Raw genomic sequence first — 72,089 nt, forward strand, 5'->3', positions numbered from 1 at the left:
GCTGCTATTGCCTCAGCGATTTTCCAGTGGTCAAAACAGACTCCTAAAGAAGCCTTCGCCGCTGCCATGGAATCATGGCGTCAGCGTTGTGAAAAATGTGTACGTCTGCAGGGCGATTACGTCGAGAAGTAACGCCAGTTTCATCGATTTCGGGTGAGTAGTTAATTAGAAAAAAATCGGAGGCCTTAGAACTTGAATGCACCTGGTACTGCTGGACTAGAACACTTGGGAGAAGGGGCTCTGTGTGAAGAACGGATTATTTGCAGCTGGTGAATTATTTACAAACTGAATCTGTCACTATGTATCGGAGTGTGAAGTGTGATGATACTGTCTGAGGGACTGAAAGTGTATGCCACATCGGGATTCGAACCCAGATCCATGCCTCTTGCCGTCCATGCTCGTAAGTAGAGTGACACGTACGACTCTCAATCCACTTGATAGATTTCATCAACCAATATCCGTTTCTTATCCTCCAGAGACCATTGGCCTCGAAATAAAATGTCTGGAATTAGATCCAGTGAAGTGGACGGTCACTATTCAGGTAGCAGTGCAGAAGTGTTTCAATTACCGTCGCTGCGAAAAGGTGGTGTTAAGAGGCGAAACAGCAGTGACAGTGAACAAAGACGGAGGAAATTTATTTCTGACGTGATTTAAAAATGGAAGTATGGTGAGTATTGCAATGATCGATGTGAGGCGTGGAAATGAAGCCCCCGTTGTCACGCATGGGAAGCAAAGTGGTTGAGTCACCGAGGAGTGCGGCTTCCGGGAAGTATAGACGATGAGTAGTAGGCAGCCATGATTGCTGTAGCTGCACTTCTGGCCCGTCGCTGATGACAGCTGCGAACCTCTGCTTCCTGGAAATTTTGTGTCGGCGTACTGATAGCGCCTTATGCAATGCAGTTCAAGCGCTTCGGCCCACTTCCGTAAATGATTCAGCTTCTCGCCACTTGACTAACAGCTCGCAATCTAACACTCCCTAAAAGGTAAGGAACGTAGAACGGGACACCGGAATAACACAGTAGACAGAAACGTTCTCTCATAAATTTTTGTATTTTAGGAGGCATATAGTTGGTATTTAACCCTTTTTTTATTAATTGAATTATGCTATGTTTTGGCGCTTAAGTACTTTACATGATACATCCCGCTACACGGGACAATATGCAGAAAGTCTGCATTTACATTTGAAATTTTGTTGATTGAAGAGTACACGCTTGGAAGCTTATGCACTTCTTAGAGATAAGAGATATCTGATCAGTTTCATGCTACTTTTAAATGAAACTAAATGACTTATAGTTCATCCACATTGTTGTGAACACCGTCGAAAGAGATTTACTGTGTTTTGCAATCGAGAACTGCCTTAAAGGGCACGACATTGACAACATTTCAAGTGAGTCTCAGTCAAGTTGCTAGAACTGCTGCATCTGCTATCACAATAATAAAGTTTCTCCTGATCTGGTATCATTTGGCAAAATTCTATAGAAAGCGGCTTTCTTGAAACCGGTTTTTCACATATAAACTTTATTGCGCACCGAAAACCACCTAACTTTGGTGAAAGCAGCATAAGCTTCCAGTTGGTAGGCATCTGTCACTCAAAAACGAACAACATAATGATCGAGAGTTGAAACCTTGATAATCCGTAATTTATCGTCAGATCTAGCGATCAGTTACACAACCGAATTTGCATTATATAACTAATGTACTTCAAGTGGATCCTGCTGTAGAGCCCGGAAGATTATTGGGAGTTATATTCAGTCCGATCTTCCTGCATTCGAAACCAGTGTCTTACCCGCTACGCATGGCAGGGCATGTGGTTCTAGTCCTGCAAATCAGCGACAAGCCTCAGTTCTTGGAATATATTGTAGGATTGATATTCCATCCAATAGTCATCAAATATCTTAAATCACTTACACTGTATCCCAGTGGGATCATCACATATTTTATCACATGTAGATGGGATATAAAGTTCTAAGAAATCTGTCAGGATATCCTAGTTGTGTATCTTGTAGCAAATATGGAGAAAGAGCGTGAAACATAACAATGCTAAAGTACTGTCTTCACATTCCACTGGACATACGTTTGTAATAGTTGGTTATCAATGAGCGAAAATATGGTTAACGTTTCGACTGATACTTACACAAATATCCTTTTATATTGTTCTAACGTACTGCAGTAGTACTTCGTGGCACGACGCTGAGAACAATAGGGTTCCAGTTAAATGCAGCTTGTTATCACGAGTCTTGCGAAACCTACAAAAATGTCAGGTAGAGTTTAAATGTCTGGTCATTCGCTCTGAAAGAGCTGTCCCGTTGAAATACTGACTGACAGCTGAGGAACGCCACCAAGTTTTAGAGGCCCCGAGACATTTGAGGAGGACCTGCTGGTAAGCTGCAGCCTTCTTTGCAACTCAGGTATACTGACAATGGGCACCTGGACGCATTCACTGTCGTTTCTCAGGAAAATATGGCATGGAACACGGCAGGGAACTTGCCGCCGGCAATGGCTGGTTGAACAGCAGCATCAGATTGCCATGGGAATGCTGATTGAGATAGCATGCTCCGCAGAAGACGCTCCAGGCATTTTAGGGGGCGGCATGGGAAAGACTGAGACCCTGTAACAAAAGCACTGGTAGGGTTGAGTCATCCAGCATCAACTGCATCATTTGCTCCTTCGGAGGCGGGAGGATTCAAAACTGAGCCCACAAAATGACAAGACGATGCCAAGGCAAAATAGGCTGCCTGAAGGGATACTTTAGGTGAAGAAGGTCGAAAGTTCAGAACAGCGGCATTAATGGGGATTATTGCAGACAGATTCGGTTGATTCAAGGTCATTAAAGGTCATTAAATGAGAGTCCTGGCCGAGGATGTGTCTGGGAACGCTACGGGCGTCGATAGAAGACTAGTCTAACTGTCGCCCGCTATACGGTCCGACAACCAGGAGTGATTGTCTGGGGTGCCATTCCTTTTTACAGCAGGACTCCTTACAGCACAGCGCTATATCGACGACATTCTACGCCCTGTTTTCTTTCCATAGCAAGCCATTTTTGGCTTTCATTTCAGTAAGATAATGCCCATCCACATATGGCGAGAGCTTCTGCTGCTTGTCTTAGTGCTGGCCAAACCCAGTCATGGCCAGCAAGGCCGCCGGATCTCTCACAAAGTGAGAAAATTTCCAGCGTTGTGTGCAGGGCCTTACAACCGTCTCGAGATTTTGATGATCTAACACGCCAACTGGACAGAAGGAGGAGGGATCCAACAACTCTAGCAGTCAGTGCCAAGCCAAGTAGCTGCTTACACAAAGGCCAGAGGTGGACCAACGCGTTACCTACTTGCTGGATTTGTGAAGCTCTTCTTCTTGAATAAATAATCGATTTTTCTGTAATAGTAAACATTTGTTTGTATGTACGTGCACATCACATCAAACGATTCCCGCCCCATTCGGATAATTCCTTCGTGGTGCATCATTTTTTTTCCTTTTTCTGCCTTGCATGGTACATTTGTGAAGTGTCTCGCGGGCATTGAACTCATGTTTTGTGCATAGGCACAACAGAGACACTAGATGTCAGTAACGCACATTTTAGCTGCCATTTCTAACCGGTTCGTAACAGATCATCAGTTACAGGTAATCCGTGCGCGCGACAGCACAGTGCCTTGGTAGTGCAAGAGCAAAAACTAGAGCGCATAAACTAACGGATTTCAAAGCTCAACTATCTGTTTGAGGGATTTTAAAGCAGTTCACAAGTTTGTTAGTCGCAAAATCACACAGTTTCCAACGTACAAACACTCTCAAGCGCAAGAAGAGAGAGAGAATTCTGCGATAGAACTACCGCTCATAGTTATTCGTCAGATGAAATTCTAAATAATGAACGATCTGAATTTAAAACTGACATTCAGAGAGACCGCACATAATGCTGCATTGGTGAACGAGCGACGATTGTTGTGGTGCAACCAACTTCCGGAATATCACATTCGTATACAATTCAGCCAAATATTTCCATGGAAGGCAGACTTCTTTCTCCACTACTTATTGCCTTCTGTGAACAAAGTGGCACATAAGGTCGCCTTGTGCAAAGAAAATAAACCAGCTCCGTACTTATACACAACGGCTCCAAAATGAGGCGAAGTGGACAACCGTGTTGTTGAACAATGGCGGCATAACTGCCTCTATCGCAATGCTAGAGTAAAATGTTGTGGGGTGCTGGACTCATTTCCACTCCATGAACAGGATCTATTCGCAATTCTAGATAAAGAAATACAGGAAAAATTCGTTACACCTGGTGCAAAGTCCCTAGTTCAACCTTTCTATGTAAGTTCTAATTTTTCGCGACGGCAAAAATTTGCTCTACATTTTATGAGCGTATTTTACTTGACAATATTAAAATTGAACTCCACAGTCGTAATACTATCATGAACATTCTTTCACTTATCCATAATCAGTTGTGTCCCCATATTCAACGACATGATCAAGCACGTCAGGAAGAAAGCTACATTTCCAGCTGAATGTGATGCTTTTGATGTTCTTGACAATGTGATGTGGAATACGGATGATTCAAGTTCCTCAACACCCAGCCACACAACTGCATCATTTATCCAGTGCGGAAATTATCGTTTACATTTGTATTTAACAGATGTCGACTACAAGAAATTGAATTATTAAACAAATAATTACAGTAATCATTATGTTATACCTTTGTTTCCTGTTCTATTCATCATAAGACCGGTATATATGCCATTTTTTCTCAACCAAGCAGCATATCTCAAAGAAAATAATCTACTACAGAAGATATGTTGATGATAAAAACTTACTTTTTCATGGTACAAAAAATGAAATTTATACATTAGTTGCAGATCTATAAAAAATGCACAAAAATATTAAAGCCACAGTTGGACATGAAACTAATAAAAGCATTAACTTTCTTGACCTGAAGATTTGCGATAGTAACAATAACATCAATTTAGTATCTACAGAAAACCTATCACCACAGCTGTCAGTATTGACAACTCATCTTGCCACCCCCGACAACAAAAAATGGCATATTTCAGAGCGATGGTACACCGATTTAAAAAAGTACCAATGAGTGACACTGATCAACAGAATGAAATCAATATAATTAAAACAGTTGCTCATAATAATGGATATAAATCCATAATAATAGAAAAACTCCACAACAACATCCAGACAAAAACCACATATCCACTTCACAGCAATCCACACAACATACATTCTAAGCCAAATCAGTGTGCCACAGAAGCCAAACTTCAATATGCTACTCTCCCATACATAGGCCGACTATCATACCAAATAGCAAACTTATTTAGAAAGAAAAATTTCACAATCATCTTTTCCACAAATAATAAATTACAACAAAAAGTAATCCATGATGTAAATACCTCCAAGAGTCCATATGGCAAATCAAGAATATACAAACTCAAATGCGATACATGCCCAAAATCCTACATTGGACAGACAGGCAGAAGTTTCGAAGTTAGATACAAAGAACACATTGATGCTTTAAGGCTTGGCAACTTGAACAAATTTGCATTTGCAGCTCATATTGCTGAAGAAAACCATTCAGTGTTAAACACTGAGAACAACTTAAAAATTCTACATCTAGCAGAAAAAGGAGCCACTATGAATATACTAGAAGAAAATGAAATACACACATACACTAAAACAGCACCGCAGACTATATCATTATATAGTTAGCTAACACCTCCTTTCCGAAAAATTTTCAAAAATTATTTTCCACCCTGCAAAGCAAATAAAATTCCAACGTCTATCTGCAGATCAAGTAGCAAATTTATATGTTACTACAATTCTCATGATGCTAAATGTAAATAAATAATGTACTGTCTTACCTATACAGTACCCAAAGAAAAATCTACTTTGTAATTAATGTAACAGTATTCGCTATAAAGCTCACAAAATCAATGTCTCTCTGTACTAGTGTAAAAGGCGTTTCAGTTGCATAAGCAATTTTATGATCTTTTTCCAAACATGGGACATTTTCATGATGTTAAGATATATCTACATCTACATCTACATCCATACTCCGCAAGCCACATGACGGTGTGTGGCGGAGGGTACCTTGAATACCTCTATCGGTTCTCCCTTCTATTCCAGTCTCGTATTGTTCGTGGAAAGAAGGATTGTCTGTATGCCTCTGTGTGGGCTCTAATCTCTCTGATTTTATCCTCATGGTCTCTTCGCGAGACCAGAGAGGGAGCAATATACTGCTTGACTCTTCGGTGAAGGTATGTTCTCGAAACTTTGACAAAAGCCCGTACCGAGCTACTGAGCGTCTCTCCTGCAGAGTCTTCCACTGGAGTTTATCTATCATCTCCGTAACGCTTTCGCGATTACTAAATGATCCTGTAACGAAGAGCGCTGCTCTCCGTTGGATCTTCTCTATATCTTCTATCAACCCTATCTGGTACTGATCCCACACTGCTGAGCAGTATTCAAGCAGTGGGCGAACAAGCGTACTGTAACCTACTTCCTTTGTTTTCGGATTGCATTTCCTTAGGATTCTTCCAATGAATCTCAGTCTGGCATCTGCTTTACTGACAATCAACATTATATGATCATTCCATTTTAAATCACTCCTAATGCGCACTCCCAGATAATTTATGGTATTAACTGCTTCCAGTTGCTGACCTGCTATTTTGTAGCTAAATGATATGTATTCGCAGCACATTACACTTGTCTACATTGAGATTCAATTGCCATTCCCTGCACCATGCGTCAATTCGCTGCAGATCCTCCTGCATTTCAGTACAATTTTCCATTGTTACAACCTCTCGATACACCACAGCATCATCTGCAAAAAGCCTCAGTGAACTTCCGATGTCATCCACCAGGTCATTTATGTATACTGTGAATAGCGACGGTCCTATGACACTCCCCTGCGGCGCACCTGAAATCACTCTTACTTCGGAGGACTTCTCTCCATTGAGAATGACATGTTGTGTCCTGTTATCTAGGAACTCCTCAAACCAATCACACAATTGGTCTGATAGTCCATATGCTCTTACTTTGTTCATTAAACGACTGTGGGGAACTGTATCGAACGCCTTGCGGAAGTCAAGAAACACGGCATCTACCTGTAAACCCGTGTCTATGGCCGTCTGAGTCTCGTGGACGAATAGCGCGAGCTGGGTTTCACATGACCGTCTTTTTCGAAACCCATGCTGATTCCTACAGAGTAGATTTCTAGTCTCCAGAAAAGTCATTATACTCGAACACAATACGTGTTCCAATATTCTACAACTCATAGCATCTCTGTCACTCATATGTTTCTAAGCACTTTGTATTGTATCAAAACATGTGGTGTGTGCTAGAAATATTTTCTGTGACAAATCTAAAGAGTTCAGCGAGAAAAATTTGAATGTGCAACGATAAGAATGCAGTGGGAATGTATTCACACCTGTTGGACGAATGTAATGAAAACAAACACTCCAAACCGACATTTCACGTACGTCACATCCAATGAAAATCTGTAACGCAACCATCTGTGTGGCATGCTTATAATTATGTATTATCTATATTTTATGACAATTAATCTGTAAAACAACGTTGTGATGAAAGCATGAAAACCGTCTGAAGATGAATCTTAACGATTCGAAACCGGTAACGGTACCCTTTGAATAAAGGAACTGAAAATAAATTTGTGGCTGGTTGCTGTCTCAACACCATCAACATTTGTCTTCGAATAACAGCCACGGTGTCCAACCGTGTCATCATATGACAAAATTGCCAATAGCAGTAGTGCTGCTGCTCTTCGCGGGTATCTACGCACTAAAGGAATACAGGGAGGTCCTCTTTGTCTCGGCGGAGGTTCGAGTGCTCCCTCGGGCATGGGTGTGCATGTTAATCCTTAGGATAATTTAGGTTAAGTAGTGCGTAAGCTCAGGGACTGATGACCTTAGCAGTTAAGTCCCATAAGATTTCATACACATATGAACATTTTTGAGAGGTCCTCTTTCCACTCCGGGGTTGAATAACATGACTCAGAATTTAAGATTCAATGGAGATTTGGCAATTGCTCCTGGAAAAGGCCAACGGCCAATTACGCCACAAATTGTTGAACACTTTACTGTGAATGATGGACGTAATGTGCGACAGCTGAACATTCCATGGTCCACCGTTGTTTCGGGCAGCAGCAGAAAAATTTCTAGTCCGGTAACAGGCTATCCTGGAAGCAGATATTTGTCTCACTGTTGATAACCTGGAACGTGAACATGGTACGACACTGACAAATGTTACCGTCTCGTGTGTTTCTTTCAGTGTTTCAGTGGTTTATTCATTATTTCTCTTCCGCATGTCCTTCCAAATGTTCCCACAAAGTTTCATTGTCCTACGATTACTTGTGTTTGATGGGGGCTCCCTCAAGTAAGTCGAAGTTTAATTATAACGTTTAGTCTGCAGTGAGTTTGAACTAGCTGTCACGAAAGGTAACGTAGCATCAATTTTATTCACATGTGAATCACTTTTGCAAAGATAGTGGATGTTTCATGGTATTACAAATTTAAAAAAAGAAACATTATTCATATACAAGCATATACAGAGAGAACTGTTTATTTATTCAACACGGGGCATATACTCATCATTGGCTTTGTAGTAGGAACCATAACAGCGTTTGCCTAAAGTGGTGTAGCAAAACAGCGCAACATCTTAATCAGAATGGACGGGTGTAGGTAGCAGTCTCTATTATGTCTGATACTAGGCCAGTCTGTTTAAAACAGCACAACTTCGTTCGACTGATGTTAGGGATTTGTGTACATGCCGAATGATACTGCGGTATTAGAGTATCGTCATCCATCAGAAAACTTGTAGGCTCGTTAATTACAATACTCTTTTCTAACATTAGCTGCCACTTTTCAGTACCGACAGCAGAACCGAATGAAACTTTGTTTTTAAGCTCTGAAAGGGAAACATTAGCAGTATTACTTCCATGAATAGGCGGAAGTTCTCATTGAGTTGAATCTCGGTGTCACAGCAGCTGTAGCAGAGTAATCCAGCAGTAATGTTAAATATTGACTACATAGAATTTTAAATTTCGTGAACGTTTAACATTTTAGAGCAGAAGTATGCGAAAATTTTATGTCGAATGAGGAGCACAGAAGCCTGTAAATTACTGACTAATTATGATACATATCAGGAATTAAACGAAATAAGGATAATGAAAGACGTTTTTGATACCTATACAGAATGAATGGCTAATGGCTAAGATAACACGAGGGCGGCCAGTAAGGCGTAGCGAGGGCGTGGTTTGAGCGGAGCCACAGGCCGCTCTCTCCTTCAGCGTTCTGCTCTCCTAATACCCCAGGGCGCAATCGACCGTTTTGCCCTCGAGTGTTAGGAGAGCAGAAAGCTGAAGGAGAGAGCGTACTTAGCCCCGCCCAGACCACGCCCTCTCCACGCCCTCGTCACGCCTTACGGACCACGCCACGTGTTCTCTTATCCAATAGTCATTCATTCTGTATACATGTCAAAAAATCTCTTCTTATCCTTATTTCGTTTATATTCTGATATATGTCATCATTATTCATTAATTTACAGGCTTATGTGCTTCTTATTAAATACAAAATTTTAGCCATACTTCTATTCTGAAATTTAACAAGCTTATGTGCTTTATAATGCTTGATATTTAATAAGCAACACTATACCTGTATTCCTTTCCGGCAACTGCTGTACCACCCAGATTTAAATCAATGAGAACTTACTTCTACTCTTGTAAATAATACCGCTAATATATCCGTTTCTTGGTTTAAAAATAGAGTTTCACAATTTCCGCTTTCGTTACTGAAAAATGGTAGAGAACGTCGGAAAAGAATATAATAATTAACGGGACTACATGTGTTTTGATGGACAATGAAACTATAATATCGTAGTATCAGTCGCCTCGTACAGAAACATGGAATATCAATTGAACAAGGTTGTTCTTGTGTTAACCTCTTCAGTCCCGAAGATAAACAAAGAATGGAAAAATGTTTCAGTTGCTTTTTTTGGTTCATCTGATGTCAAAGTAACACAAAAAAACTAATTTTGAAATTTTATTTTATATAATGTTTGAGTAATTGAATGTACACATGTGTGTACATTGGGTCTCAACAGAGAAAAAAATGCCGATCTCATAGTATTTTCATATTTTTATTACCAATGAAAAATGTACACATTACTTCTCATTTTTATGTACGCATTACAGTTTATGAACACTTCTCATGTTTATGGAATTTAGCAAAACAATTGTTTTTTAATACGCACAAATAAACTTTGCACTTTTTGCACATTATGCGGGAACGTGACTTGCACCCTGGTAACCGACACCTTGAGGCAAAACTACTCTCAATATATTCAGGAAGGTGGTCAACCCTGTCACATTTGCTTTCTCTAGTTGGCTTTGGTACAATTCGTCTTCGTTTTGTGGGCTGATGCTGCTCATCTTCATCAGAACTGCTGACATACTTCCGTGTCACACTCGGAGAAATTTCTTTCGACAGTTCCAGTGAGTCTACAATTTTTGAAGACTTTACCAAGTCGTGGGACAAGTGAATTCTGAAGTTTATGTGAGACATCCACTTTTCTTTCGGTATCCCTTCTTTTTGACAACACCTTTTGTACATAATCCATGAATTAATTATGGCTACATCAGTGAAGTGGTTGAATACTCTGACAGTCCACTTTTTTGTTCTGATGTTTGACCTATAGTATTCCATGTATCTACCACAAAGATCAATGCCACCCATATTGCGATTATAGCTTTTGATGATGGCTGGTTGTTTGACACTAACCTTTGCTTTTTCTGTATTACACCACCGTTTGCAGCTACCCTCTGGTTCGCTCCCTATGCACGGGGATAACAAAGTGACGGATTTATTGTCCTTCCATTTGAGGGCACAAATTTCCTGGTCCTCCCTTACGTACTCATCCCATTGCCCCCGCTGCAGCTCCTGATCTCTCTTGAACTTAGAAGCTACTTCTTTTATTCTATTGGCCATCACAGCTCCTGTCTGAAATATATTCCTGTCTAGTAAAAGCTGAACAGATTTTGAACTGGTGAAAAATCTGTCACTGTAAATTACATGATTGTAATCATTGGGTAACGTTCTAGCCAGTAGTTTGAGTATACCCGCTCCCAGGCCATGTTCTTTTTGATCGCTGTCAGGAATTGTTCCTTTGCCAGTGTATATAGCAAAATCAAGGACAAGTCCATCTGATGACGCTAAGACAAAATATTTGAGGCCAAGTGGATTAGGTTTGGAAGGTACATATGTTCGCATCTTACACCTCCCCGTGAATGGAATCATCTGTTCATCCAAAGAAAGGTGTTGAGACCTGGGTAAACTAATACATTTATTTCTAAAAGCATCAATTAAAGGTCTAACCTTCCAAAGTTTGTCATTTACGTCATGATCTTCCAAATTATTTACAAAATGCAGATTATTTCGTAATTTGTAGTATCTATCTCTTGTCATGGTTGATGATACAAGTGGAATATCCAGTTGCATATTCCAGTAAAGTCTTGCCTGGGGCACTTTCAATGTACCCATCAATATCTCAATTCCGACAAGGGACAAAATTTCATTAGTATTTGTATCCAGACTGTTTGAGTTCTTTTGGCAATGATATAAATTAGTTTGTCCTGCAAAATTTTTCCAGAAATTTTTATCGAAGTACTCGAAGAAAAACTGTGAAGGGTTTCTCAGTTCACCATCAGTCTGTTCTTCAAAGTTGTCGTCAGAAGGCTGTCGATTACACATCCTGCAAACAAATAGTACCACTGAAAAATACTGATCTAAATCGTGTCAGATGACACACAGAACTACACCAATGTATTGCTTACTTAGATTGCCTCCATCTTAGTGGACGACAGTGAGAAGATGAAGCTGATGCAGGTGCCTCAGGAGTAACATCCACATTGCATCCCTCAACTTCAAGCACACCAATTCGTTCAGGTGGAGTTGGAGGTTCATCAACAGGATCATCTTCGTCTGACAAGGAACTCAAGTCACTCGTCTCGAGCAGTTTCATAATTTCATCGTCTGTTGGAGGTGAGAACCGAAAATGAAATAAAGTGAAAGTAACTGTTGATGTAATGGAATAAAGAAATGAAACTGAACCTAATAACAAAATTAAAAATTTTTGAGTTTTCACTAGGATTAATCCAACACGCTACTCATTACACCACATTAACCACAATAACTTGGGTGCTCTGCTAGAGTATTAGTAGGCAAACTTTTTAATAACGAAATTCAGAACGTGCGGAGTAACCAGAGGCTGTTGCAGTCTATTTTCAAGAAAAACTCTCAATTGATGAAAGGCAAAAGTCAATAGAATTTCGTGAGTGTCAAAAGAAGACGGCAAAAGCAAGTCTGAAGTTTTAAACTTAGTGTTTAAGAAATCATTGACCTGGAAAATAGTGCTAATATATTGTCGTTTGACTGGCAGACACCCAGTATGGAGGACATAGACATAGGAATCCCTGGCGTATAGAAGCAATTGAAAAAACTGAAAAGAAATAAGTCACCAGATCTTCAGGCACCCCAGTTCCGATTTATACTGACGACTCTGGGCATTAATCCCTTACCTAGCTCGCACTTATTGCGAATCTCTCGCCGAGCGACAGATCCAAATGGAGCGAAAAAAAGCACAGCTGACTCCTGTATATAAGAATGGGGAAATATTAGACCCACAAAATTACATATCAGCATGATTATCATCGGTTTTCTGCAGAATACGTGAACTGTTCTGAGTTCAAATGTAATAAATTGCCTTCAGACAGAGAAGCTTTTGTCCACAAATCAGCACGGATGTAGTTAGCATCACTGCTACGGAATTCCGCTTGCCCTTCTCTTACGTGATACCCAGCGAATCATGGATGCAGAGTACCCTCAGATTCCACATTCCTAGCTTTCCAGAAAGCATCTGCCACGTTCCTCCACTGCAAACCGTTAAAGAAGGTCCTAGCACATGGGCTAGGTTTGAGAGGTGGCACGTCACTCTATCACTTTAACAGCACTGTCAGTCAGATTAATATTCGTATTTTAGTTCATGATCTCGGTGTTCCTCAGTACTACATTTTGTATGTCTGGTTTATGACTTTTTAAGAAGGAAATTGTGGGAGGAATGTTCATATAAGAGCATGTGTAGCCTGTGGAGAACATGTACATTAGCGGCCTTAGTGGAGGCGACGGAGAACAGGGAGAAAGCTGAACCGTGGGCCATAAATGTTGTGTCCAGAGACCTGGCTGTGCGAATGATTGTGGGAAGCAGCGCTCTGTGGATTGTAGCTGGAGAGGGACTGCAGGCCGTGTCACTCCCCTCTTCCCACTCAAGGTCGGAGCAGGAGTGCAACGGTTCTCAAAACATTTTACCAGGTCCAGGTGACAGACTATCGCAAAGGTGGCCAGGTGGCGGAAACTAGGTGCAGGAACCCATTTAAGAGAATCTGTTGTAATCGGAGCTTTTGTGTAAATAGTGGGACGGTCATAAAAATCCAAGCATTCTCATGTTAGAAGCTGGGACAATATGGACAAAGAAGCTGGTTCACGTGTTCATTGGAGGCAAGACTGTAACTCCCTGACGTCAGGAAGTCACTAGGTTATTTTAGCGGGCGGCAGAAACATACATTTCACGGACGCGACTGTCTGGGAAGCTTAAAAGCTTTCTTTCAGAAATTGGAAATGGTCGACCTGGAAAGATTAGATCTCTCCATAAATGAAGGACTGTGGTCCCGTCTAGGTAGACGTTTTTTGCCGAAACGTGACCATGCTTTCCGTGATAACGACGCCTCTCTAGTCTAAAATATTCTTTTTCCAGAAAAGAGAGATTTTGATCCTCTAATTGGTTCCTCTCAGTATATTCCCCAGCGTGGGAACCCCAGTGCTGTGTCTGGATTGGCTACCAGGCCGACAGAACAGTCAAGAGCGGAGATTCAATGTGTAGAGGATAGTTCGATAGGTTTGTACAACGTGGAGGCGTTTTCTTCTTTTTGTGCTAATTCGGCTCCCGTATTGAGGCTTGGTGGAAAGTGATTATGATTCTTTGCCTTCTTCGTCTTCTGGTCCTCCCCTGGTGGAGAACTTCAAGTCTTTCCCTAGAGGGTGACAGTTGTGGTCTGCAACTTGTGGTGGACTAAGAGCCAGTGACAGTTTCCAACTATACCGACAGTGGACTGCATACCATCTCAGACACATGGTATATCATGAGGGTGAACCTATTCATCCTGAGTCGGCCATCTGACGTTTGACAATTGCAGCATGCATTGTCGTGCCAGAGAGTCAAATTGGTTTGGCCAGTCCAGAGAACGTGTGCACATCGAAAGCTGCCGGGATATGGGAGCGCTGATAGGGAAGCTTCCCGCGTTCTAATAATCAGAACACGAGTCCACGTTGTTTGCAAATTTCGTGGACGCGTCAGAACATCACAGCTGTCACAGTGCGCCACTCCTCGCCCTCAGCGTGCCGTTTTCTGCTGCCGCCTGAATCAAAGTGAAAGGGTAAAGTATTGCTGTAACAGTGTAGGGTTGTTAAATGATATTCACAGCTCCTTGTTCTCCGGTGAACCATTGTTTTTGACACGTAGCCGTAGTTGATTCCATTTGAATAGAATTGGGCCTCACAGCGGCTTCATGTAAACAATGACAGACTGAATTGTAAGAGTGATTAATTCAGGGGAGAATTTGTGTAGCTTCCACCCCAATGAATGTTTTGCCAACCAATCACAATTCATTTCCTGATTTGTGTTTGTAATTTTTTGGTAAGATTTATCCTCTTGTTGTAGTTATAAAAGGATGAATAAAATTTTTTGTCATTCTCTATGTAAACCTAATTATGCCACTGTTCTCATTCATACTCCCTCAGTTATTCACCGTTTTTATTTTTTTGTATTAATGCATGGGCACACCAGCAATTGAAGGTTCAATTTATTAAGTTAGTTAGTTTGATTATTAGTTTGAGTTCGGAAAGTGACCGCAGACATAGGCTACAAAAGTGCCATGAGTACATTTACTCACTTGATACATAAAAATTAAGGGTGTAGCTCACGATTTGAAGCTTATTGAGTAGCTAATACTTTTCTGTATGTAATGACAATAACATTTAGCATCACTCGAAGATGTATTTATGATTAAAGCAAGAGACGGCTTGCAGGTTCCCTGGTTAACGAGTGGCTCGAAGATTTATTAAGGAATAGGACCCTGTCTCTGGCCTTCGATGGCTGGACTTAGAAATCAGGAAAAGGGGAGCCTTTTACAGGTTAAGGAAAGGCATTAAAATGGAAATACGAAGGGTGCTTGGAACAAAGGGCAATTCGAAAAAGGTAATAAAAGATCGCATATGACACATGTGGCAAAATGAATGGGACACTTTAGACACAGGCAGGAGAACATACAAATTTCTCCCCAACATCAGGGAGGCATTAAAAATAAGATTTCTTAACCCGTCGAATGGATTGATATATTATCTGACTGGCCATTGCCCATATGCTACGTATCTACACAAAATCAAAAGACATATGAATGATATTTGCGCCTACGGTAGTGTGGGCACAGCGGAATACACATTTTGGGACATTACTGAAGTCGGCGACCACCGAATGAAATACTTTCCCAAGAATGTACGTTACGTCGATACAAGTGAGCATGGAAGTGTGCACTTTTTTAGCCGTAACAGTGACGGGTGCAATTGCTTGCTATAGTAGAAACGTTGTTGACGTGCTGCCCGACGCCCACGAATCCAGTAGACAATGGCTGTTGACAGGAGTAGTATAAGAACGGATCCCGTAGCGGAAATAACCATCTACAAGTTAAGTGCACCAAAAAAAAAAAAATTAATAAACAGAGAACCGATTCTGTAGTTCTTATAGTAGTATTATTAGTTGGGTAACTGGTTAAAGGTTTTATTGTAGTTTTGCAGTAGTAGAAGTAGTTGTAGTATTTAATAAAGTAAGTCTCAGAAATAAATATATAAATTTATTACTATCCAAGGAAATGTGATTTGTATGGTTCATTTTAGCTTTTCAGAAATGTTCAAATGCGTGTGAATTCCTGCTGGACCAAACTACTGAGGTCATCGGTCCCTAGACTTACACACTACTTAAACTAACTTACACTAAGGATAACACTCACACCCATGCCCGACCTAGGACTCGAAGCTCCGGCGTCAGGGACCGCACGATTAGTGACATGGCGCCTCCAACCGCGCGGCCACTCCACGCGGCGGCTTTTCAGATAGTAGGCTGTAGTAATGAATAATAAGTAAATGAACAAATATTGATACGATCTAGCGGACAAGGTGAGCAAAAGTCTGCGGTTGTTTGCTGATGACGCTGTCCTATGTGGGAAAGTGTCGTCGTCCATTGTCTGTGGGAAAATAAAAGATGACTTAGAAAAAATGTTTGGTTGGTCTTATGAAAAAAGCCTGTTCTAAATATGGAAAAATATAAGTAAATGTAGATGAGTAGGAAAAACAAGCTTGTAATTTTCGAATAACACAGTATTAGTATGTTGCTTGACACAATCACGTCGATTAAATATGTGGGTGTAACGCTGCAAAGGGATATGAAATGCAACGAGCACGTAAGGACGGCACAAGGAAAGGTGTATGGCAGACTTAGGTTTATTGGAAAATTATGAGGATGTGTAAAGGTGCCCGCGTGTAGAAAACTAGTTCAAATGGTTCAAATGGCTCTGAGCACTATGGGACTTAACATCTGTGGTCATTAGTCCCCTAGAACTTAGAACTACTTAAACCTAACTAACCTAAGGACATCACACACATCCATGCCCGAGGCAGGATTCGAACCTGCGACCGTAGCGGTCACGCGGTTCCAGACTGAAGCGCCTTTAACCGCACGGCCACACCGGCCGGCAGAAAACTAGTGTAACGCATTCATTACCAGGTAGGATTCAAGGAAAACATCGAAGTAATTCAGAGGTGGGCAGGTATTTCTGTTACCGATAGGTTCTATCAACATTACGAGTATTACGGATATCTTACGTGAATCCCAATGGGAATCCCTGGGGGGAAGACGACGTTCTTTTCACGAAACACATTTAAGACAATTCTACCATTTATTGGGTGTGCATACAGTATATTTTTAACTCCTGCACCGATACTTCGGCTGACAATCTTTCAGCCACTGTAGAGGTGAGTTGTTTGCAAGATGCTTAAAGCACTTCACGCTGTGGACTAAATGTGCATGCGTGAAAGATAAAACTACTGATAACAGAGCGTCAGCTACAGATAACAATTTACACCTCTAAGAGTAAAACAAAGCAAGCGCAGAGTCAGCGATTTCATAGTGCTTACGAAGTGTTTGGTTGATTGTTATGGACGGTATATGTTGGAATACTAGGCAGTGAAGACATAGAACATAATTTACTCTCAGAGTGCAGACGTAAAATGAGGGGTTCCATGATTTTTCGAGCTGTAAACTATCGCCTCTGTTGAGCAGGTTGTGTAAACTATGGGATGGCCAGTAGAAATGCAATGTTCAACCTCTGCAGAACCGCAAATCATTCTTCACAGTTCCCAGAAGAGCCGCTGTGTTGGCCGGTGGTAGGCAGAGCTCGTCCACTGTATTCTTCTTCATTATTCTTGCAATTTTTGACGATATACGTCCCACATACGGAAGAAGGGCCACAGACTTTATATCTCTTTCTTCTTATGGTTGCTCTGGCGCTTTCGCTTGCACAGCTCTCTTATCTGACGTATTGTGCATCCATTCTTACTGAATAACTCATGTAGTTGTACCAGTACAATCTGTAGGTTACCAGAACCAGACGCTGCACGAGTCCTGTGTACTGAAATTTTAACTACACTCGTGGTTTGCAAAGGATGTTGGAAGATAGAGTCCTGCAAGTATAAATCGATATGCGTAGGCTTACCGTAAACAGAATGTATTAAAAACCCATCTATCCAGAAATAGTAGTCAACCGTTCATTACTTGTTCCACTGTAAATTTGATATTTTTGTGAATGGAGTTCAGATGCTCAAAAAACCGGATCAATTCGTCCTCGCCATAGGACCCACTATGAATGTGTCATCGAATAATCTCCATAACACCATTGGTTTTAAAAAATGCAGCAGAGTTGTGATTTTGTCCATTATAAATGGTCTTTATGAAAACACTGGGTTTGTTTATAAGTAACTTTTCTGCTACCAGTTTCTTTTATTCATATTTTATACGACGCGTTTCGGGAAATGATTCCCATTTTCAAATGTATATTTCTTTGTACTGTGCCATTTTCATGTAATGTTTTCGTAGTGTCAGGCTCTGCTGTGTTTTGTTGATTTTACTGCAATATATAAAAAAGGCGAAATTTTTAGTTACTTACCGATTTTTGTATGTAGTTAGTGGTGAAATATGGAAGAACTTGTACTTACAGTCTTCTTACGGTTCATTTGTGCAGAATCTCACACATGGTAAACATCACTCACAACTTTCAGTGTACAGTACACATCGAAACAACTTACATAAACAAACAGTTACAAAGATGTTTTTAGACAGAGTTGACCGAGGTCATGTTACAGGTCCATCGCCGATATGCTTTTGTACAGAAGATATTTATCTTAACGATACGGAGTATAATTTGCTTACATCATTTATACAATGGTGCTTGTTTCTATGTATTACTAATTTGCTTAAGTATGTTTTCGCAGCACCGATTAATTTATAAGGTTTTCATTTAGCATTTGTCTTCATTTTTTCTGTAACGTATATATATATTTTGAGTTCTTCTAATAATTTCAGTTTACGCCCTATATGTATTGCCCTCTTATATATTGCAGTACAATCAGCAAAACAAAGCAGAACCTCACATCTCGAAAACATTACATAAAAATGGCATAGTACAAAGAAATACACACTTGGAAATGGGAATCATTTCCCGAAAAGCGTTGTGTAAAATATGAACAAAAGAAAAATGTGACTGCAGGCAGAAAAGCTATTTATAAAGAAACCCACTGCAGAACTGCGTGACTTTTCTTCAAAACCCTCCATAAATAAATTAGCTACGATGGGTGAGAGATGACTGCTCACGGCAACACCACAAATCTGTTCAAAATTTTGGTTATAAAATAAAAAGTAAGTGGAGGTTATCGCATGCTTAAGTAATGCCATTATGTCCTCTTCAAACATGCTGCTACACAGTGACAGAGTGTCAGCGATAGGTACTTCTGTGAACTAGGAAACGACATCAAAGCTGTCCAATAATTCATAACTGTTAATTACTAATAGAATCTGCTGACTTACGTATATGATGTTCACGATTACCTGCAGAAAGTCCCAACATCGATGCTAAATATTTGGCCATTCACTAAGTAGGTGCGCTATGTTATTCAGTATTGTTCTAAACGTCAATGCTTTTATTATATGTCCCACGTGCGGTTTATGGCTTCCATCTTCATCTGCATCGCTCTCATCGCTCCCATATTAATTTATGGAGCTGGGGAAGGCCGTCTAATCTTGGAGAAACAAAGCTGTGCCGCTTCAATGTTCTGATAATTTCCTTTGGTAGCGAGCAGGAGTCATAAATTGAAGCAGTTTTCTTTGAACTTGTGCAGTGGGGTGCTTGTCAATCTTATTATATGTTATTTCCTCACATCCCTCGTTATATTAATTTCACTTTAATTACTAATGTGTTGTTGTTTTATAATGAACATGCATTGCACCGTATATATCATGGGTGTTGTACAAAAAAATTTTCGAACTACAGAACAGTAAATAAAATGTTTTTGCACTCTACTTACCAGAACGTCTGTACAGCGCTGCCTACCAGTCGGGCCTCTCACGGCCGCGTCTTTAAGTTGACATAAATTCACACTATTTTGACTACTTAAAATATGAACGAATTTTGAGGTATTAATGCTTTTAAAACAACCTATTTATTTAAAGTTAACACTAATTTTTATATTTTTACTGGTGGCTTTTATTCTTATTGCAAATTTGTGCAGTGTCTTCAGATCGTAGCAGAATGCTCCGAGCGTAAATGTTTGGTGTACCTATAACATGTAAATTGAGTTATTCTCTCTTTCTTCTCTACATAAAACACAGATCTTCTACTTTTCTTGGCTGGTGGTTTCACTGCCTTCCTGGATCCGGTGCTACTATTGAGTTCAGTGACGTCTTTACCCCTGCCGGTTGTTATGCCAAATTGATCATAAAAGCCCGGCATCTCATTGTTTTATTGGTAGTCAGCATCATCACAATTATGTATGCATTTACGATACTTATATCGATCATGTTGAAGAAAACCACCAATGGCCAGCGCCTTGTTTTTCTCTTCACACTGTAGCATTGCGTCATCTGGTCCATGATGTCAGCGCCACCCTTAGTGTCACTGTGTGTCATTATAACTTTTCATTTGTGATGATGAGGCCGTTGGTTGGTAATGAAGAGAGCTAAGGGCGGTAACAACTTTGTTTTCCTTAGGAACATAATAGGCTATCGTCACATATGGTTGAAAACCAAATAATGTATTCTTCACGTCCTTTAGGTGTAATAAAATCGGCAGGTAATTCACTTTTTTTTTTTTTGTAGTACCCACTAGTGTCAGACCTTCTGACAACAAGTAATGAGCTAAATCGAGAGACGTAAAAAATTATCAGAGGCTATATTACATTCAGACATTTCAAGTTCATTCACCAGGATTTTCACAACGTTCTCTCCAAGTCGCACGGCTTTGGTTTCATCCTCCTTCCCCGGATACACTTTCATCTTCCAGCAGTAGCTTGTTGCACTGTCACAAATTGTCCAGAACTTTATTCTGTATCTACCAGGTTTTGATGGGATATATTGTCGAAATGCATAGCGACTTCGAAATGTAGCCGACTGTTCATCCACGGTCATGCACCATCCTAGAATGTAGGCATCAATCCCTAAGGGTAATTTCTCACATCTCAACTGGTTCCAGTTTGTCACTTGACCTATGTTCACGTCCGGTTGCTGCGCTGTCAAAGCGCAACACACTCAGAATAGCATGGGAGCGGTTACGAGACATAATTTCATTGACCAATGGTTGGCCATTCTCAGCGCTCCAAAGATGACTGATATCCTCATTTCTTGACTCGTGAACTCCTGTCAGAATCTGAACACTAAGAAACTTTTTCATTTCAAGCATATCTATATCCACTCAGTACTCATGAAAGATTCGACCTTCGTTGTTGATCCGCATACACACTCTCTCAATGAATGGTACACGAAAGAACAGCATAAAACGAGGGCCGTACGGGTGGAAACATGCACCAACATTTTAATACAAAGCCATAGGTAAATTTTTATAATTTTTTTTCAATATTATGACCAACTTGACAAATTATGATTAGTCATAAAATGTAATTAAAATGAAAATGTGTAGTTACAGAGAAGATATTAAACATCTGAGGCCCGGCGATAAGTAAAGGGTTAAGACACTGAGAGTAAAAGTATTTTTAATATGAAAAATAATGCAATTACACACAGACTACCTAACCATTAGGGAAAAAAATCTGATGTTCCGATAGTAACTCGCACAATTTAGAAATAGCCATTTAACTTTGGCAGTCAATTATTAAGTTTGCTTCAGCAAGCACTTGTACTACTTGTACTCTCAGCTTCCCATTTTAATGATGTTTACATGCACGAGAAAGTATAAATATCACACGTCTCTTTCTGCTACATAATCATGCATTAATGTTAACTCTTTTTCTTGCTAAAGCGACATGCACTATCATCGTGAACTGAAAAAAAGAAGGAAAATCATATTGCCGTGCAGGCTACGAATGCCATAAAGTGGCCGCATGGTAAATTTGTATTGTCCTGTGGTTCTCGCAGTGCCCTCCACTTTTTAATATGCAGTCATTTAACGGTATGTCCACGTAAACCACAAACTAACATCGCTTGTGGTAAGTATTCCGGTCCAGATCTCATACCAATTTTGTTTCTTTCAACGTTCATTGATGAAATACATTCATATTTAACAATAATATGCAGGCACTAGCTCAATCGAAGATTTGTGCATAACGCCTGGAGGGTTCTCTGGGACACAAGAATGTATCACTGGCTACAAATTTGCATTAAGATTTAGGAACAAACCCTGCGTTCAAACTTTATGAAATACCTTGAAGAAAGTGACACATAGTCAAAATGTGGTTTGAAGAGCTGTTGGCGTAAGTACTATCGGTTTTCTTTTCTGACGACAAAAATCTGACATTACACGTCAAATGAAGGAGCAGACGATAGAATAGATTGCACCAGGCAGTTTTCTCTGGTGAACTCGTTGCTAAGTAAGCGTGCAGATCGGTTTAAAACTTCGCAAGCCTATTCAGTAGTTTGCACACCACGTATTCTATCTTTCGTGGCTTAACGCGGGGCTAAGGACGTGTGGAATGTATTCATCTCTCACTGTAGGCACCCAAAAGCGATCATTATCTAAATAACGTTGTTACAGGATGTGAATTTGAAGCGACATCCACCCGAATGCAAGTTCAGTGTGCTAACCACTGCACCTCTACATCTACGTCTACGTACATAAGGCTCAAGACACTGTATGGTGCGTGGCGGAGGGAACCTTGTACCACAACTAGTCGTATCCTTTCCTATTCCATTCACAAATAAAGCGGGGGAAAAACATCTGCCTCCTTACGAGCCCTAACTGTACTTATCTTCCAGATCCTCACGTTAAATGTACGTTGGTGGCTGCAGAATTGCTCTACAGTCGGCGTCAAATGCTGGATCTCTAAATTTCCTCAATAATGCCTCGCAAATAGAACATCGTCGTCCCTCTTTTTTTAATATGCTCTTTTTTAATTTTTTTAGAGCCTCCCTTCTCCACTCACAGCCCTTCCCTGCGCTCTCCAAAGTGCCTTCGTCGGCGAGCTTCAATGCTTTTGTAAATTTTAAAAGTAAATGTCTTGTTCCCACAAAGGGTGCTTCATAATCTTCTCACCTTTACAGCAATAAACAACGAAATAAAAGAAGGATATGAAATTGAAATTTTAAATGTTCGTCAGGGTCCATGTGCCCTGACGACAATTCCTTCTTGAGAACTGAAACTTTCATAATCTATAGCAAAACAGAAAGTGTATTTCTTCAAATGCAAATTTATAAACAAGTATATTGACGTACTGTTGTTCTTAAAGCAAAATAACAGAATGAGGGACAAAACACAGTTAGCAGCAGATGGACTAATTGACAGTCTGTCATAAGAATTTAAAGCTGGGGTCGTTACTAGGTTGTCAAACGGAAAAATATAATATTCACTGGGCACTGTACGGAAATAATAATAATCGTTTTATCGAAAACGTTTTTCTGAGGATAACAAAACAATCGTCTTCTAAATCCAAAACTCCAGACGGAAATATGGAATACAAGATAACATACCCTGAAAACAGACAATCTCACTGAAATTCGAAGTAAATGTTTACCTTCATAGGTTTCGTTCTACTTGGAAATGAAATGTACCTTAAATGAAGGAAATAGAAGTGTCTTTCAGCTGTTCTACAGGTCCAGTATTAGGCAGTGTCATTCAGTAGGTCAGCAACCTGTCCCCAACACACAAGGAGACATGTATTAAAATGTGGACCACACCAAGCAAATCCGGAAAGCTGTTAAGACAAGTTGCCTACGTCTTTTTTTCTGTCAATGCCGTTCTAATGAAATGTTACATAACGAAAAAAATCTCAGCACATGGACCATAGTAAAGTAAATAAGGACTTTGGACGGCACAGTAGATCACGAAATCACATTAAATGAAGAGAAAAGAGAACACACTCCCATATCACCATACGCCTTTTGCAATGGTATTTTCCGGTAATTCGCAAAGGTTTCGCTATATTCCTCCGAGTTTGTTCCTTACCGCGTTCATTCATCAAAAATTTCAAGAAATTTTATTTATCAGAAATTTTTAGGAAGAATATTGCATGAATTGTGTGTCCCATAAACCAGGTCGTATCATTTTGCTTTGTTTTGGGCTAGGGTTTCCACTATAGTATGATGACACTGTGACGCTATTCATAACTATTCTGTTTGTAAATCGCAGCATGTCTCTTGTGGTGTCCCAGATGACACGAAATTTACGGCACCCACACCGATGTTCGAGTGTGTCCTCTTCCGCACATACGAGGTGTGATTGTAAAGCTTTAAGAATGGATGCGCTACTGCTCATTGGTTTGGCGGGCAGGTACACTGAGGGTGGGGAGTGAGTCATTGCCTTGTCCTTGAACATCCTCTGACAGAAAACCGCATTTCCTTTATTCAGTTCGTTGTGGCAGATGGTTGAGTGCGGGACCGTTAGGGCTTGTTGCCGGATTCTGTCTGCGTGCAAATGGACGTAAAAACGGAGCAGCGAGATTGTGTGAAATTTTGTTTTAAAACTGAGAAATCAGCTTCTGAGACATGAAAACTATTAAAAACAGCTTTTGGAGATAATTGTATGAGCCAGTCAAATGTTTTTGTCTGGTTCAACAAATTTAAAAATGGCCGCGAATCATTTGAAAATGAACCACGGTCCGGCCGTCTTTCCCCTTCAAAAACGAATGAAAATGTTGTGAAAGCTCGCGTCTTAGTGCGCTCTGATCGTAGACTTACAATTAGGGAGATGGCTGATGAACCTAATTTAAGTTTCTATGCAGTTCAGGCAATTTTAACTGAAGATCTGAATATACGTCGAGTGTCCACGAATTCATTCCAAACGTGTTGTCAAGTGACCAGAGACAATACCATCTTGAAGTGTGTGCCATGAACCTATTAATCGGACTAAAAATGACCCAGATTTGTTAAATAGTGTAATTACAGGTGAAAAATTGTGGATACATGGATATGGTCCTGAAACCAAAGAGCAGACTTGGCAGTGGAAGACTCCAGGTTCACCACGACCGAAAAAAGCAATACAAAGTCGGTCGAAGGTGAAGACAATGTTGCAGATTTTTTTATTCTATCGGTTTTGTGCATCATGATTTTACTCCTGGAGGACAGGCAATTAACTAGGAATACTACAAATGTGCCCTTGAACGTTTGCGCGAAAAGGTGGGGAAGAAAAGGCCTGTATTGTGAAAAGACAGGAGTTGGGTGCTTCACTATGACAATGCTCCGGCTCATCGTGCCTTCTCCATTGTTGAATTTTTGACCAAATTCAAAATTCCTGTGCTTCCACATCCGCCATATTCCCCTGATTTGGTCCCTGCGGACTTCTAACTGTTTCCTAAACAAATTTTCACTGAAAGGGAAGCAATTTGACTCGATTGAAGACATCCACGCAAATACGGAGAGCGTCCTTAACATACTTCAGGAAAAAAATTTCCAGGAATGTTTCCAAAAGTGAAAACACCTTTGGAGTCGGTATGTTCAGTCAGAAGGGAACTATTTTGAAGTAGACGCATCACAGTAGCATGTAGGTACCACCATTGAACAATTACAAGCCCATTTTTAAAACTTTCCAATAACACCTCGTATGTCGTAGTCACTTGATCGGAGTAGGTGGATTGAATAGAGTTTAGAGTTTGTCGGAATAGGGCGATTTATGAACTTTTACCACGTTGCGTGTACACTCCCAGATAGAACTTTGGAGGCTAGATCTTCCCACACAGTTTTCCAGTAGTACTATGGCCGTTCAACACTCTTTTACTCCCGACTGGAGACCCACGAAGCGTGGTAGCGATGTCGTTGACTCTGTTCACTTTCAGGTCACCATGTAGAAGGTAGCTGGTGTCGAGGTAAAACCAACGCGGGAAGTTCAGCATATAGGGGTTGCTACTGATTTGGACTGGGGCATTGGGTGATTTTGGCTGAAATTTATGAAATAATGTTGCTGTTGGACTGCAAGAACCTTTTTCAGACATGGCTTTGGTACGTTTAATGAAAGGCACTGCGCATTTGGCGTGTAAGTCTATTAACCCCGGCCCACCAGCTTGCATCAGGGTGCAAGTTTGAGCAGAAATTTTGAAGATGTTCCCCCTCCACGGCATCCAATACATGTTCTGCTTAATCGCACACTCAGTTTGTTTGGGCACGGGCAGTACTTGAGCCAGATACCAGGCCTTCGCTATGGTATAGGTGTTCATGATCTCCACCCTTTCGTGAAGTTCCAATGTCGTGACAGAGTGTATTCCGGCTACCGCACTGATTTTATGCAGCGTGGTACGCCACTTGAGCGCCTCCATTCTCCGCGGGTTATCCGTCATTACTACTCCGAGGACTTGGTGCTCTGTCCGGGCACAGAACCAGTTCCGCTGAATATACCACCCGCGATGTGTGAGGGGGAGTAACTCTGTCTTTGTAGGACTTACCATCGCTCCTGTTGCCTTCTCAAACTGGTGGATTATAGTGTATAGCCTGTCTACGTCTGCTAGCTGTTCCACGAAAACGGCGAGGTCATCGGCATATTCCCTGCAAATCAACTGGACGTTGCTTATCGTGATCCTCTGGCATTCGTGGAATATATGTCGGAGGAGCGGATTTAATGCTATGGCGTACAAAGGCATCGACAGTGGGCATCCTCGCCCTATTGACCTAAGATCGGGATTTTGTCACTAGGGCAGCCATTGACGATGACTCTCGCAATGACTTTCCCAAACATATTCTGAATAACGGTCATGAACTTCATCCCAAATCCCAGTCCGGTCATTACCTTCATCAGGTAAGAGTGATTAATTCTGTCAAACGAATTTTGAATGTCGGTAAGTAAGATCGCTGCGTTTCTCATCCTTTCACTTTTGACATATTCGATACAGTGTCTGTATGCCAGAACAGCCTCGAATGTATTTTCATCCCTATTGCCCACGTTTGGTGTTGACTGACAAACTTTGGCAGTACATGCTTCAAACTACTGGCGACACACCGCGCCATTATTTTATAGTCGCTGTTGAGCAATGCGATTGGTCGTAGACTGTTAATGTTCAGCGTCGCGTTTGACTGTGGAACGAGCGTAATGCAGCCTTCCTCAAATGTTGGTGGTATTTCGATTCCATTCTGGACTTCATTGGCAACGTGGATGACAGTGTCACTTAAGGTGTTAAAATATTTAGCATAAAATTCAACAGGGATCTCATCAAGTCCTGAAGGCTTTCCCTGGGACTCCCTTTGATTGCATCATCCAGGTCGACGTGTGTAGAAATCTCGTTGATGTGTAATAGGCGAGCCCTCGTTAAAAAATGGGGAACGTTTTGCAGAACAGTTGCTAACGCTTCGGAGGTTACGTCGGTGGCGCGAAAAAGAAGTTCAAAATAGGTGCAAATTTCTCGCCGCATTTCCTTCATTTCACGGGTTTTCCGACCGTCCTTTTTCCTTCAGTCTTTTATGTATAACTTTTCGCGACGCCTGCGTTCACCGTACAAATGATATATGGAGAGCGACTCCCCATGTACAGCACAAACGGGTTGACCGCTAGTGACTGTAACCACTCCTCGCGGACCTCACGTCGTTTAATATCTGAGATTTAAATCCCTTAAAAACCGGAAGTAGATAGGTTTGTCCCGCAACCTGCTGAACTAGAACTTGTAAACGGCTCCGATAAAACTGAACTGTTGTCCTGCGCAAGTGAGCTTTCTGACGACTGTAATTGATCAGAAACATTCGATGGTAGACATGGCTGCTGTGACCCACCATTCAAGTCTACACGTCGCCCAGTGCTGCTCATGGAGTAATCTTTTCCACGTGACGTTAAACTCTTCAGCTAAAATGACGTTGTCCAAAAGACTACAATAAGCTTCCAGGTGATTCTGCGACATGGGGGCCGATCATGAGGCAACGTTATTTGGCAGAAGTAACTGCAATGACCCGAGAAGATGACTGGTATGATTTCTGTGGCGAAGTGTAGGCGAGAAGTACATCCAGTCTAGCCGACTATGGCCTATGTTGTAAAAATAGGTATAGTGGCTTATGTCTGGATTCAAGATAAGCCACATGTCTTTAGGCCGGAAAATGTCGACTAGAGCACAACGCTCGGTAGATCGGTTTGGCCGTGGCATTTGATTGATATCACTGAACACTGCATTAAAATCACCACCGATGACAATTTGGTCATCGTTGCGGTGCAAAAGTTGACAAAGTTCTTGAGTACAAAAATGCCTTCTTACCTGCCTATCGTCAGTCGGGGCGTAAAATTTTACACAGACAATGTTGTTTATTGTGCAAGCAGTCACGTGATCTTTAAGCAAGAATTCAACGTATTTGACATGAATATCTAGCCATGTTTAAATAGCACTGCCTGTCTCCATTCACGGGTCTACATTTGCAATAACAGTAAAATCAGTGATCAAATCATGGGCCTTACGGGTCATTCCTTGGAGGAATGCTGCGTGACACTCATTGTCCTGTAACAACTTCTAGGATTGTATAATTAAAGAAACCATTGAAATAAAAATCATCGACAACACTCAAAATAGGGACGGTGGCCTGCAGCTCAGCACGGCGTGCGATCCAGCGATCGCGCCGTTGTAGCGGGCGCGTCAAACGCCGAGTCAACTTATACCCGTATACGTCGATGTTGCGGGCACCAGTGAAGTCACAACCAGCAGTCATTGTGTATAAGGGGCTTACCAGGAGCCCACTCGCTGTCATGTCACTTGACATTGGGCAAGGAGAGCTTGACCGAAAACCCATGTAATATTAATTACTTGACCAGGCTGGAAACCTGAGAACTTTTTATTCATGTAATATGTGAGTTAATGTACTCTTTGCATACCTCGATGCTCGATGCTGGCAGGCGCAAGTACACGCAACATGTGTTTAGCGCAAACGCCTAAGGCTGACTGCTCGGTACAGAAGCAGTTACATGTGTGCTTCCGAACATGTACAAACACTTTTAAATAGGATTATCAATGAATAATTTTATCTTCTAAAACCTGTGTTTATTTATTCAGCTCTCACTGTACATATCTTCATATTTAAGAAACTGTTGCTAAGAGTAACATGCATTATTATGTACTGATTTGGTGCATCGCTCCTGCTACATTACCTGGTGGCTGGCCAGTCCCAAAGCACAGACCATTAAAGCAACAGACGCCAGCGGCAAAACGTGTATCAGCAAGCAGCGCACGACACACGACAGCAACTTCACGTATGCATATCTTTAATTCCACATAAAGAAAGGACACCTAAGCTATTAATGTAATATTATATATGCGTATCATACACGACTACTTCACTTCACATTTGCAACGAAGCGGCGACAGTGTAATAGTACATGTTTTCCCCACACTCTCAGAAAAAGACAGAGTGATCTATCATCGTAACGTTGTATATACACTGAAGCGCCAAAGAAATTGGTATAATCATTCGTATTCAAATATACAAAAATGTGTGTGAAATCTTATGGGACTTAACTGCTAAGGTCATCAGTCCCTAAGCTTACACAATACTTAACCTAAATTATCCTAAGGACAAACACACACACCCATGCCCGAGGGAGGACTCGAACCTCCGCCGGGATTCAGATATACAGATAAATAAACAGGCAGAATACGGCGCTGCTGTCGGCAACACATATATAAGACGGAAAGTGTCTGGCGCAGTAGTTAGATCAATTACTGCTGCTACAATTTCAAGTTATCAATATTTAAGTGAGTTTGAAGGTGATGTTACAGTCGACGCACGAGCGATGGGACACAGCATCTCCGAGGTAGCGATGAAGTGGGGATTTTCCCGTACGACCATTTCATGAGTGTACCGTGACTATCAGGAATCCGGTAAAACATTAAATCTCCGACGTCACTGTGGCCGGAAATAGATCCTGCAAGAAAGCGACCAACGACAGCTGAAGAGAATCAATCGTTCAACGTGACAGAAGTGCAACCCTTCCGCAAATTGCTGCACATTTCAATGCTGGGCCATTAAAAAGTGTCAGCGTGCGAACCATTCAACGAAACATCATCGAATGGGCTTTCGGAGCCGAAGGCCCACTCGTGTGCCCCTTGATGACTACACGACACAAAGCTTTACGCTTCGCCTGGGCCCATCAACACCGACATTTGACTGTTGATTACTGGAAACATGTTGCCTGGTTGGACAAGTCTCGTTTCAAATTATATCGAATGGATGGACGTGTACGGGTATGGAGACAACCTCATGAATCCATGGACCCTCTATGTCAGCAGAAGACTGTTCAAGCTTGTGGAGGGTCTGTAACGGTGTGGGGCGCGTGCAGTTGAAGTGATATGGGACCCCTGATACGTCTAGATACTAATATGACAGGTGACACGTACGTACGTATCCTGTCTGATCACCTGCATCCATTCATGCCCATTGCGCATTCCTACGGACTTCGGCAATTCCAGCAGGGCAATGCGACACCGCACACGTCCAGAATTGCTACAGGGTGGCCCCAGAAATACTCTTCTGACTTTAAAGACTTTCACTGGCCACCATACTCCCCAGAATTGAACATTATTGAGTATATCTGGGATGCCTTGCAACGTGCTGTTCAGAAGAGGTCTGCACCCCCTCGTTCTATTACAGATTTATGGACAGCCCTGCAGGATTCACGGTATCAGTTTCCTCCAGCACTACTTTAGGCATCAGTCGAGGCAACGCCAAGTCGTGTTGCGGCACTCCCGCGAGCTCGAGGGGGCCATACACGACGCTAGGCAGGTGTACCAGTTTCTTTGGCTCTTCAGTGTAGTACTGATGTGTGATGTGACACCTTCTGTTCGCATGTGAAAGTAAGCGTTGCTGGTGAAATATTATGTGTTTCGCCCACACACAGAGAATACTGCATGTTCTGTCAGTGTAATTTTATATCTGTTTATTATGCATGCCCACCAAGCGATGGTGGTGAAACATTACATGCTTTTCAGGGACACACTGCTAATAGGCACAAGTTGGCAGTTGCATCACCATCACTGTCCTGACAGTGAGTTGGGACTGGCAATAGCGTAATATTATTTGCTTATTACACACATTTATACCTGTACATAATTCCTATCGCAAGACTAGGCAGAAGCAGGTAGTTGCATCATCAGAAGCTTGAAAAGGAATGCTGCTGCCCTCTATAAAGAAACGGCGTGAATGGTTTCTGTCTACTTCAGTTCGATCATCATTAATGACTACAACAGTTGGAATATGAAGAGTCAGTCGGACAATGTTAATGGTGATGTTACGGGTTAGTGTCCTTATTTAACAGGTGATGGCGACAAACCGTCACCCGTCTTTGACAATGAAACTATGGTTTTGTTGAGAAGGATTTCCAAGAATGTAAATGTTGTTACGGCACATAATTGTAATGGGTAGAAATAAGAAAAAAATTTGAAACTCTTGCGCATTGTCACAAGCCATCCCAAGTCATGTCAGAGACAGGAATTGACACAGCAATTGACAGCCTGGCAAGATATATAGAAAAATAAGGGCGACACATGCGGCCACTACGAACCGAGCATTACGTCATAGCCTCACGCCAGCTCCCTTAAAATATCCCAGCTCTCCAGATCTCGTCATTTGTTGATCATTGGGCTCTATGGCATTCACAGTAATAGTATTCGATTTCATGAACATGATACTGTAGTGAATCTATGTCCTAGACACTCCAGTACAGTCTATGAACTAGCCAAAGATGTATTCCAGACGATGGTCTTCACCTGAAGAACTTAATGCTGCTCTCTGCCTAACATCTAGTGATGGAGAAATTGACTGTCTACCGACAACACCACACAGCAGAGTGCTGCCAATACTTGAGTTCAACACGAAAGCCAGCAACAGGGCTTCTTGGGGTCCACGTTCCTGTTCAACAGTCAGGCGCTTTTGGGTGCTGACACGTTGCAGGGATTAGGAGCAAATCAACCGACCACACGACCACCGACAACAGGTAAATAGCGGATGGATTATCAAAGATCATCGTAGAATTCAGAGTGGGACCGAGCACACTCCAGCAGCCAGCTCAAAACAGCCCTGCCTGCCAATTATTATTATTATTGTAATTTACCATTGCATAGAGTGATTAGGGTGGACTTGTCTTATTTTTTAGATGAACTTAATTTAAAAAAACCACAAATGTGAAAGCTTTATTTAGCAAAAAAAGTATTGAATTATATTTTAACATGGTGAATAAAAGAATATGATGAGTGACTAAAATTACTTATTGCCATTGTTCAACCACCACATAAGTATGATAAATTAGTGTTATTGATAGATGTATATGTCTATTGCGTTTGTGTGTGTGTGTGTGTGTGTGTGTGTGTGTGTGTGTGTGTGTGTGTGCACGAGTGCGAGTGAGTGAGTGGTAGAGAGAGAGAGATGCTTATCAATCTCATTTCTTCCTTTGCAGAAGTGTTGCAGCAGTCTCGATGTGGATTTTCCTCACTGCAGCTGGACCTGCTGACGATGATGTGCTCATCATCATTTCCTCAACCTGGGCTGTGGAACTGTCAGCCACATAAGTCGCAGCCCAGGTCTTCACACTGTGGGCATCATGTGCGGAATCGTCATTCCAGTTCAGACCTATGATGTGCTGATCGCCACCTCAGACTTGGCCATGAAACTGGTAGCCTCAAACACTGCATGCTGTAGCCTTGTCACCATGGGTTGAGTCTTCACACTCATTGTGGTCATTGCTTGCAACCCCATAACCAGAACTGCAAACAATGCACCTGAAGTCATCGCTCCACCTTGGACAATCACATTTGTCATGGTCACTACATGCAACCCTGTCACCCCGGCCTAAGGCATCCTGTCTGCTGTGCTCACTTTTCAATCTATCAGCATGGCAACATCCTGGCCTAGCAGTAACAACTGTCATTCAGCCTCCTCTGTTATGGATTACCACATATATCATGCAACCATATGCACTACTCTTTGGTTGCTGGTGCTTTCTCGAACATAACCTTGTAATCCCACATTGAAATCACTTAAGTGAGGTATCAAGTGTGTGTGTGTTGGGGTTTATGGGCGCTCAACATCGAGGTCATCAGCGCCCTGAGGTATCAAGATCCTCTACATGCATACTGAACAGTACTGCTGAGGATGCTGTAATAATTAATAACCTGTGGTATCCTGCCATCAGGTGCAATGCAGTTCAGGACTGTGAGGTGACTCACCCGCCAAGCAAAGCAGTAATGCTCAGGAGGAAAGCATTGTCAAAATTTGGGGGAAGGATGGAATGATATCAGATCATGTGTCATTGCAAAACAGTATGGAACTTTTATCAAGGATGTCATAATGAAGGGTTTTTTCTGATATGCAGGAAAGAGGGTATGATACGGCACTCTGTGGGGTACTCCACCTTTATGTGCAGTCACATTTTTGTGATACAGTTAAGGAGGGGGGGGGGAGCAGTTTCATCTCTCTTCTCGATGGTATTGTCGGTAAAAAAAAGGCATGCATTGTTCTGCAGAATCCCAAAAAGGGCGATGGATATTGCTCTGAATGGTCGCTCCTAGCTTGCAACTGAATCTACCTAAAACATGTGGATCTTATGGATATGAAACAACTTATGTTCGCAAATATTATAACTTCAAAGGCACCTCATTCTCCATCACAAATCCAGACCTATGAAAATTCTAAATGCAGAAACCAAATCATGGTATTCATGTCTAAGACTTGGTTGCAGGTTTGAAAAAAGCGAGCGAGGAGATGTAAAACATAATGTGGTTGGGGCACTCTACCTTTCCAAAGTAGCCAGTCCGCTACCAAGACATGTAGCGTTACTGTTATTTTCCAAAGGTGAGAAGCACCACTATGTCTGCATCAAAAACATGTTCTGTCAAGTTTCCCCCCAACTGTCGAAATATAATGGGGCAAGGCACAGAAGCATAGAAGCCTCAGCTCTTTCACTGAGTGTGAGTATTTACATAGATACCTTATTTATTGCTCAAACCAGGAGCTAGTACATGTGAAAACGTGCTTTGTGGATAAAAGTTCTTGAAGTTTAAGAATGCTCACTACTAGGAATGCTGACCCTTCGTTGTATACAATGACTCTGAGTGCTTACTGGCTCCTGTGGCACTATGTGAAAGTCATCTCAATGACTCTGACACCACATTCACAGAATGCATGTTCCTTATGTGGCAGCATACTTAGTTGTATGCTCATATGACTCCAATCTCAGGAAATTTGAATTATACATAATTGATAATCCTGTGAATTTGTTGCTCCCTTAGCCTAAAAACCTTGCATTGAGTGATGATGTTGCTTATAACAACAGAATTTCAATGACCTAGTCACAGGAGAATGATATCTTCTATGAACGGGCAGCTGAACGTCGTATTTGTGTTTTTCCATTGGGTATAAAAGTTCATCTAACGAGGAAGTTCCATTTTGCAGCTCACAATGCATGAAACTTTAAATATAATTTACCATGAAACATACTCATCTTTTTCCTTAATTTGAGTGGGTATGATGCATACCTTCTTGTTCAGGATTTGGGTGATTTTGGATTGAAGGGTGCTAAGGTTAATGTCATATCAGAGAATGTAGGAAACTACATTTCATTATCCAAGTGAATTACACTTCCTGAATTCATTAAGATTCATGCACACGCTTCTTCTGAAACTTGTCAAAGAAATGCATCAGGATGATATGCATATCATGAGAGCCACATAGCCTGATGATGTGAAGTTTCAGCTTGTGATAAAGAAAGGGATCTATCCTTACAAATATTCAGTGTGAAGACTCCACAAAACTACATAGACTGATATAACTCCATCCACCAGCAAACTTGCAAGTACTGCTATAACTGATGCAGAGTACACACAGGAAGTGAACGTTTGGCCATAGTTCTACACCTTTCATTTAGAGGGATATGGTAAATTGTACAGATGTGCACTTGGTTGCAGACACTTCTGAGAAATTCTGGAATGTACAGCTGAGTACATACTTTCTGGAGCCTGCATTCTGTTATATTGCACCAGGCCTATTATGTGACACAATGTGAGAAAATACATGTAACATCGAATTGTTAAATGACCCTGGTATGTTGCTTTTTATCAACATGGGATTGCGAGGCCTGCCAGTGTGTGCACAGGTATCAAAAGGCAAACAATCTGCGAGTGAGTGAGGAGAGCTACAGGCCATGTGATGATTCAAGTTAAGTCCTTTACTTGGATGTTTAACAATGTCTACAGGTAGGCCATAGAACTAACTTTGCTGCTGTGTGGTTCTGATGGCTGTTGAAAGAGAAAATCGGCAGGCTGGAAAGAAGCACACATCAAATTCAGTTATTCACATACATACGCAGATAAACAGAAATATGTCAAAAGTTTCATTCAACACACACACACACATTCACACACACACACACACACACACACACACACACACAGGCACATATGTACAAACAGTGTGCGGTGTCAATCATATTTGAGCAAATAGTGTGAGAAAGGAAGGATTCCCATCCCATCCACATATACAACATGGTGTGGCAGCTACACTCAAGTATGTACCTCATGATGCTGCAATAGAAAGACTACTTGGCACACCGTATGCTGAAATGCACCATCACTGTGCAGGCACTCCTTGTAATCCTCAATAGTGAGAGCCTGTGAGGCTACACATTGCACATCCCTAGGCCGCATTTGGATGGCGCCTGCATCTATATAGGATACATACGGTTTTGATCAGAGCGTAACATATACAAGGTACTCATGAGACTGACAGTGTGTTGGTAGCATTGTGTCTCCTAGCTTGTTATGCTCCAAAGCAGACAGCTAAGCGTCGCAGTTGAGCCTAACAAACAGGCGAGGGCAAGCTGGGCTCGTGGTTTCCATACTGGCATAGGCTGAAACGTTTATCGATCGGAACTAACATATATCAGTTTGACCACATTCTAGCCAAACGTTTACATACTGTATCTCCCTTCCCTTTCACAATCAACTACTGGGAAAAAATTATATTTCGAAAACAACGACGGTTTAGACAATTGTGCAATTGACAAGTGATCATTAAAAAGTGAATCAATCGCAGATCTGAGTCATGATGCAGTTGCAGAAGTCTTGTGTACGCACAATTCTTGATTCTTTGAAATGTCCCAGATTTGCAGGTAGTTCTGCCTCTTCCCAGTGATCGTCAGTGTCAAGTGAGGCCCCAACTTGCTGTACAGAAGTTGCAATGTGATACAAAAATTCAACATTTTCACTACATCATTATCCGTAGTTGACTGAACAGAATGTCACAGTGAGGCATGACTTTATCAAAAGAAAAATATAACAAGAATAGGAAATCTTCGTCTTGCACGAAACCCTTCACTCCCATAGCCTTGTTTATTGTCCTATAATCATTAATATCATCAATAATTTTTCCCTCGTTCTCAACAACTTCCTTCTGGTATTTAAATATAGTAGTTACACTCCGTGATTTGGAATCCCATCTCATGTACTGAGTATAGACAGGAAAAAATTTCTTCACTATCTCGTCAAGGACGGCTTTGCTTTTAAGAGACTGGGAAAAAAGCTAGAAACTACTTCAGAGTCTCTGAAGGATTTCCACGCTTGCTTATTGCCAGTCTCACACAACGTTCAACGAATAAATTTAACCAATGCGTATATCAGTGAATGAAGCGAGTATTCACATACATCTCTTTAATTCTGATTTGAGCTCCACATTTGTGGCCTTGTGGCCGCTCGTAACAGGAGCATCGTCGTAACACTCAGCTATCAGTTTTTCAGGTGTTCCATTTACGTTCATTTCCTCTACTTCACTAAAAACAACTGCAGTTACATATTCTGCAGTGCAACTTTTTTGGTCGTACAAAGGAAATAAATCTTTCATATGTTTTCCCCAGTAACGCACATCGAATTGTTACTCAATCTCTAATGATCTCGATGTCCACTGGACGTTAAACCCAATCTTCCTTCCGAATTATTATGTACAATTTGACAAATTTGCACAGCCAGTGGTTTCGTCAACTTCAATTACGAGGAAATTTGTCTTCGCCTGTTCACTTCTGATGGGATTAAGGCATACCTCATACTATGATTCCAGTAATTCATTTTGATTTGTTTTGGACTGGCCTACGAGACCCAGGATTTACTATTATTCAATATGCTGCTTCAAAACGCCATCCGGTTCTGAAATCAGATCAAGCAGACCTCGAAAAATTTCAGGATTCTTGGGGTTTTATATTTCATCATGGCTCCTTAAGTCAAGCTCGAATTTGCAGCAAAATTTAATGCAGTCACCAGCTTACTCCATACTCCTCTCCCTAGCACTGAAAATACAATAAAAACAATTTCAATTTTATTCACTGGAATTGTGTTTTTTCACATTTGCATGAAGATTCTTTAAGTCTGTGGTCGCTATCACTATTGTTTATTACAAGACAGGTGAAACGAAAAAATACACTTTTCATGTCACAACCACACAACTAGTCGGCTGCATTCTACAATGTTCTGTTAAAATTGCGGGTATACTCTTGCCTGGATTAACACTGTTTTTGTCTCTGATTGGTGTTTAGATCGGGTCTTGATGCTCCAACTTCCTTCACTTTCATCCCAACCGTACGTTCCAAGATTTTATCTGATACATTGTAAACTGAATTCATATTGTGTTGTTTCCGAACTCAGGATACGCTGCAGTAATTCGCAAGAAAGTAAAACTCACTGAAATCATGCATAATACACTCATAACAAAAAGAAAATTGCTAACAGGAAGAAACTTGCTAATAACGCACGTTACTCGCAAACGCAGATAGCAGGCAAAGAAACTAAAGTAGCGAAATATATTTCGCGCACAGGACATATTTCGCACTATTTTTCATCTTTTCATTCCTGAAACTCTCGCCAGGTTTAACACTTATGTCACTATACTCTTGTGCAGACTGGTGAGACGTCTGTAAACATACTCCAACGGTGGACCGAATAGCCAATGTCAGACACAAAAAGGCTATCGAACACACTGTCAAAATAATAATACTAAACGTCGATTAACGATGCATCAAAGCAAAATAGAGATGTACATAGACAAAGAGTCGATAGATAAGTTGCAGCAAATCTGTTAAGTCGCTTTTGACGTAAACAGTGGAACGTGAAAATTGTGTGCACGTTGGTGGAACACTCTTGGGCTGGAAGACCAGAGCCTTGGCAACGTCTCCGACTGTACAATTGTGACGATTAATTGAACTATATAACTTATGGTGGTCTCATGACTCCAAACAACTTTGTACGGGATTTTTTGTCCTGTGCTCATCTTGCTTGATACCATTCACAAAATTCAATTCTCCAGTTATGATCATCCTTATTCAAAGCGTGAGGTGATCTAGGAATAAATCTGTTTCTTTAGACATGCTTCAAAATGCGATAGACCCTTGTTTTTGGAACTCCTGTTCCACAAGGAGCCACTTGCTGCACGGACGTTCTATGAGGTCGTTGAAACCTTTGTACAACTTTTATTTCTCTTGTTGGCCCGGTGGATGATTGTGGTCTTTCAGAATGGCCTTTTGTGTATTCTGGACAGCTCTTTCTCCCTTTAATGTATCTTGCAATAGAGTAAATGTGAGCCGCGTTGGTGGATTTTGTTGACATTTTATTCTGAACTGTCTTTGCAATTTACACACGTTTTCAGTATTCCAGTAGCATTTCAGAATGAACTTTCTTTTCTCAAGATTTCGCCTGCTTTTATCCATTTTTCAAGCTGTTATACTAGAAAAAGGGAAAAAGTGTGTTTATTAGCTGTAAAAGTGAGTATACATTTTTTGAACACATTGTATATGTATTTATAGAATGGTACCTTCAACATATAATTAATCTGTACCTTTACTCTTCTCCCCACCTGTAGCAGCGTCTTGCACCAGTTGACAATATCGACAAGAAATCAGTTGTGACTTTGACTGGACCATGTATATAAGTAGGTTCAAAACTATATTCCTGAAGCAGCAACAAGCAAGGTGATAAAACGTTATCAATGTGGTCATTAAAATCTACAGTACTTTGTGCTCAGCATAGACTTTTGTATGATGCCGATACAAATAGTAATGAAATTCTGTAAAACCCCTAATGATGGTCAAGGCTTCTACTTGTAATACTGGATAGCTTTTTTCACATTTTCGCAAAATTAGTCGTTCAGTGTAGTAGTTTATCAATTGTTTCAGATTGTTGGGACAATTCCATGCTGATGCCAACTTGGAAACTGTTTGTTGTGATAAAAATTTTGTAACATACACCTCAATGAGCCAGTGTAGGTCCTTTCAAAAGGAATTATTAGTTGCAAAGGAATTCTTATTCTGTTCAGTCATCCCCATTTCACTGGTTAGTGAACAAATACGTGGTGCTATCAATATGTTGTCAATAACAATATTCCCTACAAAAACTGGCCATTCATAGGAATGCTTGTGTCTTTTCCTTGTTTCATGAACATGGAAACTTTCGGACTGCATCTGGTTTGTACAGATCTGGTTCAATTATGTCTTCAGAGATAATGTGACCTAAAATTTCTATTGTTTTCTTGTCCAATTCCGACTTACGTATATTGGCAGTTGTGCCCATCTTCTCAAATGCCTAAATTATCTCTTCCATCACCATATTATGTTCGTTTAAATTACATCCAGTGATAATTAAATCATTTATGTACAGAGTAAATCTGTTCTCGAGATGTTCCTCTAATAAAAAATCCGGGACATATATCAACGTTGGAGTGAATATACTGATTCCCAACAGTTCCCTGCGAAACTGGTAACGCCACCCAAAACAACAAAAAGCTGTATAATTTCTAGAGCACTCAGATAATTCCACTTCATACTATCATGCAGTTAAATGCAAGCTCAGCATGGATTTATTCCAGAAAGTTAGTCTTTCATCTTTCTTGGATACTTTACTCTTGGTTCTGATTTTGATTCGATAACTCTGATATCAATTTCCAGCTCAATGGTGCCCTTACTGACATTGTTCAGTGATTCATTCACATGCAAGTAATTCATTCGGATAGTCATATCTACATTTCAAGTTCCGTACTACTAAAAGACATAGTTTTGTAATGTGACCACAATAGTCTACCATTGCAAACGCTTGTTTCTTCAATCAACGCTTTTCTTCAAAATTACACTTTTTATCTTCATATTCCTGAGGGGATTTATTTGACAGGAACACTCCTCTACATATTTATAGAAAGCTTTTTCCGAAATGACATAAGCCATAGTTGCTGTGTCCATTAGTTCTTCAGTGCAAATCTTATTCACATTCATGATTATAACTGGACAGAAAATTACCTTCCTTTCATGTTGATTTGATACTGAAATATTATCCCTTACCAAGTGTTCCTTATGAGCAGTAATACAAAAACCTTCTTGTTCTAGTTATAATTGCACTATTACTGACTGTCGATTCACACTTTGAGCACTATGCATAATATCATCTGAAATAGTGTTTCTGGTTTATTCTACTAGGTACTGTTCATGAAAATTTCTCTTCTCCACTCTTCTACCATCACCTTATTGTTTTGTAATTCCCTTTCTGTCTCAGGTCACCTGAATTTCAATCGTTTATTTTCTTCTCATTGCTGTTCTGCTTCGAGCCTCTCACTTCCACATTTGTTCACCATATATTGTAAATGACTTGTCAAAATATTAATCTCATCGTGGATTTTTCAGACATCTTCTGAATCACTGCAGACACCTTGCTCTTTTTCCACATCCTCAGTTTCTTGTATGTTGATATCCTCTGACGTACACACAATTACCAATTCTTCTTCCATCCTCTGAGTGGTGCCCAAGCTTGCTTCTCACCTTTTCAATGCTCCATCATGAACCAATACACTGCCCATTTCTTCCAGTTGTAGCTTCATTGCCACAAGATGGGGCCTGGTGCCGAAATGTGAGTACTCCCCATCAGCCACAAGCTCAGCACTTACTCCAAGCCAACAATTTCACAATCATGTGCTGGGCACTGGGGCAATAGCTGAAGTTTCTAGACATTCCGATGACACTTGGAAGGTAGTGTACATGACCTCATCCACACACAACAGGGGCTGACTTTTCTTGTATAAGAGCAGGCTGTCCAGACAGGCTGGGCATGTCGACTCAGGGAGAGCTCGAACTGGCATCTGCTGTGGTGGCTTCTGCCATGTGGCAGCAAACACCCTTCTTCCATCTGATGAGGACTTCCTGCTGGGTTTCAAATGCAGCCTGGATGTGCTAGGCGTCGACATAATGTCCTCTCAGCTACAATCACTGGCATCCGTAAGTGTCTGTTGCACACCGTTAAAAGTGATGTCAGAAGATTTTTTGGAGACTTGCAATAATGGCAATGACAGTGGCAGTGCAGCAGTGGCTTTCTACGGCACTGCGTAAGTATGCACTGACTTTCCGTTTTTTCTGTTTAAATATGTATGATAATTTCCTGTATTTTTCTTCGTCATTTCTGGGATATATTTTACGCTTATGGTAACAAGAGATAAGCAAAATAGCAGTAAATGAAAAAGCGCCAACTCAGGAAACAAATCAGCACCTGCTGAATCAGTTATGCAGAATGAATTGAAGATTTAATTTGAGAGGTATGCTGGGTAAGAGAGGAAAGAGGGGACCTGTCACTTCCTGACCTAACGTCGTCTCTCCTAGAAGCAATCACCACAGTACAAGTCACGCTTCTCTGGGGTATATCTAGGAAGGACATCTTCTTTTTTTGTATAATGTACATACGGCTGCAAAGTTATGGAACTGCAGTGAAGAAGGTTGTTAAGTTTGGCTTAACGTAATTTGGCAGATGATACCAGATTATACATAATATTCAAGAAGGACTAGTGGAACGCTATAAAAAAAGGGACATATCTAAATAATATCAGCAACACCTTAATGGGATAACTCAGAGACATGGGGAATCTGTGAAGAGTTACGTGGATCACGTAAGACAGATAACCGTTATTATTAGTCTGGTATACAAGTTCCAAGCATATTGCTTTGCCTGTTGGTATTCCGGTTTCTATGGGTTTATTTATCGACTGTCAGTTTTTATCTGTGATTCACTGTTGCTATTTGAATTTACATACTGACATTTTGTAAATGTCGAGATAGTGAGTAGATCTGTGGACTTTAGAAAATGGAGTGCCAAGTGGAAAAATAGGAACATTTCCGACATATCCTTCTGTTTGAGTTCAGTAGAGGGCTGATACTAGCGGAGGCAGCCAGAAACATTTGCACATTGTATGGCGATAATGCTATTGCACACAGCACGACCAGAAAGTGCTTTTCTCATGTTAAGGAGGATTGTTTTGAGATTAGTGACTATTACGTTCAAGAAGACCTTCAGGTTTTGTTGAGGATAATTTAAACGCCTTAATCCACTATGATCCAAGCCAGTATAGTCGAGCACTGGCAAATTTGATGAACTGTGTTCATACCATAATTGTGCAACACGTGCATGCAATGTGGAAGGTTCTAAACTCGGATGTATGGGTACCACATGCTCTAAGTCAAATCACAAAAATTAGCAACTGGCCATATGTGCTTCTCTGCTTGCACGTCATCAACTGACTCGTGAACGACGGTGGGAATTCCTACCCTGTATTGTTACTGGTGACGAGAAATGGAGTCCTGATCCTAACATCAGTAAAAGAAAGGCACAGATGAGCCCAAAACGAAACAGCAACTCCTCGTACAAAACCTGCGCGCATTCACAAAAGGTAATGTTATGCGTATGGTGGAGCATCGATGGTGTAGTGTACCAGGAATTGCTTCTCAAGGTACAATCATTACTGCTAACATTTACTGTCAATAACTGAGACGTCTCGCAGAGACAGTCCGAGGACAACGACCAAGGAGACTCGTGAGTTGATGATACTCCATGATAACGACCACCTACATTTTGCCAGACTGACAAAAAATCAGAATATAGGAGTTGGGTTATGAAATCATTCCGCCTCCACCTTGTTCACCTGATATTGTACTCTCAGTTTGTCACCTTTTCCGTTCTCTATGGAACACCCTTTAAGGAACCTCCTTTTCGGATGAAAATACGCTCCGTGCATAGGTCGACGGGTTCATTGCCTTAAATCACGTTAAGTTCAACGGTTGCGGAATTATAAAGTTACACACTGTTGTTGTAAACAGTGATGGAGAACATACTGTTGATGACTAAATTCTCTCGTATGTGTATCTATTGTCTTCATTAAACTTATTGAAAATCGCTAAGAACTTACGTACCAACGTACCAGCATAACATAACGGGCTGTGTCGCTGTCGCTTGTCGTCTCTGCTACATTCGGCTGGCAGAGCACTCTTCACAGTGAGTACCTGGCCGAGAGTTTGGCATTTTTATAACCAGTGCGATTCCCCCAGTGTTACTGTAAGCAGTAACGGTCCTATCACATTTCCTTGGCGTACTCCGGATATTACCTATACACCTGTCAATTTTGTTCCGTTAAGAACCACCTACTGAGTTCCACCTGCAAGTAAGTCTTGAATCCAGTGTCAAATCTGGTTCGATATTCGATAAATGTAAGGATGTAGAGGCTTATCTCACTAGGGGTAAGATAGATACTGCCTACAGGAATATTAAAGAGACCTTTGGAGATAAGAGAACCACTTGTATGAACATCAAGAGCTCAGATGGAAACCCAGTTCTAAGCAAGGAAGGGAAAGCAGAAAGGTGGAAGGAGTATATAGAGGGTCTATACAAGGGCGATGTACTTGAGGACAATATTATGGAAATGGAAGAGGATGTAGATGTAGATGAAATGGGAGATACGATACTGCGTGAAGAGTTTGACAGAGCACTGAAAGATCTGAATCGAAAAAAGGCCCCCGGAGCAGACAACATTCCATTGGAACTACTGACGGCCTTGGGAGAGTCAGTCCTGACAAAACTCTACCATCTGGTGAGCAAGACGTATGAAACAGGCGAAATACCCTCAGACTTCAAGAAGAATATAATAATTCCAATCCCAAAGAAAGCAGGTGTTGACAGATGTGAAAATTACCGAACAATCAGTTTAATAAGCCACAGCTGCAAAATACTAACACGAATTCTTTACAGACGAATGGAAAAACTAGTAGAAGCCGACCTCGGGGAAGATCAGTTTGGATTCCGTAGAAATACTGGAACACGTGAGGCAATACTGACCTTACGACTTATCTTAGAAGAAAGATTAAGGAAAGGCAAACCTACGTTTCTAGCATTTGTATACTTAGAGAAAGCTTTTGACAATGTTGAATGGAATACTGTCTTTCAAATTCTAAAGGTGGTAGGGGTAAAATACAGGGAGCGAAAGGCTATTTACAATTTGTACAGAAACCAGATGGCAGTTATAAGAGTCGAGGGACATGAAAGGGAAGCAGTGGTTGGGAAGGGAGTAAGACTGGGTTGTAGCCTCTCCCCGATGTTATTCAATCTGTATATTGAGCAAGCAGTAAAGGAAACAAAAGAAAAATTCGGAGTTGGTATTAAAATCCATGGAGAAGAAATAAAAACCTTGAGGTTTGCCGATGACATTGTAATTCTGTCAGAGACAGCAAAGGACTTGGAAGAGCAGTTGAACGGAATGGACAGTGTCTTGAAAGGAGGATATAAGATGAACATCAACAAAAGCAAAACGAGGATAATGGAATGTAGTCGAATTAAGTCAGGTGATGCTGAGGGAATTAGATTAGGAAATGAGACACTTAAAGTAGTAAAGGATTTTTGCTATTTGAGGAGCAAAATAACTGATGATGGTCGAAGTAGAGAGGATATAAAATGTAGACTGGCAATGGCAAGGAAAGTATTTCTGAAGAAGAGAAATTTGTAAACATCGAGTATAGATTTAAGTGTCAGGAAGTCATTTCTGAAAGTATTTGTATGGAGTGTAACCATGTATGGAAGTGAAACATGGATGATAAATAGTTTGGACAAGATGAGAATAGAAGCTTTCGAAATGTGGTGCTACAGAAGAATGCTGAAGATTAGATGGGTAGATCACATAACTAATGAGGAAATATTGAATAGGATTGGGGAGAAGAGAAGTTTGTGGCACAACTTGACCAGAAGAAGGGATCGGTTGGTAGGGAATGTTCTGAGGCATCAAGGGATCACCAATTTAGTATTGGAGGGCAGCGTGGAGGGTAAAAATCGTAGGGGGAGACCAAGAGATGAATACACTAAGCAGATTCAGGTTGCAGTAGGTACTGGGAGATGAAGAAGCTTGCACAGGATAGAGTAGCATGGAGAGCTGCATCAAACCAGTCTCAGGACTGAAGACCACAACAACAACAACATTCGATAAGCACGAATTTTTAAACTAAACGGTAGTGGGAGACGATGTCAAATTCCTCTCTCAAGTCAAGGAACACTGTATCAGCCTGAGCGCCGTTGTCTACTGTACTATGGATCTTATGGAGGAACGGGGCGAACTGAGTTTCATAAGATATCTCTTTACGGAATCCATGCTGACTTTTATAGAGGAGATTTCCATTCTCCTGAAACGTCATAATTCTTGAGCATGAAACATGTTCCATAATCCTAGAAAAAACTCATATAGATCTATAATTGTGTGCATCTATCCTATGACCCCTATTAAAAGCGGGAATGATCTGTGCCTTTTTCCAGTCGCTAGGTACCCTTCGTTGCTCCAGCGATCTATGATAAACATCTGCTTGAAGGGGAGCAAGTCCTGATCCCTTACCACTAATAATTGTAGTTGTTTTTCCATTCAGCGATCGTATGTCTCAGTATCTGTCGCTTAAACATTCATATTATGATTGAGAGGAGAGACTGTGTTATGATCTTTCAGGGCAAAGTAAATTTGGAAGACTGAATTCAGTATTTCGACCTTCTGTCTGTGATCTCCAGTTTCGGTGCCAGTACAGTATCTGAATGAACGAACAGATGATTTCGAACCGCTTACTTATTTTACATGAGACGAAAAACCTCTTAGGGTCTTTTCTCAGATCAGCTGAAAACATTTTACTTTCAAAGTCATTGAACGCTTCTCTCATTGATTTCCTTACACTGATTACTGCTTCTATCAGGTTTTGCTTGTCAGCTAGGTTATGAATTGTCTTGAATCTGCGATGCAACCATCTTCGTTTATGTAAAGTATTCTATTACAGCCATTGCAGTATGGTGGGACCTTCCCATCATTTAAGATCTTGCACAGAACTAACTTCTCTAAGGCACATTGAACAATACTTTTGAATATTTTCGATCTGGGTGCCACATCTTCATCCTCATCACTAAATATTTGATACTGACCCCTCCAACACCTGGAAAATTGTATCCTGTCTCCCATTTAAAGATTTATCTACATCCATGCACCAAACATTCATTAAAAAATATCTCATAATTTTTTCTTTATAAATAAGTTCTCTGAAATTTGGATTTGTGCAAATAACATTGGTGATATCTAAGTGTTTAAATGTTCTCAAGAAGCTGTAAAGATTTTGTGAAGGATCAGTATTTTAAAACATGAAAATTTCAATAACAATGAAAGGTTGCAATGTAAAAATATTCATCCTCATATAAAATTTATTAATCAACCTAGTTGATACTCTTTAATTATGAATACACAAATGCTATTTGGAGAAAAGTTTTCAAAATTGGGTTTATGCGGAAGTTTTACATCAGCTCCAAATTATGGTGAATATGAAATAAAATTTTATGTAAAACAGCTCTGTGGAGGTCAAATAACTCATTTAAAGATCTAAATAATGATAAGAATAAACATATGGAAATTGGATAAAATATATTACTGTACTAATATTAAATGAAAGTATTGAACAAATAAATAGTTTATCACCACATGTTGTTCCTCAAACAACTGATGAAAAATAAAGATCTACTTTTGTTATTTTAATATTATGTGATAATAATTTTAATGATGATTAGTATGTAATTCGAACACATTTTAAATTATAATGTTTTATTACAAAAAATAATCTAAGTAATAAATATTCAAATCATGAAGAAAATTTAAAAATTATTTATGTTTCAGATTCAATAACTTTATTTCAAAGGATTAAAGAAAGATATAATGTTGTCTGTAATCATAATTATTTAAATATTTTGGATAATTATCCACAAGAACAAATGAATGACATTTTATTAAATCTTAGAGAAGAAAATTAATTTCCAACTACTTTCTTCATGATTAAATTTTATATATAATTAATTACGATTTATATACCTCTAATAAACAATCTTCATTAAAACCATCTGATTGCAATAATTCCAGTTTAAATTTTTCAAGTAATTCAAACATTAAATTATTTTCGTTAACCTTTGTATAGATATAGAAATACACTCTATCTTGTTTAGTAATACAGTGTTTATAATGAATATTATTATCAATATGAGACATGTTTAAATTTTCAATAACTAACTTCATTACATATAGAATTTATGTTAACCTTTTTAAAAAATTATATTATTTTTATTTAGCCATCTATTGTGTAAATTATTAAAATCCCAACTAATTCATGTATACTTTATTACATTCGTTATTTCAAACTCTTTAAATAAGATAAACATATGGAAAATTTGTTTTCAATGGTTCCTGTTCACAAAAATTTCCTTTTATGTCTTCACTATTTAAACCTTTCAGTTTATATGTGATTTCAATTTCGAAAACTTCCATTGAAGATTTTGCTGTAAATCGTATTTCGAAATCTCTTTTTAATTTATTTACTCTTTCTTTGTCACCAATTAAATATTTTGTACTAGTATTCAACAAATTTGTTACGTAAAGAGTTTTCAAAAGTTTTTTTGTTAGCTTTGTTTACATGTTTTGTTTCATTTTATTGTTGAATATTTTGTTTTATTAAATTCAACAACTAATTTTGATACTTGTTCAAAACATTAATAATTTCCTTGTCAGTCAAATTCTTTCACATTTATTCTTTAAATGTTCTATTAAATTGTTCAAGAACAGATGCTTTTAATTCACCAAAAGTTGATTGATGTTTAATATTATTTTTTTTAATTCTTGAAATTTTTTATTATAAAATTCTGTACCCCGACTGTTTCTAACATTTTTGATTCTATTGACTGAAGTATTCAAAAGAATGGACTATGTTTTACCTGTTTTATCTGTGAGTAGAATAGCGCAAGCCAATTTTGAAAAAAAATATAGATTTCCATTTTTAATTTTTACTCTATGAGGATTAGGTAAACATTGACATTTCAAATATTTGATGTGGTTCTGGTTAACCACTTATATAGAATAAAAAAATATAAGTTTACATCAACTGGTACAGTTTTATCAGAAGCTTTGAATTCTGCAATTAGAAAATTTGATTTGTGTACTACTTTTATTGACTGGATATCAGTAGTTAGATTGTAAATTTGCTCAAAAACACTCATTGAAAGATAAAAATCAATAATTATTACCTTTCTGTTTACATTTTTACGAAAAGTAATAACTTTAAAAAAATGAAATATCATACATTTTAAATTGTGCATTTTTTGTTCGCTTTCAGGCACAATTGTAAATTGCATAATTTGTTTACCATATACTTCATCTTTAAGATTACCTAACCTGTTTAAATATGGAGTTAATCCATTTATGAGAAATAATAAGGTAAACACTTTTCTATTTCCTTTTTTGTAAAGTAATCATTCAGATTAGTTTTATTGAGCTGAGTAAAATTCGTTTTACTGACATAATTATTCAACTGCATTAAAAAACGTATATTCAGCTTTAGCTGATTATTTAATTCATCAACTAGTATCGTTTGTATACTGTGACTTTTCCATCTAATGGAATATTTTCATCATTATTTGCAATAAAAGTAGCAATTTGTTCCTCAGATGGTAGAGCACTTGCCCGCAAAAGGCAAAGGTCCCGAGTGCGAGTCTCAGTCTGGCACACATTTTTAATCTGCCAGGAAGGTTCATATCAGCGCACACTCCACTGCAGAGTGAAAATCTCATTCTGGAAACATCCCCTAGGCTGTGGCTAAGCCATGTCTCCACGTATCCTTTCCTTAAGGATTGGTAATTCCTCAAGGTTTGCAGGAGAGCTTCTGTAAAGTTTAAAGGTAGGAGACGAGGTACTGGCTTCAGTAAAGCTGTAAGGACGGGGTGTGAGTCGTGCTTGGCTAGCTCAGATGGTAGAGCACTTTCCCACAAAAGGCAAGGAACCCGAGTTTGAGTCTCGGTCTGGCACACAGTTTTAATCTTCCAGGAAGTTTAAATTTGTTCCTTAATTTTATCTTCAGTGTTTCACATCTTGACATTTTGATTGATTTAACTTTTAGAATAAATGAACAAATGATTAATTTCTTCCAGTTTAACCATCCTGGAGCTAGTATATAATAATCAATCATCAATGTCGTTTTCCCACAACTGCATAGTCCTATTATTAAACATCGAATAGAATTTGGTAAAAGCTTACAATGATTATTTTTTAATTTACTTTCAGGAATTCTTTACATAATTTTTACTAATATAAATGATTAGATTATTTTGATAGAGTGATAATTCATCTTTTCAAAAGTAACATACTGTTCAATAAAAGAAACTTATGCAAGTGTTTCACTAGTTACTTCTTATTCAACTTTTTAATGCAAAATTGCGACAAAAAATAATAAATTATACATGAATGGAGAAATGGTTGGTGAACGTAGTTTAAGAAATGTGGAAAAGTTGATCACTCAAAAAAACTTAACATGCATATTAAAGAAGATACATTTGTAAATAGAGTTATTATTGAAAGTGATGTTAAATTATTTATGCATAAAGAAGATTATATTGTGAAAATTTTAGGATTTAATAATCAAATTATTGAAACTATTGACAGATTGATTGTTAATAAGTTTCCTAAAATTATTGCATTCCAATTAATAAAAATAATTTTACTGTTAAGTGTAATGATCATTTTCATAGAGAATATAACATTATTTCTTCATTTAAACCAAATGTTTAATTTGGAGGACCAATAATTTAAGAACTAAATTATCCAAAAAATATTCCAGTATTTGATACTATTCAAAATTGAATTATTACTATCACTGATGGAAATGCTAATTTGATTCACTTCAATTTTGCTTATGTAAAAGGTGTTTTAAAAATGAATTAATAAATTTTTTCCTTTCTAAATCATGAATCAAATCGAGAGTTATCAATTTTACTCATTTCCTGATAATGGCAAAACAAAAAACAATTTAAAGCTTCCTATCAAAAATAGAAATTAATATATTATTCACAGAGATGGATTAGATTTCTCCGAATGTGATGCTAAATCAAATCTCTAAACTAATTGATCAATATCTGTTAAAATTGTTTGATGCTATTACAATTAAAAATGAAAATATTTTACCTACAATAGAACAGCCATTTATTTCTTCGTTAACTTTTATTTAATTAACTTCATCTCTGTCAAATGAATTGGCTGTAGAAGGACATATTCTTAGTAGTGATGAAAGTAAAAACAAACAGAATGAAGTACCTTATATATTACAATTAATTGGTAAATTTTTAAGGAGTTTAAAGCAATTATTTGGGAAGGAGGTTTTAGATTACTTATCACCTGGAGTTCCAGAAAAGGTCAAGAAGATTCTGTTCTTCCATGTACTACTAATAATGATAATAGCACACTTTCAAAAGAATGTAATAATGTTGTAAAAAGTATGGAAATTCGTGTTCCTGCTGTTAAATATGAAACTGGACCTAGCAGAAGAAAGACTTCAAAACCCAAAAATTCCAGTCCATTTCTCTGAACTACAAGCAACTTAATTTATCGTATTACATGAAAAAAGACATTTTCAACCAGGTATTACTAATAATTATAATTCTGCAGAATTTGATAAACCTTACTTCATTTTTTTGTTTACCAAACTAATCCAAAAAAATTTCAGTTAAATGATCTTTATTGATTTGATCATGTTAAATTACAAATTATTTATATTAAAAATTGAAGAAATTAAATTCTGCATCAAGAATTATTAAATCTTGATCCTCTGAAAAACTTTTTAAAAGCTTATGATACATTTACAGATTCACAAAGAATTACACAATTAAATAACAGTGTAAACGTAAATCCATTACATTTTATTCGAAGTTATCCTATGTATGTCATAAATAAGAGTGGAAGAATGAATGTTTTGATTCCTCAAAAATAAAAATGAAATTATGTGCATTTTTAATGAAAGTATACCTGATGGTAGAATTGCATGTATAATTTTCTATAGTAAAAATAATTTAACTTATGATTCAGAAAATAAAGTTTGAACTGAAAATTTTTGATTACATAAATGAATAAAGTTTGTCAATGACATTGTGATTCTGTCAGAGACAGCAAAGGAACTGGAGGAGCAGCTGTCTTGAAAGGATGATATAAGATGAACATCAACAAAAACAAAATGAAGGTAATGGAATGCAGCTGAATTAAATCAGGCAATGCTGAGGGAATTAGATTAGTATATGAGATCCTTAAAGTAGTATGTGAGTTTTGCTATTTGGAAGCAAAATAACTGATGGTGGTTGAAGTGGAGAGGATGTAAAATGTAGACTGGCAATGGCAAGGAAAGCGTTTATGAAGAAGAGATATTTGTTAACATCGAGTATCGATTTAAGTGTCAGGAAGTAGTTTCTGAAAACATATGTAGGCGTGTATCCATGTATGACAGTGGAACATGCATAGTAAACAGTGTGGACAAGAAGAGAACAGAAGCCTTCGTATTGTGGTGTCATAGAAGAATGCTGAAGATTAGATGGCTAGATCACATAACTAATGGGAGGTAATGAATAGAATTGGGGACAAGTGGAATTTGTGGCACAACTTGACCAGAAGAAGGGATTGGGTGATAGGACACATTTTGAGTCATCAAGAGATCACTAATTTAGTATTGGAGGGAAGCATGGTGGGTAAAAATCGTAGAGGAAGACCAAGAGAGGAATACAGTATGTATGTTAAGAAGGATGTAGGTTGCAGTAGTTACTCGAAGATGAACAGGCTTGCACAGGGTAGAGTATCATGGAGAACTGCATTGAACTAATCTGTGGACTGAAGACCACAACAACAACAAATGAATAAAAAATTTAAAAAGTTATAAAGTGTTATCTTCACTTTTACATTTGCTTATGAAATATTTTTAGAGTGATACAGAAGGTAAAATGTTTATCAAACATTTTAATTTTTGGAAACTTACATATTTGTATATAAATAAAAGTAAAACAAAACGAACATGAATGGTAATTTAGAAAATCTAGTAAGCAAACTTAACAGTTATAGTAATGGTTGTGGGGACGTTTTCACTAAATTATCAGTACTTAAAATAAATGAATCTTACAGTATTTCAACAGCTGAAATTTTAATAACTAAAATGTTGAAAAAGTTTTATTACTTTTAGATGGGAAATATAAAATTACATTTCCAGTTCGTTATACTAAAGTATTTTCAGAATATGATGGTAAATTGGAGAAAATTGTTGGATTAAATTTTATTTTTTGAGGTATAAAACAAAATAAAAATGGTTCAGTTCATGTTATTTAATCTGATAAATTTTAGAATTTTTACATTTTTTTGGCAATTAAATGAAAATTTCGTTCACAGATGTAGATAGAGTTTTAAATGGGGACAGCAACAGAAAAATCTTGATTTCATATTGAGAGATTTTTAAAGAATGTTCTCTTTGGTCCATAACTCTCATACGTATACAACTATCCTTGTCCCTGACTCCAGTTTTAATAGCATGACTCTCCAAATCTATATTAGGGCAAGTTGATACCCCCCCCCCCTCCACTAGAAAAGCATAACTTTCAACAAGCGATACCAATGTTGAGACCTTGATTTTGGCAGGCAATTCGTCTCTTTTCCCAGTGGGAGGCGGGGAAGGGCGTGTTCACTGACCTAATAAAACTCCAATGTGCGCTACACACATGTCACAAGGGTCATTAAATACCGTATAATTAGGCCCCGGACTTGAAAACACCTGGATTTGGTTGGGAAGTGACTCAGTAATGCTATGCAGGTACATCATAGCCAGGTTAAGCCACTCGCTGAGAATTTGAACGCGTAATTCCACCAAATTATGTAGATGTTGATGCAGTTGACTTACCCGCTATTCCAATATGCTGCACAGATTTTCGATGATTTTCAAGTCAGGTGATTTTGCAGGACATTGGAGATGTAGTAGGGTGGGGGACTGTTCGAAGAACCAGTTCCATATTCTTTCAGTCCCATGAACTTCACTATTGTTGTCTAGAGAAATGGGAGTATCAATACCATACTCATCATTTAATTGTTCACTGAAAGGCAACACCTGAATATTCAGAACGTTTAAACCAAAATATCGGTACCTGGCAGTGCTCACATCAGTGAATGAGTCCCATTAATGATGAGAGAAACACCCACAAAAGATCACAGACCCACCTCTGGCTTGGACCTGACCTTATATAAATTTAGCTTGAAATGTTTCATGTGGCCTTTGGTGTACTCGACGACATGCATCATTTGAATCTAGGCAAAAATGTGATTCGTCAGTTAGAAATACTTACTGTCCATGTTCAATGATTTCTAGTCCACTGAAGATGTGCAGCTTTATGTGCTTGTGTGAGCAGTGGCCTCTTATGACGTGGCGAACACAAATTTTCATTGCAAGCAGTTATTGTCGCAATGTTCTCTTGCTAAAGTTTGGGATGGGCCTTAGGTCACTGCATGTAGCTCTGCCTATCGAATTTGGAAATGCTTTTAATTCACAGGCCATGAAATGCGTCTCTGGTCAGTCTCAGCCAGTATCATTTTCTGACTATAATTCTTAGGTCGAGTTTCGTAGCCACTTGCGGTGCACCACAGCATCTAGAAGTGTTGGACTGTTCGTCGTGGAATGCCAACAAGTCCAGCTACCTCACACACCCGAAGACCATTGGCACCACCAGACATGATTGTCCTTTTTGCCACTCTTTCTTGTCGTTACATTTGCCCATGTTTACATACAATATCCACTTGCAAAATAAATGTCTCACTGATCGCCACTTCGTTAGGTTTATGTAGGGGCACTGTTCACATGGTTGAGCACGTGATTCGATTGCTGCATCATCTGAAAAGGCTCTACAATTCGTCTGTGTGTGTGTGTACTGGGATGATTAATTTTAGTCTGGTCACCTTAGTATCCACCCATTGCCTTTATCAGGCGCTACGATGACGACAACTGTTTCATTCTAATTCTCGTCTCAGTTACGCTTTAAAACTTACAGTAGATGCAGTAAGTAAAATATTAATTTAAATCTACGAAAAATAAAAGCTGTGATATGTTTGATGAGAATTTTTTATAAATACATTACCAACACAATAACCTACCAAGCATCTTGGCTCAATGTGGAAACGTAGTTATAAAAGAAGCCAAGCAAAAACAAACCTTTGAGTCTTAAGTTCCCCTGGTAATTAGTTTTCTCAACAGTGCGACCAGTAAGTCACCTGTTCTGCAAAGTTACGCTTACTTAGTAACTCTGACCAGCTGACGTAACATTTATCAATAAAAATAAATTTCGATGGCTTGTGTCCTGTCATTATCACTTTTTGTTGCAGTTCTCCACACTGTTCAATATGATTTGGCTATCTCAATGAAAGATGATAAAGTAATTGTTATAATACTGATGGAAATTATTGTGGTAATAATAATAATTATTTCGTATGGCGAAATGGGCTATTGTAAGTCTTTCAGTTGGCGCTACTTCAGAACTTAAGTAACCCTAATCTAGCCCAGTTATCCAACCAGGAAGACGAGGTCTACTGTTCAAGGTGGAGTCCGAATCACGTCTCGTTTCTGGCGACTCTTCCCATCGTTGAGAGGTAAGGGTGAAGTTAAAACTAAGACAGAACTATTCGTTGTGAAACGGAGATTCGATCCCACAAGGTCTCGATTTCTAGGAACGTTCATCCTTATCTCCTTCTATTTTTTTTATTTTTTCCACAAAAATGAACAAAGCGGTCTGCCAGGAGGTTAGGGGAGAAGGTTGGGCAGGGATGTGTCGGTATCATGGCATGCGTTTGAGGATGTCGTGGGTGTCCTGGACATATTGCCAATAACCAAGTTCCGTTTCCTTCTCATCCCGAAAGAGATACACAGCAGAAATTCATTTAAACCATGTGAGTTTCTTATGTTTTGCCGGGGGGAAGTGATAGTCTGCTGGATAGGGAAACATCTGTGGTTCAGCAACTGCAGTAGGAGAGCGAAGGTAATATGCAAGGATATGTGTCACCAATTTCCGCACTTGTGCACGTCATTCAGTGTTCGTCAGTACACAGACGAAGACAATTCTGGCACAAAGGCGAATCGGTTAGTCTTATATCGTGGAGACGGAGCTACATCCCAAGTTCGCGCTTAATAACAAGGTAACATAATGATCTGACTGGGGTGAGAAGAAAGGGCATGTGAATCGACTGCCACACTGTTGGCCATCGTACCTCTGGGTGCTTGGCTTCTATGTCATTACATTGAACATTTCGCAGTAGCATCTGGGAAAAATCAATTGTCCTCGGTGGGCACATGGTCGGGAGGCCAACATGTGCATAGCTGTACTCTACAATGAAGTCGGAGATATGGGTCAGAGTGGGTTCAAAATGTCGCGACCGTCACCGTGAAGAAGAGGCTGGGATGAGGGTTTCGATTCTGCTAGACCATCACGCCCGAAATATTATTGTGGTCATGCACGGTATTCTTTCATAACTTTGTATGAGTGTGAATGCTAAGAAAAGAAACATTGAACTGCGTATCACCAAATGAATTTGGCGAAGCCATCTGTTCCAAAGAGGATGATGATTTTTTTAAATGACTTATGTTTCAATACTGTCACAAAAACAAAAATTCCTTGTGTAGGAATATTCGTTTTCCGTGCCATCCGCCTATTTGATGGTCTAACCTAAACCAACATCAGCCCAGTTAACAGCGGTCGAGATTGTCATACAATCAATTCTGAGCAACGATCGAGCCTGGTGTACTTCAGATGGACATGCCGGAAGTAATGGATACCTTTTTATGAGTGTTATAATTTGTTGCAGTGGTGAGAGTCGATCACGAGACCTTCATATTACGTGCAAGCACCAGTCCACAAGACCACCTGAATCCACAAAAATGGTGTAAAGAAACACAGACTCGGACAAGATATACCTGCATTGAAATAAGTCGAGAGTTCGAGCAGGCTACTTCTTTTGCATTTCAGACCACAGTTTGACTTATAAAAGTATCAGGCTGATGAAAACATGAAGATATTTCAAAAAACAGTTTAACGTAAGGGATCATGGCTCCTGTTGTTATCAGAACCATAGCTGGTCTCGATGAAACAGGTGATGGCCAACAGCCACCAGACTCCTGATGACAGCCAGCATCCGCCCAGCTGATGGCAATACTTAGCGCTTCGCGCCTGTCAGCAATACCGCATGTTGCAACATTAGGACTGACAAGCATAAAATTTATCTTGATAAATGAAGACTCAAAACAATTGTTAAGTGATGCAATATTAAAAGACCAGTTTTGAAGCTTATAACTGATTCCTCAAGCATACATATGAGCAGAAAAACTGAAAAAATTATAATAAACAGTACTGTATATACCCTAAGTTCAAAAATGTATTGAATAACGGATAAAAGTACTCACAATCTATTCGTATAAAACCCTAACTGGGCTTAAATCGATGACCTAATATGCAGCAAAACACATCAGATAGCAAGCAAAATACAATTCAGAACTTAGAGTATAAGAATGAATCATTAATAGGTAATAAAGGCAGTTTGGGGGGGAGGGGGTTGGGAGGCAGATATAGAGTAACATACTAACCAAAAGACACTGAAAAGTTGAAGGAGGGTGGTATTAAAGAAATTTCCAGAATGTAAATTCCAGACAGTCACTTAGCCACAACAAACTCACGTGAAAGTGGGAGGAACAATGAGAGGATTTTGGGCAAGAAGCTGGACGGAAAGGTCAACACCTGCAGTACGTGGCGACAGTACATGAATGTGGCAGACGCAATCACTGCTACGGTGTAGTGGGACAGGGAAAGATGGGTGGCATTCTTATATAGCTGATTAACACAAAGACAGCAAAATATAAAAAATGTGGGACATGAATAACGTACCTACAATACAAAATTAACGCCCAGTCAATAGGCACTGGCTTAAAATAATGATGAAAACTCAAGATTAAGGTGGTAATAAACGCAAAGAATATCACAAGAAGTGGAAGAAGATGAAACAGTCATTGGATAATGCTGACAAGGGAAAGGCAAGTGAAGGAAACGTGCGTGGGAGGGAGAAAACAAAAGGCATAGAGAATGGGGCGAAAATATAAAACATGGTATTGTAACAGAAAAAATACGAATAAAGTTAAGTAACTGTATTAAGACACTCAAAATTTGGAGGAGGATTTCGACGTCTCATATCAACTGGACCATTTAGAGTATGTTGTGGGAAATGATTCTTGGAAAGTACCATCTCAGTTTCTTCCAAAATACTTAGGGTTCCCTTTTATTTTTACTGTATAAAATGATTTCATTATTCGACAGACTGCTTACGGAATGCCTTTGTCCATGGAGGTGGGCACTCGAATCTGATTTTGTTGTTGTTGTGGTCTTCAGTCCTGAGACTGGTATGATGCAGCTCTCCATGCTAATCTATCCTGTGCAAGCTCCTGCATCTCCCAGTACCTACTGCAACCTACATTCTACTGAATCAGCTTAGTGTATTCATCTCTTGGTCTCCATCTACGATTTTTACCCTCCAAACTGCCCTCCAATGCTAAATTTGTGATCCTTTGATGACTCAGGACATGTCCTACCAAACGTTCCCTTCTTCTAGTCACGTTGTGCCACAAACGTCTCTTCTCCCACTCCTATTCAATACCTCCTCATTAGATACGTCATCTACCCACCTAATCTTCACCATTCTTCTGTAGCACCACATTTCAAAAGCTTCCATCCTCTTCTTGTCCAAACTATTTATTGTCAATGTTTCACTTCCGTACATGGCTACACTCCATACAAATACTTTCAGAAACGACTTCCTGACACTAACATCTGTACTCGATGTTAACAAATTTCTCTTCTTCAGAAACGCTTTCCTTGCCATTGCCAGTCTACATTTTATATCCTCTCTACTTCGACCATCATTAGTTATTTTGCTCCCCAAATAGCACAACTCCTTTACTACTTTAAGTGTCTCATTTCCTAATCTAAATCCCTCAGCATCACCCGACTTAATTCGACTACATTCCATTATCCTCGTTTTGCTTTTGTTGATGTTCATCTTATATCCTCCTTTCAAGACACTGTCCATTCCATTCAACTGCTCTTCCAAGTCCTTTGCTGTCTCTGACAGAATTACAATGTCATCGGCGAACCTCAAAGTTTTTATTTCTTCTCCCTGGATTTTACCTACTCCAAATTTTTCTTTTGTTTCCTGTACTGCTTGCTCAATATACAGATTGAATAACATCGGGGAGAGGCTACAACCCTGTCTCACTCCCTTCCCAACCACTGCTTCCCTTTCATGCACCTCGACTCTCATAACTGCCATCTGGATTCTGTACAAATTGTAAATAGCCTTTCGCTCCCTGTATTTTACCCCTGCCACCTTTAGAATTTGAAAGAGAGTATTCCAGTCAACATTGTCAAAAGCTTTTTCTAAGTCTACAAATGCTAGAAACGTAGGTTTGTCTTTCCTTAATCTTCCTTCTAAGATAAGAATCCAAACTGATCTTCCCCGAGGGAAGATTTTGAATAGGTTAAATTCAGATTTTCTCGAAATCTGATGTCAAAATCCCTTCCTGTTTGGCCAGTGTACATTTTGGACATTATTTTCGTTTCGTGGTACATTCTTTGTGTCTGTATCTGCTACTGATACTATCGGCTATGAAACAGGTGGGCTTTATATTTTCAGCATGGTGGTTGGAGCTATCTTCTCCGAGATTCTACTGAAGTATTGAAACCAACAATAAATATCTTCATCCGTAATCCCATGGTCTGCATTAATCAGGGTTACATAATCTCACCTGGAGCCACGAAAGGTGGGTGGCATTAATTTTTTAAAAATACCTTTACTAATGTTATTCACAAAATTAGCATTATAGCCAGTGCTGTACACTATGCATTGAATGAAACTATATTCTCTTCCTAAGGCGTTCTTTTTCGAGGGAAAGTTTTACATCATATAAAACAGTGACCTTAATGTAGCCGTTTCGTATGTTGATTGATGAGTACAGGTGTTATGAATAACCAGATCGATAGTACTTGCTATACTGTATATATCGAATTACGGTTAAAATTGTTTATAGTGGCTGGCCGAAGTGGCCGAGCGGTTAAAGGCGCTACAGTCTGGAACCGCGCGACCGCTACAGTCGCAGGTTGGAATCCTGCCTCGGGCATGGATGTGTGTGATGTCCTTAGGTTAGTTAGGTTTAAGTAGTTCTAAGTTCTAGGGGATTAATGACCACAGCAGTTAAGTTCCATAGTGCTCAGGGCCATTTGAACCATTTTTTTGTTTATAGTGTTCAAAAGATACAAGTAAGGAAGTGTTTCACTCTCGTTATATTGGATTGTGAAATGGATTTTCTTATGTAAACAGTTAAACTGATACACGGCATTTCAACAATCATTCCTTGTCCCTTCGTATAAAACCAGGATATCGTCCACATATCTACTCCACAATACAAGTTTTTGGGATGACTTGGAAAATTTGCCATAACGTCATATTCTAAGGTAGTCATAAAAATATTGGCCAGATAGCATGCTAATACGGATTACATTGCCAGTCCTTGTTTCAGAATCAAAGCATAATTACCGAACTTAAAGTAGTTAAATTTCAAAAACAGTATCAAGTAACGTGAGGATGTCACTGATCTCGTCTGCGGGCGAATTAGTTTTGTATATAAATTTTAAACAGTGATGTCCAGTACTTGGTCTAAAGGAACATTGGGATACATATTCTGAACGTCCAGTGACAAGTGTCCCGGTCGTAATGGATAAGTTGACAGGGTTTCAATTAGATTCTCTCTGTACTGAACATAGTAATTGCAGAAAGTTTGATGTAATTTCCTAACCTTTCTGTATTACTTAAAGGTCTGACAGCAGATTATCCTTATGAAGCTAAATTGTTCCCTTGACTTATGGGCTGTTGGGGTCACTGGAATGAGTCTCTTTCCCGAAATTTTTTTAGGAAAATTTTAATATTATTGTGTACTTTGTTTAAATTGATTACATTTTCTACAGTAAAATCAGTTTCACATTTGAGGATATGATTTTCAGTTAAAAACTATTGCACTTATTCAACATAATGGTTCCCTTGTGTTATCATGGAAGTTTTACTTTTATCTGCCTGGATAATTAATGTTTGACGTTAATGAAAATTCTTGTTTATAGATAAAATAACATGTGATGTACATTGTATTGTATTGTATTGAACTGGAGACCCACGAACGACGGAGAGACTTCGCCCCGCCATAGCCCTCAGTGGTTCACAGCCCCACAACAGGCTACAGCAGTCCACTCACCTGACCGCCGCCCCACACCGAACCCAGGGTTATTGTGGGGCTCGGCCCCCAGTGGACACCCACCGTACCCCCCGCCCTCCCACCCCCCTGGGAACGTCTCGCACCAGATGAATGTAGCCCCAAATGTTTGCATAGTAGAGTAATTATGGTGGGTGTGGAGGTGGAGACAGTGTTTGCACAGCAATCGCCGACATAGTGTAACTGAGGTGGAATAAGGGGATCCGCCTTAAAAACCATCCACAGGCTGCCCGGCACACCGGACCTCGACACTAATCCGCCGCGCGGATTCATGCCAGGGAGAGGCACGTCTTCCCACTCGGGAAGCAGTGCATTAGATCGCACGGCTGGCCGGGCGGGCTGTCATGTACATTACTAGGTAAACCTTTTTGCTATAATTACATTTCTTCACTACTAAAAACTGTATCAGTAAGATTTCGTACTTTCAGATAAAATTTAAAATTTTTGTTGGCCACCTCACAACTAAGAAACTGGTGGTAATTGGCACATAATCTGCCAATTTACTTTTCATGTAAATCTGTAATTTTTTTCTTTTAGGCAGGTTACAAAATGTGAAATTTATGGTTATGACTACCTTTGAATAAGATGAGTAAGATCATCCCAAGAAATGTGAACAATATTTTTGTTTATGCAAGGGAACCAAGGATGAAAGTTACAATTTCATGGACGAGTTAAACAGTTTACGTCACAAAATCCATTCCACTATACAACAATGCAAAGGCAGATCACTTCCTTACTCTTATCTTTTGATTACGATAAACAATTTTAACCTTGATTTCGACATATACAAGAGAGCCGCTACTACCAGTCCTGTTATTCACAATACCTCTTATCATTTCTCAACATATAAAATGGCTTCATTCAGGTCACTGCTTTATATGTTGTACAACAACCACTTGTCCAAGAAAGCCTTAGAAAGAGAATATGAACTCTTTCAATACATAGCATACAGTAATGGCTAGCACGCTAATTTTGTGAATAACATTAACAAAGGTATAGTAATAAAGTTAAAGCCCTCCATCTTTCGTGGTTCTAGCCGAGATTATATAAAGCTGGTGAATGCAGATCATTAGGTTCGGTACAATATCGGAGAAGATAGCTCAAATCATCAAATTAAAAATATGAACCTACGTACTTTATACCCAATAATATACGTAGCAGATACAGACGCAAATAGTGTATCACCGTCCAAAAATACTGTCCCACAGGTGTATATTGTATCCGATGTGACAACTGTCCCAAGTGGTACATTGGTCACAGAGGAAGAGGTTTCGACATCAGATTTCGAGAACATCCGAATTTAACCAATTCAGAATCGGCTTCGAGTACACACTTCTGCGAACAAAGGCATTCCATTACCAATCTACTGAACAATGTGAAAATTTTATACGGTGGAAATGAAGGTAAAACCCTAAATATTTTGGAAGAGACGGAGATAATACGTTCTAAGTATCGATTCCCACAATGCGCACTGAATAGTGAAACTGGATTGAGACATCACAACCCTGTTGCGAATATTGATTGTCTAGATAAGGGTACTTAGTTATATACGTATTTTTACTATTGAAACGCTATTTTTTGTTACATATTTTCGTCCTGTTCTGTAGACCTTGTGTTTCTTTCTCCTGTCACTTACGCTCCGTTCACTCCTGTTTATCTTCTCAGTGTTATCCTAGTACTAATTTATTTTCCTACAACCCCTCTCTTCTTGTGATCCCTTTCGCCTCTCTCATCACCATAATTATGAGTTTTCATAATTATTTTAAGGTTATGAATACTGGCTGTATGTAATGTATTTTACATTCTATCAAGATTATTCATGTTACAGGTTTTATTATATTTTGTCACCTTTCTATTAATCAGCTGTGTAAGAAAGCTACCCAACTTTCTCTGTCCCCTTATATCCTACCAGTTATTACTTCAAACATGCTTGAGTGTTGTCGCTTATTACCAAGTCCGTGTGCCTGACCTACCCGGCAGGCTCCTTGCCGCTAAGCTCAGTATTCTGCCCGGTCTCACCTGACTTTTTCCGATTTCATGCTTCTGGGTTTTACATTCTTTTAATTCCTTTAATATCGTCCTTCTTCAATTTCTCAGTGTCTTTTGGTTAGTGTGTCTGCCCCAATAGCTGAGTGGTCAGCGCGGTGGTCTGTCACGCCAAGGGGCCCGGGTTTGATTCCCGGCTGGGTCGGAGATTTTCTCCGCTCAGGGACTGGGTGTTGTGTTGCCCTCATTATCACTTCATCATCATCAGTGGAAGGCAACTGGAAACCACCAATGGAATCACTTCCCTAGACGCTCATGCGGAGGAACTCTCTGGCGAGGCTTCCCCCATGACAAGATCTGCCGTAAGCAGAACACAATGTATTAGTTTAGTTAGTGTGTTTCTCTATATCCACTCCCTCCCCCTCCCCCCTCCCAACCTAACTTAGTTGGCTACTAATCCTCAATTTTTATATTTTAGGCTTTCAATTTTATTGCGGTTGCTACTCGTCTGGTTTCTGCGTGCATACCACCGTATGCTATTCTCATATTGTTACCCTCCCAACTTTGAGTTTCTTTATTCCCTTCTTAGTAATTACCGTACTTCTAATTCCACGTTGTCAAACTTTTAATTTTAGACCCTATCTGTTCTCTTGGTTTACATTGCAGGAGCCCTTGATATTTGGTGTGGTTGACTCCATCGTTCTGCCGATTTTATTACCTGACTACCGCTCTTTCGACGGACGTTTTATTTTGACCTGACTGACAATGTTGGGTCATCTATTTAATCGCACCTTGGATTTGATATGAACTGACTGTGAGAATTTTAAGCCGTTAATTATTACATCATAGTTTAACTTGGGATACATTTTTCCCATTTTTTCGTCTCTGATATGTACCTAACGCTGCACCTACAATATGAGAAAGTGGTCGGTTTGATGAGGTAACATTTAACAGCTGTTGCGGTTGTTCATTGACCAAGATATATTTTCATAGCTAAGTCTGCCCAGAGTATAATGTCTTTGTAAGCATAAAATTGTTTTTTATTGTGGTTTGACTTTCAGTGCTAAAATATTCGGCAAACCGAGAGAAACACGTGTAGTAACAACAGCACTGCGACAATAAGTTTTTTTCTGAAAAAGAAGCAGATTTCCTGCATACATTCGGAGCGTTCTTGTTCGGTGTGTTGTCTCACAGATTACTGCATGTGTTTTTATTAAGTGTCATTTTTTTAAGGTTATAGGAATTACTTGCGGTGACATACCGTATATTGCACCTTTGATGGTTAAAAATAGTATTGTTTATGGTTCGAAAATCGTGCGCCAAATGGAAATGTTTAACATTCGTATAATATTGTTTGCTTTTGAAACCGATGACGGATAGGGTGGAGGGAATTAGGCGATGAATGCGGATCGTGTCATTTGTGGTGATTCAAGGAGAATTGTTTTGGTCTGAATTACTCATCATATCCAACGGACAGGTTTCAAATGGCAAAGAAATAAAGAAGTTGAATATGTAAATTCTCATCGACAACGAGATCGTTGGAGATGTGGCAGGAAGAATCCAGAAGAGAACTGGCAGTGTCCTTACAGTTGTATCATCGGAAGATTTCCCGTAAGTACATTAGGGAAATCATGATAAATCTAAATCTGGGTGATTTAAAACTTGGCTTGATGACATCTTTAACACCAAATTAAAATATTTCTTTGGCCGTGGGACCAGGTTGAATTCAGCTATTGCTTAAATTTTGAGTAACAGCAACAGTAGCCGAAGATTTCGAGCATAATAAGTCACCCCCATGGGCAATGTCAAAGAGCGCAGAGGAACGGACAGAGGTTCAATGCACTCTCTTGCCTTGGCGTGGGAAACTGCCACTAAAAGTCGGAAGAATCAGCAATGTTAAATAGTATGAGGATGCAAATGCCAGTAGAAACCAATGCAATAAATACACATTATGTTTATCAACACCAAATGTGGGTTGTAATTGAAAAAAGTGTCATGATGATTTCTTTATTGGCAAAAGATTCCATATTAGTCCTATATTAGGGTATCCGGGAGGGGATTACAAATGGAGAGCTGATCACGAGAAAAATATGGAATAGCCAACAACGGGATAAGGTTGCACGGGGTGGAGCTTACAATGAAAGAAGTTTGAATGCAGAAGGTAGAAAATCTGATAAGGGAAATGCAGAGGCTCAGTCAGGATATGGTGGTGGCCGGTGAATGGAAATGGAAAGAAGATAAGTCTTTCCACCCACACAAATACGGGATAACATCAACTGCAGCGGAAAACGGTATAATTAGGGTAAGACATGTTCAGTGATAGTGATGTTCTCACCAGATTCGACAAAATACCAACGCTGAAACGACAGTTCAGTTATTCACGCCACCGTCGCAAGTAGCAGATGAAGAGACAGAGAAAGTATATTACGATTTTGAGCGAGTAATTCAGTATTTAAAGAAAGATGGAAATTTGATAATCATGGGATTGAAATACGGTTGTAGAGAACTGAACTGAAGAGAGAAATACGGGAAAATATGGAACTGGCAGTAGGAATGAGAGACGAGAAAAGCTAACTGAGTTCTGCAGTACATTACAAATGGTAAAAACAAATATTGTGCTCAAGAATCACAAGAGAAGATGATATATTTGGAAAAGACTCGGATACACGGGTAGATTCCAGATGGATTAGATCACGGCCAGAAAGAGATTCCGAAATCAGTCATTCGATTATGAAGTTTCCACGTACAGACATAGATTCAGATCACAGTTTAGCAATGACGAAGAGTACATTGGAGATTAAGAGAACCATTCGGAAGAACGAGTGTGAGAGGAAGTGGGATACTGAAGTACTGAGAAATAATGAAATGCATTTACCGTGCGTTAAGGACGTGGATACTGCGATAAGGAATACCAGGGTGGGCACCTGAGGTGAACTGGAGCGGACATTTCTTAAAAGGATAGAGATGTTGTACAGACAAACACAGGTACACGGATGGTGACTGCGAAGAAACCGTGGTGTGACCGAACTCACGATTTCACACAAATTCAGTTTGTCATTCAAGCGACAACTAACTGCGTAACATCGCTTCACGTTTCTGATTTGACAGTTATTGTAAAACTGATATTTTTGTGCTCATTTGGTCTCATAGTTGTTTTAAACGTAAATGCAGTTAGTGTGATCAAAAGTTATACACTGAATTACGAAAGCTGTTGTTCCACGTCATCGGCTGCTGCACACAAAATCTGTAGCTGCCATCTGCAGAGCTGTGACGCGTGACCTTGGCTGTAGCACAGATTGTAATCTTTACCTTCGCAAAGGTTTTCGGAGTACACAAAAGATTCGCATTATCACTCAATGAAGTATTCACATTGTATTTATTTGGGCAAGTAACGATATTAATAAAACCCCTCTTTATGAACTGAAGAGTGTGCGCAGGAGATGGGTTGTTTTGCGCGATTAAGGCGAACCCCCCCCCCCCCCAATGGTATAAAAAACAGGTCAGAACACTGCTGCAGAAGCAACGAAGAAAGCATACCAAATGTAAAGGAACACAAAATCTCCAAGATTGTGCGATGTTTTACTGAAGATCGAAAGTTAGCGTTGACTTCACTGCGAGATGCTTTTAATAGCTTTCACAATGAAACTCTACCTCGAAATCTGACAGAAAATCCAACGAGATTGGGGTCGTATGTAAACTACACCAGCGGCAAGACACAATCAGTACCTTCACTCCGCTATTCCAATTGTAAGATTCCCAATGACAGCGCCACTAAGGCGGAGTATTAAACACAGTTTTCCGAAATTTCCTCGCCGAAGAAGAGGAAGCAGCTATTCAAGAATTTTAATGGAGAAAAACTGCCAGCATGAGTAACTTAGGTGTAGATTCCTCGGTGTGGCAAAGCAGCTTGAAGCACTTAATAAAGCAAATCTTTCGGTTCACGTGTCATAACAATAAGGTTCCTTCAGAGTACGCCAGTTCGGTAGCCCCAACTTAGAAGTCATATACAACTGCTCCAACGACGAGAGATCCGTACAAAACGACTGGAAAGTTGCTCAAGTCACACTCAACAAAGGAAACAGGAGTAATCCGCTGAATTACAGACCGATATCACCAACGTCGATTTGCAGTAGGACTGTGGATCATATACTGTGTTCGAACACTATGAATTACTTCGAAGGTAATGGTCTATTGACACAGAGTCAGCGCGGATTCAGAAAGTATCGTTCTTGTGAAACACACCTAGCTCTTTATTCTCACAAAATAATGAGTGCTATCGACAGTGGATCTCAAATTTATTCCACATTTCTAGAGTTCCAGAAGGATTTTGACATTGTTCCTCACAGGAGACTTCTAATCAAACTGCGTGCCTATGGAATGCCGCCTCAGATGTGTGACTGGATCTGAGATTTCTTCTCGGAAAGGTCACAGTACGTAGTAACCGACAAAAAGTCATCGAGTAAAGCAGAAGTGATATGCAGCATTTCCCAAGCAACGCTATGGGACCTCTGCTGTACTTAATCTACATAAACGATTTAGGAGATAATATGAGCAGCTCTCTTAGATCGTTTGCAGATGAAGCTGCCGTTTACCGTCTAGTAAAGTCATCAGAAGATCAAAACTAATTGCAAAACGACTCAGACACGTTATCTGACTGATGGGAAAAGTGGAAATTGTCTCTCAATAAGAAAATGTGTGATGTCATCCACATGAGTACAAAACGATATCCGTTAATCATCGGTTACACTATAAATTACACAAACTGAAAGGCTGCTAGTTTGACTATATACCTAAGATTTACAATTACGAACAACTTAAGATGAAATGAACACTTAAAAATGTTGTGGGGAATGCAAGCCAAAGACAAAATTGGGAAAGATAATGAGACTGCCTACACTACCCTTGTTCGTCGTCTGCTATAGTACTGCTGTGCTGAAGGGGATAATTGCCGGATAGGATTGGCGGAGGACATCGAAAATGTTCAGAGAAGGGGAACTCGTTTTGTACTATCGCGAAATAGGGGAGACAGTGACACGAATATGATAACTGAGTTGGGATGGCATCATTAGGGCAAATACGTTTTACGTTGCGGCGAGGACTTTTCACATAATTTGCATCACAAACTTTCTCCTCTGAATGTAAAAATATTCTATTGTCGCCATCACACCTGGAGAATAATGATCATTATAATAAAACAAGAGGAATCAGAGCTCGTTCAGTATGATTTAGATGTTCATTGTTCCCACTTACTGTGAGTGAGTAGAACAGTATAGGAATAGTCTGAAGATGATTAGAAGATTCCTTTGCCAAGCACTTAAGTTTGAATTGCAGAGTAGTCATGCAGATGCAGAATCTGCGAATGGGACTGATTCGTGTACATCATCTTTGCCATCGTCTCTGCGCTATGCCCCTCTCCGTCATTACTTCCTTATAATGGCAGAAGAGCTTCCTTCATGTTACTATCTTCTTCGTTTGCCCATTTTTGAAACATGTCATATTTTTGACCGAATTCCTTCACAAATACTTTCTACCTCATCTACCTGGCGGAAGGATGACTGGGTGTTGTGTGATGTCCTTAGGTCAGTTAGGTTTAAGTAGTTCTAAGTTCTAGGGGACTGATGACCATATAGCTGTTTCGTCCCATAGTGCTCAGAGCCATTTGAACCTGGCGGAAGTTGTCACCCGAAACGACAACGAGCATTTCTATCGGTACTTCCGACTTATCATCATACAGATCCCATACTTCAATCTGCTGATCACCATCTATTTCAAATTCCAAGTGTTTTTTCTTCTTTCGAACTGGTTCTTACATCGAACGTTTGGACATCTATTGTATTCCGATAATAGTTTCTCTTTGGTAACCATTTTCCATTCTGACAACGCTATGTCCTTCCCCCACTTGGAAATACGTACAATGAGACGCCAGAAGTGATGGGATAGCGATATGCGCATACGCACACGGCGACAGTAACGCGCACACAAGGTAGGGCAGTGCACTGGCGGAGCTGTCTTTTGTAATTAGGTGATTCATCTGAAAAGGTTTCCGATGTATTATGACCACACGACAGGAATTAGCAGACTTTAAAGGTGGTACGGTACCTGGAGGTCGGTGCATTGGACGTACTGTATAGGAAATCGCTGGGTCATTCTATATTCCGACATCCACAGTGTCAAGATTGTGTCGAGAATACCAAATTTCACGCATTACCGCTCACCACGGACAACTCAGTGGCCGAGGACATTTCACGTAATGACAGAGAGCAGCGGCGTTTGCGTAGAACTGTCAGTGCTAACAGACAAGTAACACTGTGTGCAATTACCGCAGAAATCCATGGGGGACGTACGACGAACGTATCCGTTAGGACCATTAGCGGAATTTGGACGTTAATGGGTTCTGGCTACAGACGACCGACGAGAGTGCCTTTGCTAACAGCACGACATCGTCTACAGCGTCTCTCCTGGGCTCGTGACCATACCGGCTGGACGCTATATGACAGGAAAACCCTGGTCTGGTCGGATGAGTCCCGATTTCAGTTGTGAAGAGCTGATGGTACGGTTCAAGTGTGTCGCAGACCCCAGGAAGCCCCACTGTGCCAGCTGGTGATGGCTCCTTAATAGCCACTTTTGTGACTTTTGTCACCTTATTGTAGGTTTCCTATCGTGTTTGGGACGACTACTTTTACCAGCACCCACCAGGCCCTCGACCTACATGCAAGTTAGTTTTCCTCATCATTGTGCATTCTGTTACTATGGAAGTTACCTCTTCCACGATTAGCGAAGTTACTTCTACTGCGTCCTCTCATTGTATCAATTTGTTATCCATTTCGGCCATCCCCGTCAGACACATTCACTTGCCTGAAATTTCGTTGCCCAGAGTTACATGCCAGTGATCCTCATTATCTAGTTTTCCAATAATTCGTCGATTTTTTTACGTTTACTCCCTACATAACGTTCTGAGTCATATGGAAGTTTTTTTTCCAGACACCCCACACTATCTCAGATTCAGACTTTCTGTCTTTCAGGAATGTGAGTTTTCTAACTCATTTCATGGAAACTCTACCACGATTTTTTGGCATTTGTGTGATGACAAATTCGCGGCGCAATTTGTCTTGTTTTTGATTCTTCCGAAATCTTGCCCTTGAACTCTGTAAATGTCATCTTGGTGGTGGTAGACTAAAAATGCCACTTCTTTGTATTACCTACTAGAGGATCAATTACTATATTGAATTTCTCCCTAATGCTCACATCATTTGGTAGTACTCGTTCATAGTTCTTTATAAAATCTAAGGGGTCCAACCCCCTGTTTCTTCAGTGTGTCATACTTCCCTTCTGTGCTCTGTAGTTCAGATTTTTGTACTACTAGTGGAACATTGCTCGTCTTATTCTGTAAGAGTTGTCGCAGCGAATTCACTTCATTGTGAATGTCTGTGGTAGCATTACTTAATGTCTCTTGCAGTATACAATAAATTTGAATAGTCGAAACTATGTTTTTTAACGATGAAATATCCACATTAGTTTTTGCAGAAATTTCAGTTCTTAATACCGGAACTAATATCTGCATCATTCCCATGTATCATCGGTTCAACCCTCTCTTTGATTCGCTGTATTTCGGAATCAGATCTAGCTGCGATGTCAGTAACCTGCATCTGAACATCTGATACACTGCCGGAAAGTACACCTGGAAATATGACTTCGATTTTGATCCGACGATGGTATGCATCACCGGTAGATGTACTGTTAATAGTTTCAACGTCGTCCGCCAACAGATAACGTAGTGGCACATCTACCAGAGCACCGTTTGTGTCTACCCTGTAACAGGGAATGCTCACAGCCAGAAGGCTCAGTTTAGTGGAAACGTGTAACACAAACAGGTATCCATGTCACGGAATCGCACTGGTGCTTCCTACGTTTGCAGGGGGTGAAACTGTGGTCTTTCGCGTGGCGGGATTAACCTTTCGGAGAACTGTCACCCGGGCTGGACTATTGCGTCAACAGTGCAACGATGCTGGTATCAGTGGTCACGTGAACATTCTCACACCGGTAGACAAAGTTCTGGATGTCCACGCAGTACAGACGCCCGCCAGGATCGTCGTATAATAAGGGCAGCCGTGGCAGATGGCTTCTCAAGCAAGACGTGTCAACACAAACTGTTTTCGAACCGGTTATTAGCAGTAGGACTATGCCCGTGAAACTCAACGTGCCGTGCAAGATGTGCAACTTCCCTGGCCAGCACGGTCTCCAGCCTTGTCTTCAATCAAGCACATGTGGGATGTGATGGAATGAGAAGTGACTAGTGCGACTCGTCAACCAGCGACTAAGTGAGCATGTGATGTGGAGCAGGCGTAGCATAACGTATCGCAGGACAGTATTTGCCGTCTGTACGATCCACCGGATGCCGGAGTCAGCGCCTGTATTGTCGCATGTCGAGGCTACACCACGTACTAATGTGGTTGTTACCACACAGGTCGACACATGCTACTCAAGAACAGATTGTGCTATTGATCTGTATACGCTATCATATCATTTACTCCATATACAGTGTTGCAACAATAAATTTAGAGTGAACTGGAAATCTTTAAGAGGCTGTACAAATTGTTTTCCGCCAGTGTATTTCATTTCCGTTGAATTCATAGATTTATCAAGCTCTGTGAGGTTATTGCTTTGCTGCGTCAAATTAGGTAATTTCGTCTTCAGTTTGTCTTCCAGTTTCTTATTATTTTCTTTAAACTAACTAGAAAAATCAGTTTACAATTCTTTCAGATTAGCCTTCACTTTCTTGTTACTTTCTTTTAAGTTTGTTGTGAAATAATTATGTAAAACACGCAGACTACTGTTTAACACATCTATATTACCGCTCAGGTGCCTAAACATTTCCCTTATTTTGGTCTTGAAAGGTTGTTGCCCCTCTATTACGCTCTGGTCTAGTAAACGGTTTTTTGGTTCGCGAGTTTCAGGTTCCGTTGCATATCCACTGGATGTGGAATGATTGGTTCTGACTTCGTACGTCTTCGTCACGGTTTAGCATCCTGTTTCGTTACTCTTTTTCCTGCGTGTTGTTGCGTAAATGCACTAGAATAACATTTTTCGCAACGTTTTGGGATAATTTGCCGTCACTATTTTGCAACTTCACGTCCTTACACTTCATCGAAATCTAGAATAAACATTTTGTCTTGTTTAAACACTCACCTGTTTGCGCGGATGATTTGCAACGAAAATTTCCGTCACGTCAGGCTATGTGACTGGAATTTTTCGAAACGTAGTCTGTTCATGCAATTAAAATTTAGGGAAGTCCTGTCAAGGACAAATGCCGCAACTGAACTTTTTCTTTATTACGTCACAGTTTATGACACAGAGTTTCTTGTAAGTCCTGTCATAAGAAAGCTATGAGTGAGGGAACCCTTGAGATTTTACATAAATTCACATTGTGCTTTTAAGTGGCAACTAACTGCGTAAAATCGCTTCACGTTTCTTATTTGACACTTACAAAAAAACTCATGTTTCTGGGAACAGTTAATCTTATAAATGTTTGTTGGATATATTAATATCATTTAAATTCAACAAGTGTGGTTAAAACTTTTACACTGGGGTATTGTACTGGGACATCGGCTGCTGTACGCGAAATCGGACACTGTAGCTGTCGTCCGCACAGCCGTGGTGAGTGACCTTGACTGTAGCACAGATCGTAATTTTTGCCTTCGGAAAAGTTATCAGTGTCCACAAAATTCGCGCTATCACTCACTACAGTATTTGCATTCTATTTATTTGTACAAATAACAAAATTAATAAAACCTTTCTTCATGAACCGAAC

At 39.8% G+C, this 72,089-nt stretch overlaps 1 protein-coding gene across 1 annotated transcript; it reads right to left on the reverse strand.

The window, feature by feature from the left end:
* Nucleotides 1–10,205: 10,205 nt before the first annotated feature.
* Nucleotides 10,206–19,315, reverse strand: LOC126184088 (piggyBac transposable element-derived protein 3-like). Its single transcript, XM_049926444.1, has 3 exons — nucleotides 19,255–19,315; nucleotides 11,843–12,083; nucleotides 10,206–11,760 (listed from the first exon to the last, which is right to left on the reverse strand). The coding sequence occupies exons 1-3, from the start codon at nucleotides 19,313–19,315 to the stop codon at nucleotides 10,206–10,208; spliced, it is 1,857 nt and encodes a 618-aa protein (XP_049782401.1).
* Between the last annotated feature and the right edge of the window lie 52,774 nt (nucleotides 19,316–72,089).

This window comes from Schistocerca cancellata, chromosome 4, assembly GCF_023864275.1.
Source record: "Schistocerca cancellata isolate TAMUIC-IGC-003103 chromosome 4, iqSchCanc2.1, whole genome shotgun sequence".
NCBI lineage: Eukaryota > Metazoa > Arthropoda > Insecta > Orthoptera > Acrididae > Schistocerca > Schistocerca cancellata.

Bases quoted from the DNA above. Each gene is read 5' to 3' on its own strand.
- LOC126184088 (XM_049926444.1), bottom strand. From the start codon at position 19,315: ATGGCCAAATATTTAGCATCGATGTTGGGACTTTCTGCAGGTAATCGT. The intron at 12,084-19,254 runs GTAAGTCAGCAG...TTACATCAACAG, and splicing joins TAATCGTGAACATCATATAC to TTACTTTCACTTTATTTCAT. The intron at 11,761-11,842 runs GTAAGCAATACA...ATTTGTTTGCAG, and splicing joins CTAAGATGGAGGCAATCTAA to GATGTGTAATCGACAGCCTT.